This window comes from Carya illinoinensis, chromosome 4 (assembly GCF_018687715.1).
Source record: "Carya illinoinensis cultivar Pawnee chromosome 4, C.illinoinensisPawnee_v1, whole genome shotgun sequence".
Taxonomy (NCBI): Eukaryota; Viridiplantae; Streptophyta; class Magnoliopsida; order Fagales; family Juglandaceae; genus Carya; species Carya illinoinensis.
Genome location: NC_056755.1, coordinates 39,184,170 through 39,256,258, shown reverse-complemented (window position 1 = coordinate 39,256,258; position 72,089 = coordinate 39,184,170). Strand labels below are relative to the sequence as shown.

Sequence of the window (72,089 nt, the reverse complement as noted above, 5' to 3'; positions counted from 1 at the left end):
AAATTCTATTTACAAGCTAAACACCTAGCAAAACGTTTACATGAAATGACTTGATTTGAAAGTAAATATTAAAATTTGAGTATAACAAATTAGATCTTGTCATTTAAGAATGATATATTTTACACACCAACTTGTAAACAGAATAATTCTATATATTTTAAAAAATAATGGCATCTCTTTTCTAATATTTGTGGGAACTTGTTCAACAATAGGAAAAAGAAAGAAAGATGGCCTCTTTTCTAGTAGTATTCAACACTTCAAGAGCATAAGACTACTTGAGAGGGAAATCTACCGGCTATGCTTTGTAGTAAAACTTTACTGCAAGTAATCTATATATCAATGTTTATCATTTCGTTGCTTGCGTTTTCAATTTTATGAATTGACTCCTAGGGTTTGTAACTTTTTAACAAGAGTATCTGCCATCTGGCCTAAGCTATTGGGACTAATGGTTGGTCACAACTTCCTTTGCCTTGGTTGCATGGAGGTTGGGAATTATCCAAAACCCCAATGCAACACCGACAGTAGTGTTCAAACCATTGTGCACATAAAAGACTAAAACCGACCCCTCAGCTTACAAAAGGGACTCACACAAGCCCTTTACACAGATGGAGGCTTGGCCTGGCTGAGCTCCCTGTGTGCATAAAAGAAGTTGAGTCAATTTCCTCACTCGCAAAATGGGTAGAGAGAGAGAGAGAGAGAGAGACTAGCCCACCCGCACACAAGGGAATAGTTGGTGTCAAGCAGTCGAGACCAACTCCATCTATGCATTAAATGGTCTTCGATTTTTTTTTTTTTTTAGTAAGTGTATATGTTTCTTTTACTACTTTTAGTCATATGGCAAAGCGTGGTTTTTGGGGTTAGCTCGTTCTCACGTTGTATGGCAGACCTTCGATAATGAAAGTACGATGATGTTAGGATAACTTCATAAATTTTCCACCAACTCGAGATCAAGTAAGCTGATTGAATCAATTAGATGGTTTGCATAAAAAAGAAAAATATTAAAGTGGAACAGAGTCAATTCCTTCTTTAACTTCCTTTAACTACTTTAGGGGTCAAATTAGTAGCCTATAATTTAATCTCAAAATAATGCCGAAAATCAAGTTAATAGATAAAACTAAGAATAGATAAGAGAAGTTAACTCAGACTCCTAAAAGGAAAGAGATTTAGACTTCTAAAAGAAAAACACTTCACAAGGTAAATTAGACTCAATCACTCCAAAAAAATAGACATCTATATAAGAAGGAGATCTCCCACAAATCTGCCAAGCTCACCATTAGGAGTGAACAAGAGCCAGCCAGACTGACAGTCACCGATAGAGACTGGCCGCCGGCGTCAGGAACCGATCGAAACTGATGGAGAATTGATCGGCCAGAGGTAAAAAATAGATAAAACCAGCATCATTTCTAGGTTAGGGTTAAGGATCACATCCTTCCCGCCCTTCCCTTCTTTCTTCTTCTACCAAACTCTTTCTCAAAATCTCATTTCATTGTTCTCATCTCAACCTCCCAAGTCCCATTCTCTCTCTCTCTCTCTCTCTCTCTCTCTCTCTCTCTCTCTCTCTCTCTCTCTCTCTCTCTCTCTCTCTCTCTCTCTCTCTCTCTCTCTCTCTCTCAGCCTACCATTCAATCCCAACTGCCGACAAACCCCCATGGCTTTCAGGGCACGGCCAACGCCTCACTTAGTCAAAATGACCGAGTGGCAAGCAATGAGCACTCTCATCTCTTTCCCTCTCCTCCGTGATTGGTTTTCTATGATTGAGTCTTTGAGATGCTAATTTTCAAATTACTTGATATTTAAATATTTATTTGTGTATGTATAGACATTGTAAAATTTTTTGAACGAATTCTCGAGACTGTGAACAATAATTCGAGAGCTATTCTTGAATCCCCACCATGAGTGTTCTTAACATGTTAGATTTAATATTTATTTTGCATAAAAAAATTATTATTGTTAATTTATGATATTCTAATTGTGTTATAAAAATAGTTTGATATAAATTAAGAAAAGATAAGTAAACTAAAACTTAGATTAAAGTCTTAAATTTGTGATGTTTGTCATGTTGCAAACTAGTTGATGTGCGTAATTATAATTTGTGTTATGCATTATGTATAATGTATATGTAACATTTATGTTTTGTTTTATAAATTAGATCGATTCTTTGTTGACTCTGATTGATATTAATTCAAATGAACTAACCATTAACTTGTGAGATGATTTGAGGGAGACCTAAACATCAAAACTCCCTAGTACCCCTACTAGTAGTACTTGTTCATTACCTAAAAAACAGAAATGGAAGGATCCATCGATTGTATGAGGCAATTTTATGAAGGTGAATGGTTGTCCTGTAAATGATCTGAAAACTAAATGTAATTAATATAGCAAGACGTACACTTGTCACTCAAAGAGGAACGAAACTTCAACAATATAAAACCATTTTCCTTCATGTCCTAAAAATCTTCATAAACGTGGGCCTTTGAATAGGTATAAAAAAATATTAACAGATGAGACAACACCTAAGGAGGGGATTGGAGAGAGTGATGGTAGTATATTAAAGAGTCATGTAACCCACAAATATAATGAAGAAGCTGTGAGATTGGTTATTGTAGATATGGTAATTATCGATGAGATGTCATTTAGGGTTGTTGAATGATAGAGATTTAGAAAAGTGTGTTGTTCTCTAGAATCTCGGTTTAAAGTGTCATATCGTGTCACAGTTGCAAGAAATTGTATGAATTAAAAAAAGGAAAAATTTTAAAAATGTTTAAAAATGATGGCATGACGATTTTGTTAACGACCGATACATGAACATCAGTAAAGAATTTGAATTATATATGTCTAACTACACACTTCATTGATAATGATTGGAAATTGTAGAAAAAAATTATTAATTGTTTGTTTCATCCTAATCATCGAGAAGATACTATTGGAAAATATGTTGAGTTGTGCTTGTTTGATCAGGGCATTGATAGAATATTTACTGTACCTATGGATAATGCAAGTTCAAATGATACTACAATTTTATATATGAAACAGTTTTTGACAGGGAATGTGTTAGGGGTAGGTATATGTACATGAGATGTTATGTCTTGATGTATAGACACTGCAATTGTGAATGAAGGTTTAGAGGAGTGCAATGACTCCATTACAATGGTTAGAAATGCAGTTAGATACGTGTGCTCATCCCCCTCAAGATTAGACAAATTTAAGAGATGTGCAAAAAAAGAAAAAATTGATTGTAAAAAAATGTTATGTCTTGATGTACAAACATGATGAAACTCAACCTATATGATGTTGGATGTGGTTGAAGAGTTTGAGAATGCTTTTAGGTGGATGGAGAATTATAATTATAATTTCCTCTCTTACTTTGATTATGAGCACATAAGGCTTCCTAAAACTAGAGAAGGGGAGACAGTGCGGATGTTTGTTAAGTTTTTGAAAATTTTTTATGATGCCGCTAATAGATTTTTTGGGTCTTTATATGTGACAGCCAACACCAATTTTCTAGAGATTTATGATCTCCAAAATGAGTTATTTATGCTGAACGAGAGTACTAATAGTTGTTTGAGGAGCATGGTCATAGATATGAGAACAAAATATGATTAGTATTAGGGGTCATTAAACAGGATGAAATTGTTCATGTTAATTGCACTTGTACTTGACCCACAAAGCAAGTTAGGACTTCTTCATTTCCACATAAAAGAAGTTCATGATGAGTTTCTTGTTGAGCAGTTGATGTCGAGTGTGAGACATGTATTAGCATATTTGTATGTGGATTATAATGTTATATTCAATTTCACCACGATAACCCAATAATATAAACCCCCTCTAACATCTAGAACCATGAATGATAGTGATGGCAAACGTGAGGCCAAATGGTTCTACGAGTTGTATAAAGCTTCTTCTGCCATGAGATCTACTATTGCTAAAATATAAGTGGTTCGATATTTATTAAATGGTTGTGAGGTACTCAGCACATCATTTGACTTGTTGACTTAGTGGAAAATTAATGAGCCTAACTATCTTATACTCACAAAGATTGCACGAGACTTATTGATCATATATGTTTCCACAGTTGCATTAGAGTCAGCATTTATTATGAGAGGTCGTGTGTTTGATCCTTTTTGGAGTTCGTTGGCTCTGAAAACCGTTGAGGTACTTATTTTTATTCAAAATTAGTTAAAGCATCATTCAATAACCATTAATATCTGGGAGGTTATGAATGATGTGGAGGTCTATGTAATAGAATCTGATAATGTTTGCTTTTTTTATTGTAATTCAATTTTATTATTTTTCATAATCTAAATTCACTAGCATTTGATATTTTATTCTTATTGTTATTACTTATTACTTATTTTTAGGGCTTTAGTCAAAATTTTAGGATGTTAAGAAAAATTTTAGGACCCTGAGCAAATTTGTAATACGTTAGGCCAAACCATAAGGCCTTAAGCAAATTTCGAGGACGAAATTTATTTAAGGATGAGAGATTGTAATATCCGCTCCTTCTTTCTTCTTCTTTATTTATGAGTCTCGATCTACGTGTTGAGTTTCGGTCTACGTGTTGAGTCTCGTTCTATGTGCCGAACTTCGATTTATGTACTGAGCCTTATCCTAAGTGTTGTACCTTGATAGCATGTTCTAAAAGTTATCCAGCGGATTTTAAAGTAAGATAAATATTTTAAATCTTACCAATATTTTAAATATTATGGAAATATCTATAAAAGATATTTCCAGTATTATTACATAAGCTTGTTTTTAAAATAGCACAATTATAATATTTTAATGAGTTCTAAAAAATATTATAATTGTGGATAATTACTTAAATTAAATATTTGAATTGTTTTAAAATATTAAGAGGTTTAACTTTACGTTGATATCTCTTATTTAATTTAAATGATTTTCTTCTCTTTGAGTAATTAACGATATTTTATCATTTTAAATAATGATGAAGAAATATTATTTTATAAATTTTAGTTTAGAAAATAATATTCTATCTTAATTCCTCTCGGTGTTTTATTTAAGTATTTTGTTTTAATAAAACACTTACGCATTTTCAAATCAGTGTTTAAACTCATCATTTTGAGGATCCCAAAGCGTAGGACTGTGATTAAATACTCAGGCCCCTCTCTTTTCCTCCTAACTTTTTCTCTTTTTTCTTTTCTTCTTTCTCTCTCTTCTCTCTCTTCCCATGCATGCCCAGCCCGTGCTTTTGTTCTTCTCCACCATGCGTGAGCTTTAGCTCTCCCAGCCGGTGCCACCTCCAGCCGCCATGCCCCACCTCCACCTCCGGCCTGATCCTCCCCCACCGGCGATCACTACCTCACCGGTGATGAGCTATATCGACAGCCACCTCTCTCTCTTTCTCCCTCCAAGTAAATGGGTTTTACACCCATTTTCTCCTCTTTGAGCCACCATACGTGGCTGAAATGGCCATCAAGCACCATCAATGGCTTCACCACATCATGGGCTTCCTCCACATGTCTTTCTTTCTCCCTAACTCTCTCTCTCTTTCTCCGATGGGTCTCCACTCACACATGTACGGTTGCACTGTCGTGCACCACCGTACACGACTACCCACAGTGTTTCACCACCACCACCTTGTTCCTCTCATCACCATGACCTTCTCTAACAAATTTCATATCCAAAGGAGCTATGTACAGCTCTCACTCTCCCTCACTCTCCAAGGCACGAGTTGCACCACTTATGGCCTATTCACCGCCGTGAGCTGCCGCCGTGAGCCACCGCCTGGCCACCACTTTGCCACCACAACTCCACTACATCTTCCTCTATTTTTCCTTAGCTTTCCATGAAATTCTATGGCCTTTATCCACCTCGAGCAAACTCCTACCATTTCGGATTCACTATTCATGGCATGATGCCACCGGGCTCCGCCACCTTTGACCACCACGAGGCCACCTTGAACCTTTCGAAGGCCACACCTAGCTATTCTCAAACCCAAACCGCCACTTTACATGGTGGACAGCCACCCTATACAATGTTACTGCCACGTATGATTCTTCCGACGCATGATCGTGATAAGCAGCGAGTGACGCATGGGTTATCCCGTTGATGGTATAACTCTCTATCTCTAGTTGTTTACGTTTAAATAGTTGGTTGGTTGGACTGTAGACTGTGTAGTTAGTATTTATGGAGTTCGCTGCGTAGTTGTGAAATGTTGGGCTTGATTGTGTAGTATTATAGACTGTGTTGTGAGTATGGGCGTGAGATGGATGCCATAATTGTGATACGGTGTGAAGTGTGAAAGGAGTATGCGTGGAGCGTACTTCATGTATGGCAGCGACGCACCGTATGATATACACTGTAGTAACATATGGCATAGAATGAAGGGGGTGCGCGTGGAGCGTACTCCATGTTGTATGGCGATGCATCGTGTAGTGTGCATCGTGATAATAAGTGTTGTAGCGAAAGGAGTACGCGTGGCATGTACTCCATGTCATGTAGCGATGCACCATGAGGTGTGTATTGTAGCGATGTATGTTGTAGTGTGGATGGAAGAGAGTTCACGTGAGTGTACTCTGTGCTAGGTCGTGATACACCGAATGACGTGTCATTAACGGTTGGATGGCGTAATAAAGAAGCGTGGAGCGTATGGTGTAACGTCAGGAACTGTCTAACAGTGTCTCGAAGCAGTAGTAATGTGGTTGTAGTCCAAGGTGACGGGTGCTCCCTTGAGGCTAACTTGTGGCCAAAGGTATGAGTGAAGTAGTAAAAAGGTATCAGAAAGTTCAGCGGAAGCATGATGGGCATTGTGTTGTAACTCGAGAAATGATCTTGAGCTGCGTAATGTGATAGAGGCGCATTTCTGGATGCAGTCCTCTTGTTAAGTGACGGGAACTGTGTAACAGTGTCCTAAAGCAATGGTAACATGGCCTATAGTCCGGAGTGATGGGTGTCACTTTGTGATTGACTATGGCTGAGAATATATGGAAGTGGTGGGAAAGTATCAGAATGTGCAGCGGAAGCATGATGGGCGTCATGACTTGACTCAAGATTAGTCTCGAGTAGCGTGACGTGATAGAGGTGCATTTGTGGATGCAATCCTCTCCTATCAAGTGTTGGGATGAACTTGTATAGGGCCGAGAAGTAGGAAGAGTCCTATCAACCTGGTCTGAGCAAGTTGGTGTTGGAGTATGAACTTACTTATACAAGTGGGCATTCATTGGAATTATAAGTTACTCTTAGGTGATAAAATGGGATGAGATACATGTGCCTCTAGCGAGATACGTGTGCCAGATAGGTTTACCATATGTGATGGGTAAGCTGTCCTCAGCATAATAACATGGTGTTTTAGCCTCAGAGTTGGCTTGAATTCCTGTAACCTGTCTAGATGGGAATGGTGATTTAGTATGGGCTAGGATACGTGAAGATAGTAATGGGTAAGTAGTCTAAGGTTGGGACGCATGACTCTGTCGGTAGGAATCATGCGTCGGATTGTGGAAATAGAAGAACGAGACAGAGGTTTTAGTGTCTTAACCCTAAGGTGAATCACAGGGTTTCACTTTAAGGAATAAGACTCTAAAGGTTTTACTATAGTAAATGGCATGTAAGAGCCTAGGGATGGACGGAGAGTATTCCAACTGAGGCATAGTTCTATTTTTAGAATAGTTACTTATGCATTAGATATATAATGACGTAAGGTTATGTGTATGTATGTAGGTTGTCATCTGACACGCACACGAATGAACTGCATGGATTGAGTATGGAATGAAGTCCAGGTAAGTATTACATTCATACTCTTCTGGAGTTTTCTTTATAGAAACGAAGAAGAAGACGAAAGCTTTTCTCAAAAAGGAAAACGAAACATAAGTTTTCAAGTAGAAGTAGGTAGCGACTCTCCTTGGCAGCCCATTTTCAAGCACCCAAAGTATGTACGTTTATGGATGTGAATGGATGCTATAAGTAGTACGTATTGTATGTATGTTCATGAAAGGAAAATGAAAAAGAAGCTTTAAAAGACATAAGAATTGGCAAGAACTGTAAGGACCAAAACTGTAATGGACTATTCCTAAAACAACTCTTAAGAAAAGAAAGAAAACTATTTTTTTTTTTAAATAAAATAACTTTTTATAAAACAACTTTTGTGAAAAAAAGAAAGAAAACCATTTTCTCTTAAAAAAAACTTCTCTTAAAACAACTTTTATAAAAAGAAAGAAAACTATACTTTAAACGACGCGAAAAAAGTGTATTAAAATGTCCATTTGAAAGTAAAGCCTCAGCCCTATGTTTTAAAATGTCCCTATGAAAGACGATTCTTTAAATGATGCCATGAAAGATGACTTTTTCTAAAATGACTCTTAAGAAAATTATTTTATTTTTATGACGTTTATGAACCATAAGAACTGAAGAATTGTAAGAACTGTAAAGAACTGCAAAGGAAAGGAAATGACTGTAAAATAAAGGAAATGACTGGACTGAATGTATGATGTATGAAAATACGTAACGGCCACATGGACTGAAATGGAAATTGTACCAAATGAATGGACTGGACTGGATAGACTGCAATGCCGGGTAAGTAGTACTGGTAGTGCACCCAGTGCTGCACTCTAACGGAATGGATTTCCAACCCGTGGCCACGGGCAGAATCAGGTCCAAAAGACCACTAACCCTAATACGCGGGGCGTAACAGTATGCTACATGGCTAATGAAAGTGAAAAGAAAGAATGGATACATATTAAGAATGAATGCATATATGTATGTATGAATGGGCTAAATGCATGAATGTATGTAAAAGAATGAATGCATGAACAGACTTTTTAAGAAATGAAGGCAGCAATGCGTGGGGAACTGTTTTAAAGAAGAAAGCATGTTTTCAAAGAAAAATCCCAACTCGCAACGTTTTTGAAACGAACTGAAAGACATATACATGATAAGTACGATATGTATGTATGGAATGATAAGTACATGACTGAAAATCTATGTTATTATATTTTGACTGTATGAAGTAATGTTTTCGAGTCATCGACTCATTTTAGTTTTTACGTGTGCCTTTTCAAAGACAAGATGAGCATGACAGGTCAGGACGGGCACAGCCCAAGGGAAAGAGCACAAAGGCCTAAGCAAGATGTTTTATATGAAAAATTTTAATTATAAAGTTTAATGTTTTCCGTTATAATCTTTTAATTAAGAAAAATGAAATTTATTTATAACATAAAGTCTTTTGTATCCTAGCATGAAGAGAAAAGAATTTTAAAAGGAAGTCGATTTTTATCAAAATCGAACTGAAAAAGTCCCACCACAAGGACGAGTGGACTAGTAGTCACAATGGACTTGTGTTGGCGAGCCGCAAACTCACCAACTATAGAGCAAGCAAGCTTTCTAGCTTAACCGCGATTAATCATACGGCAGGCAAGCTCTTTTTCCCACCCACTGTGACTCACTTTTCTCATGATAGGTTACTACTCCACTATGTACGCATCCTCAGTCACTCACCCCTAGCAACAATAAGCAATCTCGTGATAGGTTACTTAGTTGCTTGTTAAAAAAAAAAGTAAAAAGAAAAATACTTCAAAAACAGACAATTTTCATTGCTACAAAAATGCTCAAGAATGGATAACTTCCCTAGGCAAAAGCCATTCATCAGCGAACAATTCTAGTTGAGAAAAATAGAAAGCAGGGGCAACAATTGCTCTGCTTTGTCTCTCTCAAACTTACTATTTGAAATTTATTTTTCTATTAACAAATTTGATTTTTGAAGATTCCTCGCAAAACCCCTTGACATTCCATGGGAATCCAAGTGGCTACACACCTTGGGAATATATTTCGTGGAAATCACCCACATTGCACGAAACATAGCCTACAATGCCCCTATTGGGCATCTTAATCTGCCTTCATTAGAATAGATTGTTCGGTATCACAGGCAATCCCAAGCTTTCATCACACTCTAGCGAAATGGTTCAGGTATACAAATCTCAAACTTGTAATTTGTATTATACTTACCTATTTGGTTTTTGGTGAAAACCTATCAGGACGAGTGAACTTCGCCTCATCCTACAGATGGTGTCAACTTTTAATGCCTTAATTTACATAACATGCAAAAAAGGATGAAAGAATAATTCCTAGCATATGTTGGTGATTCGGGTTTTGATACGATGCTCTTTGCTCTTATCCATATAATAAATCATAAATAAACAAATAAACAAAATAAAAATCGAGTTCCACACTCACACATAATGCGCTCAAGTACATCTCCTGCCAAAATCGAGCTCCGCGTTCACCCCTAACACGGTTAAGTACATCTCCCGCCTATGTAGAGCTCCACACTCACACCTAATGCAGTCAAGTACATCTTCTGCCAAAGCAGAGTTCTATGCTCGCACCTAATGCAGTCGAGTGCATCTCCCACTTATTTCTCCAAGCTAAACTCTTCACCACTTAGCACAAAATAGATAGAAAACTTGGGACCAAATAGGAAACTAGAGACCAATTTTCAAAAATTTATTTTGTAGGTTATTGACTTGAAGATTCCCAATACCTTTTTATCTAGCAAATTGTCCTTAGGAATCGCGGATATCGATATGGGTCAAATCGGCAGCTTATAATTTAGTCTAGAGATAAGGCCGAAAATCAAATTAAGAGATAAAGCCAAGAAGAAATAAGATAAGTTGACTCAGACTCTTAAAAGATTAGAGACTCAAGACTCCTAAAAGGAAAATATTTCATAAGGCAAGTTTGACTCAATCACTCCAAGAAAATAGACATCTATATACAGAGGAGATCCTTCACAAATCTACCGAACTCTCCATGGGCTCTTCACAAAGACTCACTGCAACTTCTCTACACTTAAATTAAATTTCTCTATTGTATTGTGAGATATATGAAACCATGAAAAATTATAAAATCACATATTATAGTGGATTTCGTCTCCAAATAATCTGTAGACATAGTCATTATGCTGAATTATGTAAATATATATATTTTTCTCTTTATTTATTTTTATTTACTTATTTATTATTTATTACTTGAATCAACGTAAAAAGAATATAAAATCCGAATACCAAAGTGGGCTGAATAATTATTTTTTCCTATATAAACCGCCAAAATAAAAAGTTTTGTGTAATTATTATAGGCCCACTTATTGGCCTTTGTCAATTTGTTTTTTAATTTTTGCAAGTATAGCTTTAACCTGATAGCCATCATCATTAATGGCCTAGAAAAAAAGCTTGATCTATAACTAATGGCTGCTTTTGTTAATGAGGGAGTGATGGAAGGGTACGATATGAATTATAAATGAGATAGCCATAATCCTTTTGAATTATTAGTACCTAATAAATGTTTCATAATAAACATTAAAATAAATGTTGAGACATGCGATGAAAATAATAGATAAGATTATCTCCGATCTGTTGGGATTGAGTTTTATTATGCTAGGTAATCTTCTTGCAATGAATAAGATTTTCTTTAATATTACAGAAATGCTACTTATTATTTTGATTTATACAATATCAATATATAATTTTTCATTTTTATCTTTCTATTTAAACATACATATTTACACATCAATACGTATATGTTTAAATAGGAAGACATAAAAGATAAATTACATGTTGGCTATTGTGTGTGGTATAAGGGATTATAAGTATAATTTTTTTAATATTTTGTTTGAATTAAAATTTCAAGGGTGAGCCATCTTATATATAGTTTTTTTTTTTTTAATAATACTAGATATAATTTTAAGGTATGCAAGTCTCATGTACTATATTTAAAAAAAAATGAGATCAATTATTAAAAAAAATGATTTTAATGTGTTTTTATTTTTTATAAAACATACTGCAGTCTGCATTTATTAATAACATATATTACAACTTGGCTTGAAACATGCATTATAAGCCAACTACAACATTAATAGCTCTCCAGTATACAATTGTGACTAATTTGGTCTTTTTTGTTCAAACTTGATTCGGTAAGCTAAGTTTTCAACTCCAACTCGAATAATTTATTTTTTCATTTTTTGAATAATAGTTAATAATTAATAAATTAGATAGATAAAAAAATAAAAAATCTAATATTAAATTTTTTCAACTAACAAGTAGAATCTCTATTGAATTATAATATTTTAAAAATTTATAGATAATTAATATCTAACTAATTGATATTTATCCATAATAATAATATATTATATGCCTATAGAAATTATTAATACATATACATAATATGATAGCAAACATATAATTCATATATGGTGCCTACGTACATACTAGTATATGAAATTGTTAAATCTTATCGATTGATTATTGTACAAATTATAAATTATAGCTATGAAGTATATTCAATATATAGACATATATAAGTAATTAGAATACATATTATATATTTAATTATAAAATTGTTATGCTTATATTATTAGTTAATACATATATATATATGTATGTATGTATTTATCAATATATGAATAAAATTTAATCGAGTCGAGCTAATGAGTCGACTCGGGCATAAACAAGTAGGCCTTAACGAGTCTTAGTCGAGTCAAGTTGAGTTTTATCAAATATATATCATTTACTAATCGAACGGATATCTGCTTTCACAAATAGGTTTTCTTTTTTTTTTTTTTTTTTTTTTTATGAGTCGAATTCGATTCGAGTTTAACCAGACAAGTCGCGAGCAAGCTATTGAACAAACTGATTCATTTAGAGCCCTACATATGCCTAATGAATAAACATTAATATTATAAATAAATAATAAAAAATGATATTCACAGTCATAAAGTACTATGCAAACATCACGCACTCTTTTTAAAAATGAATAATTATTGGACCCATATATTGAAAAAATTAATTTTTTTAACGATAAATCCCACTCTTTTCTCAAAAAGAGTGCACAACGCTAGCTTACACAATCCATGCATGTATCTAGGATTATTCATAAATAATTTTATTGAAATAGTGCACAAACTAAATTGATTTTTAGAACACAATTCTAGTAGTCTAACATACATGATACATCCAAAGACAAAAGCAATTACTTTCCAAGAGTTCTACTTGCTCACAATAATTAGAACCAAAGTATTAATTTCAGGACAACATTTTTAATTATAAACTTCACAAAGCTTTTAATTAAATAAATAACAACTCGAAAGTACTCCAATAAGACGAAACTGCATCATCATACGAGACCAAACTAATTCACCATGCATGCAGCTCTTACCTCTTCCCATAGCCATAAACGCACGCTACATGAACATGATGAAATTACAAGTACTCCTAGCTAGCTAGTCTAATTATCTGCATCTATTCCTTAACTTTGCCCTAGAATTAACTTAGATAGATTATCTCATGAGATAATTATATATACATATATATATATATATATATGTTGTACGTGCATTAGTCACGACCAAGATCATGAAAACCCAGGACACGTCCTAGCAAATCAAGGAACTGGAGATGCGCAGTTAGCTGTGGAAAATGTCCATCACCTTCTATCATTTCCACAGTCGACTTTCCTTTGATTTTCTTCTGCATATAGAGTGGCACTGAATTTGGGACAACGCGGTCCTTGGTGGTCTGGATGATTGTGCATGGAGTAGTGACCTTGTCGAGAACTTGTCGTTCATCGCTGTAAAATACAGTTTTGGCTAAGGGAAGTGCCACTTCAGGTCTCATTCTTGCCAAGCATTTTGCGAACTTATCTACCGATTGGGGATCTTTTGTGTCGACTACAAGAGAAGCAAAGGCTGAAGCCCAGTTTTGATAGTTGGATTCAATGTTTGAAATGATCTGCTCGATGTCTGAGTCCTCAAATCCACCTTCATAACCCTCGATGTTTATGTACCTATACACACACACACACGATCATGTATGTTGAGCTAATCAAGCACCACTAACATCTGTAAGCATGCGTCCAAAATAATGTTATGTTTTGCTCCTTTTAGTCCCACACCGGTGGGAAATAACAAAGGGGCAGAATTTTGAAGTTATAAATAAAAGGCTTAGCCTCTTAGTTTAAGTGCACTAGTCAAATGCTTAGCTAGTAACTTTTGACTCTAGTTAAATTCCTCTGTTGTCCATTTTGTAAAATGGGAATAGGTGTGAGTTAAAGTTTTGCTAGTGGGGAAAGCTTTGTGGGTGTATTTGGGGTGAGGAGAGAAATTATATGATTGTAATAATTTTTCACATAGTGTATTTTCTTCTCTGGGTCTGGTGGTTTTTCTCCTGTTTTGGAGTTTCCACGTAAAATCTTGTATTGTTATTATTTCTCTATTTTTCTTGTTATTCCTGCAAAGGGTAGATCCTAGGGGGGGTGAATTTGGGAGGTCCAAATTACTAACAGTTGGTATCAGAGCCACTAGGTTCTTTTTGTGGGGTGGAGTTTTGGTGTGGTAGTGTGGATATGTACAGTCTAAGGAGGTTCTGTCTAGGAGATTGGAAATTTTAAGTGTGTCCATTGTGACCCTCCAATCTTTCCTGGGAACTGACTTAGTGAGGTACTATTCATTTCTACAGTAAATTCATCAAATCAATGTTAGGAAGTAGGGCTTCAAATCTTGTTAGATTTGAGGTGGAGAAATTGGTTTCCACAAGGTGTGGAAGGGCAGATCAACCCCTGAAGTCAGCAGTGATTCTAGCGACTGATGAAACGGCTAGTACAAGGAGCTGATTCGGCAAGTGGCTCCAAGTCAGTAAATGGAGATACTGGTATTGATGCTAATGTTGTGTCTCTCTCCATGAAAAAGGAAACATGTACATCCTTATGGCATGTTACTAATTCTCAAAGTTGTCATGATAGAGGATGTGTTAATATTAGCAGGTCCACAAGTTTGCACACGGGCATTGGTTTGGCATTAATGCAGGGTGTGTGGTGGAAATTCATGTCGATGGCTGATGAACTTCCAGGAGAGCCAAATGTGGAAGTTACACCATAATTTTCAGCAAGGTTGTTTTCGACATGAGCCGAAGTGAAATGCTTGGAATTGGTTTATTCTAAGTGGGTATGCTTTTATGGTGAAGCATGATAGCGGAAGCTATGAAGATCTTCATTGATGTGGAGTTTGGCTGTGGGACTAGTCAAAGTCGCAAGGTGGAGATTGTTATGTTTTGCTCCTTTTAGTCTCACACTGGTGGGAAATAACAAAGGGGCAGAATTTTGAAGTTATAAATAAGAGGCTTAGCCTCTTAGTTTAAGTGCACCAGTCAAATGCTTAGCTAGTAACTTTTGACTCTAGTTAAATTCCTCTGTTGTCCATTTTGTAAAATGGGAAGAGGTGTGAGTTAAAGTTTTGCTAGTGGGGAAAGCTTTGTGGGTGTGTTTGGGGTGAGGAGAGAAATTATGTGATTGTAATAATTTTTCACATAGTGTATTTTTTTCTCTGGGTCTGGTGGTTTTTCTCCTGTTTTGGAGTTTCCACGTAAAATCTTGTGTTGTTATTATTTCTCTATTTTTCTTGTTATTCCAGGTAGATCCTAGGAGGGGTGAATTTGGTAGGTCCAAATTACCAACAAATAAGCTGTTTTAAACTGCGAAACAAGTCAAAATTAATAGTGGCCGGAAATTTAGGAACAGTGTCGCTTTCTTCAGTTTAATTAAGCTTGCCTAGTTCATGTCCTCTAGCTATATAGTCCGATAATATTAAAGTCTTTGTTTTCATAAATAAAATAATAATAAAAAAAAAACTCCACTGGGCTACAAATATATAAACCAGACATATATATAAACTCCACCACTGGGCTAGAAGACAATGGAATCCCGGCCGGCACCAATATATATCATTAACATTAACCCTATTTAATTTGTGTCTGCATGTTTGATTGGTTAGCTCTCTCTCTCTAGATCTCTCTCTCTCTATATACATATAAAGCGGTGTTACTCCGCGCCTAAGTAATACCACTCATTGTTACTACTAGGCGGTTTAAACTCTTTTTTTTTCATATATTTTTAACATATTTCAATGTTTTAAAAAAAAAAAAACCAATACGCTTAAAATTGCTATCTTAATTATTAAGTAAATAATAATAATAATAATTTTTGCCAAGTAGTCAACCAGAGCGGTAAAACTTAGGCAGCAAAATAGTTTTTTCCATATATATCATGTGTGTGTGGGGTTGATAAAACACTTCAAATTACAAGCATATTAATTCATTCGTACAGTCAAAAAAGATGCACTTAATTAGTTAGGTTGTGCTCGAGGTCATGATCTTTTCTAGATAGAATCCATATATATCCCTGAAGAGACATATACATATATATATATATATATAAACACATAATGATCTATTAGAAATAATGGTTTGATTTTTTAATTCTAAATTTTTATGACTTATTTCTATTTATCTATCACATTCTACTGCGAGAAGTGTAAGTACTAGATTTTGTAAAAGTAAATCGATAAATTGAGATAATTTCATATAATATGCGTTAGATCTACTTTAATTTATAATAAAAGTAATTTTATTATCTAACCTATTACATTAAAATACGTTAATTTATAAATTTATTTTATAACATCTCTTTGTTACTAAAGCATTTCTCAAAATACTGCACAAATAGATCATAATTACTCAAATATTTAAGAAAACTAAATCGGAAAAACTGGCGATCGACACTATAACATTTTGTGGCTTTTGCCACGAGTTCTTTTTCTATGTATCTGATATGCAAATCTAGATACAATTAACATGTTTTTCAATTAAATGGGTGTGCCTGGATCAAATCCCAAAACAAAGAACAAAATAAATTAGGAGGAGAAGAAAGAGAGATCAAGAACATTATCAAGAATCAGAGAACAGCCGACCATAAACAAATGATCCACAACTAATTGCCAAAAGATTTATTTAGATTTGTGTGTGTGTGTGTGTGTTTGCAAGTCTCAACCGAAGAAAAAACCATTAAGAAACAGAAAGATATGATGTTTATAAACTACCTTGGTGAAGACCCAACGAGGATGAGCCTCTTAAAGAGGTCGGGTCTTTTGATGGAAGCGATGCATCCAATCATACCAGACATCGAATGTCCAACAAAAACCAAAGACTTCAGCCTCATCTCATCTAGGAGTTCAATTAAGTCATTGGCAAAAGCATCGTACTTAGAGTACTTGACAGGATCGTAGAGGTTTAGATCTTGATCAATGGCACCAGCAAAGTTCCAGTCGAAAATAAGAACACTGTAATGTTGAGACAAGGAGGGCAGGATTTTGTCCCAGACAGACTGGTCTCCCCCAAACCCATGTGCCAGAACCATGACTTCACTGCCTGACCCAATAATTTTTGCGTTCAAGGCAGTCGAAAGATCCTTTTCTGTCAGCACCATGTTGGGAAGAGGAAGATGTTCGGAAGAGGAAGAAGAAGAAAGAAGAAAGAGCAGGGAAGTAGGCGTAGGAGAGAGTTGAAAAGCTAAGCTGTTTTTGGTGGCGTTTGCTGTTTTCTGGCATCTTCTACAGACATACCTATATATATATGAATTTTGTTACGTACAAATAAAATTGTGTACTAATTTATATATTAATATTAATTTTTTTATATTTAAAAGTTAAATTAGCATTGTTTTCAATAAAATCTATTTTTTGACCAATCATAATAAATTAGTATACATATTAGTGTATAAGTGTACTTGTAACTAGACTTTTTCTATATATATATAGAGTATATGATGGCGCTTAGTAGCACCACTTCATACTGCTATAAAATTTATATTGTTCCTTTCTTTAAATATATTTTTTAATATATTTAAATATTTAAAAAAATAAAAAAAATATCAATATACTAAAAATTATTTCTTTAATTATTAAGGAAAAAAAAATTACCAACTGGTCAAGTACAGCCATAAGTGCTGGGCGGCAGATTAGCTTTTCTTTTATATATATATATATAGAGAGAGAGAGAGAGAGCGAGAGAGAGAGAGCGAGAAAATGGAACTAGGAACAAAGAGTACTGCTTTATTAGTAATTAATAAAAATGGTGGCTTCTGTAGGTTGGAGTCGAAGGGCTATAAACATAATCGGCTAGAATCATAATTCACAGCTGCGCTAAGCCTCCCATTAAGTAAGGCTCAGTCCAACGAAGCGGAATTAGAATATTTAATTCCAGACGTAAAAAATTATATATTAATACAATTTAATTAATTAATGAGGAATTCTATTCTTAAACCCGTTAAGAATATATTTAATAAAGTACTTATTTAATATAATTTAATTTAAAAAATAAAATTTACAAATAAAATTTTTACTCTTTTTTTTTTTAATACAACGGGGGAGGGAGCCCATGCATGTATCGGGTCATCAGGTTCTTGATAAAGTTTTATCATTTAAGTGAGATAAATAATATACTTAATTTACACATCGATTTAAAAATATAATAATTTTTATAGAATTTATGTCCCCAAAGAATTAAAATTAACTTTGAATTATTATCTGAAATTGTATGACGACGTTGGCCCCTGGGCCCACATAAATAATAGAGTTAGGACACTCAAATGAGTTGATGTGCCATTGACAAGAGTATTAATGTATTATCTTATGGTCTTATAAGTAAATAATATAATATGTATGAGCATGTCTTTGATGTGCCATTGACAAGATCAGTATTAGACGTCTAAATAATTAGTGTATATAATATATATATATATATATATATATAAATATATTTATATATCCTTGTAGGAGGCAAAATAAAGGCATTTATTCCCAATAATTAATTAGGGTAAAAAAAATCATGCAACGATGGATTACCATGATGAGAATATTTGTCCAAGAAATGCATCCACTTAGTTCCAAAAAAAAAAAATGACTTTAATTACTCTACTTTATATCACGTAAATGGCCACCCAATCGGCCACCGATCTTGAGTTACATGGTTGGACCATCCTTTTGTTTTTATTGTTTGTTAAGGTTTTATAAAACGTGTCTCACGTACGGCCCTATCTCATTAAGAGCATTCACATTGAACTATGCATATGCATCTGCAAAGTCACTTTTGCATAATATTAATATAAATTAGTCTACATTAAATTTTCTATCTCTAAAATTTTAACTAACTATAAACAGTATTTTTACAATCTTCCATAGCTACTATTTACTCTCCAAATTTTATTTTAATGTTTATTTCTCTCTCCTCCCACACTCTCTCTCCCTGAGTAATGTGTTGGCTTTTAATAGAATGTTTAAATAAAGGATATTATTGATATCAAGATTATAAAGTCACATATATATATATATATATATATTCATTCTACAGGTTCGGTTTTAATTGCATTTCATTTACTAGGTGTTTATTGCATGTATAAACCAATACATAGAAATTGCACTCTAAATATATATATAATATTTAGGCAAAAATAATAATATTTTATTATTATTTTGTTTTAAATATGTATAAACCAATGTGAAAGTTTTGTTGAAATGACAAAATGGATATGCAAAAGAGATGAATTTACATATGCATATCTATAGACCAATATAGATGCTCGAAACATCACTATGCATTACTAGCTAGATTGCTCTTTGGACAACATATATGATCATCATCTCGACCGTTTATTTATGTTTTATTTTAAATGGAAGGTCGAGATTAATTTATTAAGGAATCTTAGGTCTTAAAGTTCTTAGATAAGTAGGTATTTTAAGAGACTCTAATATTTTAATTTAAAAAATACATAAAAATTATTGCATATAAAATATATAAAGAATATGTAAAAATAATTGAAGTTATTTAAGTCATAAAAGTGGTTAGATACTTTAAAAATTCTTTTTAATAATAAAATAATATTAACCATCATGAATTTTAATTATATTATTAAAGATCATGTCATGAATTAGTTAAAGAAGAGACGTCATAATTATAGATCATGGTTAGCAGCATATATAGTAATTTCAACGTGAAAAATTTTATTTATCATTTTTTGCACCACGGATTAATATGTAATTTTTATTTTATCATTTTATTTAAATACATATATATTAATATGTAAATATATATATATTTAAATAAAAAATAAAAATAACAAATTACATGTTAATATATAATATAAAAATGATAAATAATATTTCTTTTTCAACATCAACTATTTATTTCATTGTATACGTGTCAATATATATAGAGTTGCATTTTTTATAATCCCTGAGGACTGATATATATGCTATAAATATATACACGAGAATTTAAAACTCCTATATATATATATATATATATATATATTAATTAACAGGAGATCATGTATTGATCGAATTTAAAAAACAAGGCTAGCAAGGGACCATTTTATCTCTTTTTTTGTGGTTAATTTCTGAAGTTTAGACATGGGAAAAAGTCCAAATGCCTACACTCTAGGAATTAGTTGGAGGTCATCATCTTAGGAATTAATCAGCAATTATCTAACTAATTTATTACAAAAAAAGAATTGAGATTTAGCAATGAAAAAAATCTTTGCAAAAGCTGATGGAAAAATAGTTGTTAAAAGTTAATGCATGGGGGCAGATCCCATGCATATATAAATTAATTGTAATTGAGTTGAAAATTGTGAAGGTTCTTTTTAGGTGGCTATATTTTATTTAGGTTATTACCATTCTAAACCATCTACATCACGTTCTGTTTACTTGACATAATTTAATTTTAAAGATAATTTTTAAAATTTAAATCTTATATGTCAAACTTATCATTTAGAGAAATTCTATATGGAAGTCTTACATCACACACTTTCATCTAATCGACATGTAATTTGTCATTTTTATTTGTCTATCTTAATGTTTAAATATTTTTGTTAAAATAGAAATACAAAATTGACAAATCACATGTTAGTTAGGTAGAGATGTATTATGTAAGGCTTCATTGTAACATTCTCTACCATCAAAAGTATATGATGTGAATGGTATGTTCTACATATTGATTTAATAATAGAATAACTCATATCCAAACGGCAACTATTAGGGTGTGATTGGATGGCCACATGAACATGCCAACTTGTCATCTAAACTCTAAAAGTAGGCCACATTAGTACTTTTATCAATGAGTAGTGTTATATATATTCCATACTTCAATCTTATTTTCATCCCACTATATAAGATTTGGCATATTTATCATCATTGGATGATAAAGAATCATTTAATAAAGGATCATCCAATGGTGATAAATATGCAACATCTTAGATAGTAAAATGAGGATGGGATGGTAGTGTGATGTTTAAAATTTTCCTTTATCAATTATAAAAGAGCATCAGTGGACAGCATGCATGCAACAAGAAATGTAATTCAGAATCACAAAAGGACCCTATTATTAGGGGTGTAACGAGTCTAGTTCGGTTTTTTTTTTTAAAATATTTTGTAGAATCGAACTAATGTACACCGGTTTTGAAAATTTAATAACCGAAACCAGATTGATTAACTACCGAAATCAAAACTTCCAGTTGTTCCGATTATAGTTCGGTTTTATGGATAAATAAAATCATACTCCAACAAAACTTTAGCAAGTGATATCTCTTATTTTATAATTTATTGCTAAAAAGTTATAAAATTAAAATTCATATATTAATATCAAAATTCAAATGTTATATAAAAAATATAAAATTAATTTATGTTATATCATAATCAAATGTTCTATTAAAACTTTTAAGTTTAATTTTATGTTATATCAAATTTTATATTATAAGATTAAGAGATATGAATAATAAAATCAGAATTTCATATGATATTAATTAGTAATTTAACATATAATCTATTATATATAATATTTTATATATAAATTGAAATTAAAAATATATATATATATAACAAATTTAAACCAATTTTTAAAATATAAAAATTAATAATCGACCAAATTAGAACTAGTTTTAATAAAAACCAATTCAGTCCGTTCAACCGGTTTATCGGTTTTTTTAACGCTCCTGCTATTATTGAGGTGATCTTCTTTTGTTAATTTTAATGCAATATGCAGACCTAAGAAAAAAGTCCAAGGCCGACCTTTTCCTGCCTCAAAGCTGGCTTTCCCCACCACTACCTTCGCTAATTATTTTTTGCATAATATTGACTGTCATGTCTCAAACTTTATAAAAAAGCTTTAAGCTAGCTGTTAATGCGTGTTCAATATTACAAGTTGGGAAAATATAAATTTTAAAAAATAATAATTTAAATAATAATAATAATAAATTCTACATAAATATATATAAAAAATTATATAAAAATAAATTTACAAACTGATATAATTTTATACAATTTATTATATCTATTTTGTATTAAAAATTAGTTTATAATATAACGTACTATATAAAATTACGTCAGTGGGTAAACTTATTTTTATTTAATCTCGTATTTTCCAAAATAAAGATAATAAAAAAAAATAAAAATTAAAGAAATGTTAGTGGTAAACAGCTCTAGCATCTTATTGCCTAGGGTATGCAAATCAAGAGCATTTTTAGAATAAAAAATAAAAAAATAGAAAAATATGAGATCCACATGGGATCGGAAAGGAAAAAAAAATATTTTTGTAACTGTAGACTCTACCTTTTTTTTTTTTAAATGAAATTTACGGACGTGCTAATCTTAAAATTGTATATAGTATTATTAATCTAAATAAAAATATGATTGGAGATATATATTAAATGGTAATATGAATCAGATATATTAATTAATAATGTTAGAACCGGAGTCAATCTCGCCACTTTACGAGCAGGAGATTAAGTAAATTAATCACACTTTAGGAACAACCCCAACATGCAAACAGTTGTGATCACGGCCGGCTAATTGACTTTTGGGACATACTGTTAGGATCGGTCGACCACATTAATTTAAAATATAGGACATGTTCCTCTGAACATCATTTGTAGGTTGGAATTTTTTCACCTTTTACAGGTGGATATATACTTTAATACAATCCTCGTGTATCGGATTCGATATAACGAAAATTATATATATTGTCATTTTTACGTTTTTATCGTATATTTTTTTAATATAAAATAATTATTTTAATTAATTATACTAATAAAATATATAAATAATATATAAAAATAACTATACATAATATATATTAAAATAATTAAAATAATGTTTGATCTCTATTCTTTTTCATTTTGATAGAAGCATGCATGCAGTCCTACTACTAGCAAGCAAGCACGAGAAGATCGCCAATATTTATGAGGAAATGAGATGTATGCATTTAGACACAAAAAGGACCCCTTTGTCTTCTTATATATGTTGTTGTCGCCTCTGATCGAGACCTAAGATAAGTCCAAGCCTCACCTTTTCTGAATTAAAGCTGGCATGTCCCCCACCATGCCTAACGTTCCTTATCACCACAAAACTAAATTAACACCAAAATAATAGTTAAATATGTTTTAAATCAGAAGTATTTTTATAAAATAATTTATAAATATAATATCAATTTATATTAATATTTTCATTTTAAAATATAGGTGTATAAAGAGTCATGTAAAAAAAAAAATTGTGCGTATATCATTACACAAATTAAATATTTTTTCTCTTGAATGAAAATGATCACAAGCCAGCTAAATATATATGCTAGCTCCAATGTATGAGGTTCATACAGTACTTGTTGTACGCTCCACTATTAATTGTTTTTCCCAACCGCTGCCTGTGATGTCAATATTAACCAATAAATGGATCGATGGATTCATACACCTTACAGATTTTCCTTTTTGCTAATTGTCAAACCTGTATACACATAAGTTGCTCTTATTTCTAATGAGTAATTTGAATATTTGGATCTCTTACGTGCCAGGAAAGAAGGCGGAATCAGCTTCTTAATATTTAAGTCTGAAAACTGCATGCTGATAGACTCGGGCATTCTTAGGGGAAAAGGGTGCAATAAATTCGCTATGTTTGGTTGTTAAAGTGATCTCAATTCATGTTAAATCAACTATTGTTGGGATCGATTGCTTTTTCAACTTTTCATAAAAAGGTTAAACATATCTAAACTTTTTTCATACATTCATTTATGGGAGGTTTAGTATTAAGTTAAGATGAGGTGAAAATTGAAAATTGAATAAAACACATCTCGATGGGATCCACAAAATATTGCAATTTATAGACAATTCAAATCATCTAAGATCATCTCAGCATCCAAATGTAAATACACTCTATCAAGAGGTTAAAGACTTTCATCTGCAGAAAACGTGCAGGAATTTGCTGCATCTACTCAAGTTTAACTTTTTGGTGGTGATGGTGACAGTAATAAAACCACCATAGAGAACTTTAGTTTCTTCTTCGGATACTCCATGCATCCTTTTTCTCTATATTTCACTTGGAATGGAAAATATCCCATTAGCTTAAAATATGAGATATTTTAGTCCTTTGACTCGTCAACATGATGAATAAAATATCTGTTGTTTTACTGTCTATCCATTTCAAATGAATGGAGAGGAAATTTCGCATGATTTGGGAACTTCGCAGTGCCTAGACCTCAATTAAAAAAGCAGGTTTGCTTGGTCAGCGGGCTACAGAAGCATTCAAATATCTTGACTAATGTTATTTCCAATAATCTTAGCTGAATCATGGATGTACGTGTATATAAAAGTATTGCAGTACGATTTGGGCATACTTTCGCTTCTGCATTATTAGACACAGCAAAGTGGGCAATGGCCCTACATGCAAATGAAATATGAAAAAATGTATCAAATGGACATTCTTAAAGATCTTATCTTCAATGTTAAATAAGGAAGAAAAGCAACCGGAACATGGGCAAAAACTGACAACCAACTAGATTGTATTAGGGATGTCATCATTAAAGCCAAAAGGTGAAGTGAAACTTTAAACAAATGGTATCTGAAGAACCCAGTCAATTAAGCATAGAGCAGCAGAGGTTTGGCAGGTGGAAAGGACCAAACGTTGGTTGAGAATTAAAGGCCATAAAGGGGAACCAAAATTGAATTAATGCTGAGCATTGCAGTTGCGTAAAGAAGGGGACCTCTTTAAGAAAAGTTGAAGATGACAACACAGTTACTTGTGGCATCAAAACACAGCTTCAGGACATGTTTCAGGCAGGTAAGCTCATTAATGGGGCGGTTCCTAATTCTTTTAAATGCTGACGAGAACTAGCACACGTTTTTTTTCCTTTTTTCACCCCTATGCACTGTTATTTATTATTTTGGGGTGTTTGTTGGGAACCCTCAACCCATGCCTCCGCTTGTATCATGTTTTTAGTTTAATGTTATTGACTTGCTTAGAAAAAAAACAAAAAATAGTCCAGAGTTTTACCAAGATCAGGCATTAATGATAGTGAAATATAAAGATGGGTAGTGCTCTCATTCAATAAATTTGGTTATTTGGGTTGGGTTCTTGCATCACTTGTTTTAATTTATCAATACATTACATATGCTGCTTATCATTTAATTAGTATTCATTTACTCGATAATCTGGGTTAGGATACGAATACAGTAAATGAAACACCACTTTGCTTGGAGAAGAGAAGTCTACCTTTATATATAATGATCTCAATGGTAATATTGAGTTTCACCAGACTGTTTGGAGTATAGGCTCAGATATTATTTAAGGTATCCTAATCGTCGGTCGACCGTCACAATTTATCTGTCCAATTATCTTAAAATCCTAGGTTTGATTTTCATAATTAATGCATGTCAAGATGTCATGTGACATACCCGGCCAGTTAACAGCCCCCAACCAAAAAAAATAATAGCGCCTGTGGCCAGTGTGTTGAATTATTTATCCATGCAAACGCCAGCCTGAGCTCGAGTTTAAACTGGAGGATCACCGGAGTTTGAATGACAAGCTTTCTTATTGAGCTTCACCATTGTGAACTAGTTGCATGTAGCATTGATTCACGTAATTAAATTTTGGACACTAAAGACTATTCAGCTGCACCTCTCCGAATGGGAATCTGGAACATCTGCATATTGCAGTTTTTGATCCCTTATCCATTCTTCCTGTAATGAGCCAAATTAGCACCCATTAGTCAAAGGACAGAAAAGGTTAGACAAGAAGTTTCCAACCTCACAGCAACATCAACTGAAATCAGCTCCAGTGTAGGCTTTCAAGGCCTCGTTGTTTCCTAGAAAGTCTGCTTTGAATAATCAGCGTTGTAAAGGACTAGCATGTATAGCATTTGGACGCCTGAACAATTAATCCCATCAACTCTTGTCTCTTTTGACTTGAACCACATATATTTCAGCAGCCACCTCAAGATTTATATATCTATTGACTATTCTAAAACTAAACAATGCAAGGATTTGATGTCAGATTATGACTTCTCTATAGCTTTTCACAAGGTCATGGAGAAATAAAAGCATTCTCTATATCTCGCCACCTGCAGATTCTTTTACTTCTTCCTTTAATTCACCTTTTTTTTTTTTTTCTTTTTCTTGGGTGGCTTTTTCATGACATTTTGAAAAAATATGAAAAACTACCAAAAGAAAGAAAATAAAAATAAAGACATGCAAAAATTTTCAAAAAATTTATAAAAGTTTTTAAAAAACACATGAAATCAGTTATTTGTTCTGCTGCAGACCGTCTTATTTTCAACTTTTGGACACTCATTATTTGCCTATATATTCTTCATAAATATAAAATCAAAAGAGTGAGATAGGGAAGTTTTCTAACAAACTTATTTTGCGATTTTTGGCTGTTTTTATTTTAAAGTGTTATTATGTTCAGAGTTTAGTGTCAAGCATGTGCACAATTTTGACTATGCAGTGAATTCTTCCTCCAATAAACACATGGAAGATCTATGATAACCCCACTGATATCATAATAAGAATCGGTGAGAACACTTTTCCGTGTAAGGTAGTCCTTTGTACTTCTCATAAAGGGCAAGAAAAACCAAGAGGTTCCAAGTTTTGAGTGATATGTATATGCGTTTGTAAAAGACATGTTGCGTTTGCAGTCTCCAGCATTCCTTGTCATTAAAAAAAACAAGTATATGCTGTTGCAATTGGACTTGAAGTAAAGAGGTTTGAAACCCCATATCATACAGCATGCAGCTACTAGAGCTATGACAACAAATCCTCGGCAGCACATGCACACACACATTCAGAAATGTAATTGTAGAGTAGCCGGGTGTCCAGTAATCCCTTCTTTATTTCATCACTTCTTGAATGTTACCATGACTTACTGAAGTTTAGGTGTTACAACTAAGAGCATATGTAACAAGTCTTAACTTTTCATGATATACAGGCATTTTGTCAAATTAAATTGATGAAATCCTCCATAACACATTTTGTGAAGAACAGTCATTCCTTCTAACAGTTGCAGGATATAGGAATTCTTCATTTGAATCTGGTACCTTCACTCTGATTGCCTTGAAAGATTTATCGTTTGTGGCAACTGTAGACACTAGAAAGAAAATGATGATTTCTCAACAAACTAAGGTCAATGCAGACATAGGGAAATTTCAATAACCCTTGTAGGCAAACAAGCCTTAGACAAATAAACAAGCCTTAGACAAATAAACAAGCCTTAGACAAATAAACAACATTCCGTTTAACTTGAAACTTATGGAGTATCTGAATTTACCAGCATAAATCAAGGAATTCTCTATGGAAAACTTTCAAAATTTTTTGTTAAGTTTCCACTTCTATAGGTAGACATTATCGGCATGATATTGTTTGTTTTGTTGCTGATATGAAAGAATGTCAGAGTCGATTGTGGTACATAGAAAATTGCAATAACGCCTCCCAAATCAAAGGAAAAAAAACCCCAAAACTTCTAAATTCAAACCATTTCTAAGTCTGGGGCTAAGTTCAAACAAAATTTGCACAGGAAGTTCATACAATGGGGAATGAGAAGTTGCCATGAAGAAAATGAAAATATGGTTGAGGATCTTCCATAACAAGAACCAGGAGTTTGGTGGTTTTACTTTGTATGAATGTTCTACAAAGTTGCCAGTAATTAGAGATGTTCAGCATGACATGAATATAGTGCCTAGAAAAATTTTATTGATAACGGACATTCTCAAGAGGGAAAAGAATAGGGATGATTATCAAGTAATAGGCTGTTAAATCTTCAGGTTCAAATTACTAATTACGATTGCTATGGAAATTTCCCAAAGTTACTTGAATTGTAAATTTCGTTTCTTTACAGCAGCAAGTTTATGGGGCTGGCTTTAAAAGGTTGAGACAATAAGAGGAGGGGAAAAATATTAGCTTCAACACAGGCAGGTTTAGGAGTAGCAGAGTTCTAAAATAGAAAGGACCGTTTGTCCCCAACCCATATAGACCTTTCAAGTCTTTTAGGCTGACCAGAGCAGTTTACAACTGATAATGGAACATAATTCTCTTTGTGAAAGAAGTCCGACACAAACAGAGCAGGTAAGAAACTTATATGTTAAAATACTTGCAAAAAAATAGGCATCCCACCCCCAAATGATATTATGCGTACATCCGACACTTGAGAACGCGAATGCCTCACAGTTTGAAATATTCTCCCAACAAGTTTTGACCACTGGCATCAGAATTCTGAAGGCATATTCGTTGAAGTTATGCCTCGGCAACCTAACTTCGCAATTAGAGGCAACTACTATCTTTATAAAACCAATAGAGCATTTACTAGAGAAATACACAGATGAGACTAATATGAACAATGAGACCTGGTGTCATTTGCCAATTTGTCATAATTTGCCATATTAATCCCCCACTGAATGGACTGTTTGCATCAGAATGTACCCTTTTAACATAATCATGTAAAATCCTGGATCGATTTGATGTACATCCTTCTTTGATTTAAAGAAGGCAATGATAAAGTAACTAATAAATATATCATCCCCATAAAATGAATAATGCTACTCCTGCAATGTTCAATTCTAATTAGAGAATATAGGAGATGGAAAGTGCCTTTCTACAGCAACCCCGGCCCCAGCCCCAGCCCTAGCCCTCCCCCTGCTTCCCCCGACCCCCCCTCCCCACCCTTTTTCCAAGAATCATCAGGTACTCTCTGCAATCACCAACTCAAATCAACGTCGACTAAGAAAAAATGCCTGTACAATGAACGGTGAAGACAATCAGGGATAATTTATCGCAAGGAAAAAAATTAAACATGAAGCAAATTAGCAATCCTGTAAATTAAACTGCTGTTGCTGCCCCCTTGTTCAATGCCACAGCTTACTACAGAATCCGTTTCGTGACCTCTTGAAAGATATAATATCAGAAAAGGAGTCGACTAGTTGTCCTGCTAAGCTACTAGGATCATCAATCAATGTTTGAATGAATGTGTTGACCACCCTACGTTCTTGCTCTGTTGATCTCAAGCTAAACCATGTTAACAATTTCAATCTAAATTCCTGTTTAATGTGACCCTCGCATTCCAGCCATCGGATTACCTTCACACAGTACTCAAAGTTCTCATCCAAGCAACATGAACCATTGGAGATTCGAAGTGGTGAGCCATTTATCAAAGTGCTGTCACAATCATGTGTCTCTTCATTAGAGTTTGCAACCCTTTTCCTGCAAGACTCTGGCCGGGAATCAACAGCTGGCCCATGTGTCCATGTCTGTGAGTCATCACTACCATGTGACCTAGCCAGACCATTCTTCTTTAAGTCATGGGAAGCAGCGTCATCATCTGCCTCAACAGCCTGCTGCAAAGTGCATCCATTATCTTCATCCCTGGAGGACTCAAATGGAGGGGTGAGCTCTTCATTCAAATCTGGCACTGAAACAACATTCAAGTCAAGCCCACGTGAAACAAAAGGTAACCGTTCTTCCTCAAGAGCTTCAGGCTTGACCACTTTGCTTACTCCACAGCATTTTTCCACCTCGGGACCGCAAAACCCTTCAAAGCAGTCTTGCTCTTGGGCCCAAGCCAGATGCAGGATCCTCCCAAGGTCTCGAACCTTAAATCCAGAAGAAAAACCAACTTCGGTTGTATTCTTAGGCTCCCTTTTGGAACTCAAATAACTGCCATCAATGACGGGATTCTCTTTCTTACAGTACATGGCAACTGCTGAATTCAGATTCTTGTGAATTACCTCAACACTCTTGGTGAAGCACTTGGCCTCAGAATGCCCCAAGTCACCTGCCTCTGTATAAGAAATTATTCGAAAGGTATATTCTGTGCAGGGCTGCAGATTGGAAATTTTAATCCTTCTCTGTGCTTTGGGAAAAACACAAATGGGTTCTTTTGTTTGTGTCTCTTCTCTACTTTTGCAATACCAGAGCTTGTAGCCCTTAATATTATCAGATGATGCCTTAGAGAGTTCAATCAAGATAATCACAACAGAGGATGGTGTTACTTCTTCAAAAAAGAACTTGCAAGCAGCAGGAAGGGAATCTTCTGCGAAGGAAACAAAGAAAATCAGTTAATTATGAAAGTAAATTTTGTACATGTCCTTCAAAATAATTAAAGAGACAGAAGACCAAATAGTAGGTTTTCCAACCTCTACAAGTTGGGTTCACATCGGAAACAGTGGCCAGCCATTCATCTGCTTTCTCTATTGCAAGAGAACAGAGTTTCTGCACATCACTGGCGATAGAGAGTCTGCTGACAATGCCACGAGCCATCTTGGCAGATACTCCATTCACTGGGCCCACTTCAGTTTCTAGTTTAGCCTTTGCATCTTTTACAATCTCATGCAGTTCTTTAAACCTGGATGTGCCTTCGAGAAGCCTGGAACTCAAGTATATTCTATAACATAGAACGTCAACACGACGAGCATCCTTCGCAATTACTAACTGCTTCTTCCAGCATCTGCCAGATAAGATCACAACACTCCCATCAGCGCTAGGCCTAATATATATGACCAAAACAACAGGAATAACTTTCATGCACTGCTGTTTTTGGATTCCATCTCAGTATAAAACAGAAAGGATCCCCTCTATCCACCAGCTAGTAAGTTCACTAGGGCCCAGCATATCTCATTCAAATCATTTCCAGCAAAAACATTTACAGCCATCAATAGCTATTGTGATGCTAAATACTTATTTTAGTACCAGGAAAACAATTAAAGATCACCACCCCACCCAAAGTTATGAAAAACAAAATCAAATACAACAAACTAAAGGGAGCAAAGGGAAAAAAAAATAATAATAACAGCCGTCAACCAGGTCAAGTAAAGTAAAAATTGGCAACAATTAACAATGTGCCTGATTCATGGCTGGGCAAGAATTCCACAGTGAAGGCAAGAGAACAGCCCATCAAGTGTTAGAGCTAAAAGTTCACCAATGACTCGGAAGATGCAAGACAATACATACCCAAGTATCCCTGAAACTTTGCCACAAGAAGCACAGCAGTAACTACCATCTAGCTGCATCAATTGCCCAAGATCGACAACCCCCACCTTTTCACGTTGAAGAGCACACTCAATGTGACAAGATAACCCACAGGAATCTCCCTGAACAGATTCAGATGTGCATACCAACCAAAGACTAGGATCCTTATTGTCATCAAATAAGTGACAGATGCAACAAGAGCACCTCTTGCAAAATGTGTCATCTATGGATATAACAGCTCTACAAGCAGAATTTTTACAGATCCATGACTTCGTATATCCAAAACCAGGAGACTGTTCAGCAGCAGGTGGGAGTCGCATAGGATTTTCCCCCTTCCGTTGTTGCTTACTAAAAGACTGAAAGTTGGAACTTGAAGAAGCTTTCCTAGAGTCCTGCTTCTTTATGGTTTTATTATTAGTCTTATGAAGTTCTGTCATTTTGCTTTTTGACGAGTTTTTCCTTTCCTTATCAAAGCATGTTCGAAGAAGTTCCTTCTTTGGACCAGATTTCAGAAACTCTTGAAGGAGTTCTGGGCTTCTTGAAGCATCATCTGAATGCCCATTTTTCTCTGGGGTGCTTTGCACACTGGAAGAAAGGCTCTGAACGCCAGAAACTAGACAGGAAGAAGAGACAAACTAAAAATATGAGAAAATATTTACTGGGTATACAAATATATAAAGAATAAAGACAAACTTTAAAGGCATATTATCCTTAAATGGGTAGAAGCACAAATCAAAGGGCCAAAGGCCAACCATCTGCTTTTCTCTAACTAATTTCGTGTAAAAATTCAAGAAAGGCCCAAGCCACATCTAGGCCCATACTCCAAAAGAACTAATCAATGTTATAATTGGAGCTCCTTAAAATCAATATAAAGAGCTTAAATTTTTCCCTTCCGAGCAATGTGGGACCCCATTCACCAGCTTCCTAAACAAAATCCAAGGTATCACACTCTGGAGCCTCTAGCTACCTGGTATCCTCATCAGGTTAAGTCCATCATAGGTGTATAGAAAGCTGGAGAATGGAATCCCACATTACTTGGGAGGAGAAAGTTCATGCCCTTTATAATGATTTTAGTGAGCTCCAATTGTAACATTAACTAACCCTTTTCTAAAGAAACCTCCTTAATATTTCTCCTCGAACACCTCTAAATCTTCATCTGAATTACACCAATGTAATTCGAATGCATCATAACATGTTTGCCAGCATGTTGCTCCACCGATCTAATGTATTGGAAGGATACCACTCGCACCACATGTCGCATCTATAGTTACTTCAATTCAATAGACAACTACCCCACACATCAACTCTCCCGACCCACGCTCTATGCCTTTCAAGATAATTGGCCATGGAATGTAGGGATGTTGCTCAAATAATTTTTTTTTGATTGGCACGGGATGTCCGAAAACAACATTCCAACTAATCCCGAGGGTGCACAAGCCTTTAGCAAGGAGTTACTCGCAAGTGCACCTCGGGTGATTCAAAGAAAAAAGTGCCCAATCTAATGACTCATAGAGATTGTTTGCAACCAAGGGGATTTGAACCTTAGACCTGAGGAGAGTATACCCCCAAGCCCCTTTACCACTTGAGCCAACCCCTAGGGGTTTTGCTCAAATAATTCCAGCATCAAATAGTAACAACAACAACAATAATAGAAACAAGACCAATTGTAACAATAGGGGGATAAATGCTCGCATAGAGAAAGGGGATTCCCAAATAACCACAACATTGAATCAGCAAATAAATACAAAATGCCATCTCATTTGTCCCTTGAACATGTTAAAACTCGAGAGGAACACAGTTGCAGGAATAATTTATCTGCCATGTATGAGCTACAAAACTGTCACACCCATCATGACTCAAAAGAAACCAGTTGTCCCAATTCACCCATCAGTAACTAGTTGAAAATCCAGTATTAAAATAAAAAAAGGTAACAAATAAATTTGAATGAGCCTGGCTGACCACCCCAGTAAACAATTAAACAATTATTTGCTCCATTCCTACTGTCTAAACTACTAGATTGTGGCACATTAGATACCTTTCATGTTGGGAAAAAAAATCTAGGCCCTTTAAATTGCAAAAAAAAAAAAGGGCCAAAAAAGGAGGATAAAGTAATCATATATTAACCTGAGTTTTAGTTACATTCAACAGTCAACTAAGTCATAACTTGAAACAGAAAAAATGATCAGAGAATTGCTTATTTTTTAATATGGGGAACAGAATGATAAGTTTCTTGTTTCTAACCATCTTGAACTATAAGCATAATCAACAAATCAAATCCTCTTAACAACAACAGAAGCTCCTGCATAAAGCAGTCTTATGGAAGAAAAACATTTTTTTTTGGTAAGTAAAAATTTTATTCAATTATGGATGAAAAACATGACAAGATATCAGGTCTTCTCATCTCAATTAGAAAATTTGACATGAAACCCAAGTCAAAGACAAGTTGTTTAAGAAATTAGGACATACCAGATGAATAACAGATCCTTCGTTTCATGTGACCACAAAGTGGGGTTGAGGTGGAGGGAATGAAACTATGGGAGCATTTCATAAGTGGGATGCAGTAGAAGCTAATAGGAGTGACAATATGTGACACGACCCATTAACCCAACACGAACATGACACGATAATAGCAAGTTTGGGTTTAGTCTTAATGGGTTCAGATTAAAACAGATTGATTGTTTAAATGGTTGATAACGGGTCAACCCGTTTTGACACATTATTACCCGTTATGACCAGTTAAGAAAATTAAAATTACAATTATATCCTTACACCTTAAAATAACATTTTTAGAATTTTAATTTCGTTTTTTGTATTGTTTGGATTGTTATTTTAGACTTGTAGATAGTTTTATAATTTTTATAGATATTGTGATTTTAACATTTATATAAAATTATACTAAATTTAATCAGGTCAAACCAATTAATTTTGGATTTATTCAATCTATTTACATAAACAGATTGACACGACACAACTCATTATGTTAATAGGTCATGTTAGGGTTTGATATTTTGACATAATAAGCTTAATTGGTCGGGTTCGAGTTTACCCATATAGTATAATATGCATGCCTTGACACGACACGAACACAACCTGTCAACAAGATTTAACACCCTTAGAGGCTAACGGAGGAGCAGCCCCAGCTCAAGATACTCAAGACTACTTGGATTAAATTGGCTCTTCGTGTATAGCGTACATGTGTTTGTGAGTGTATAGCATCTAAACTTTCAATACTACCCAGCCAATGTTTTTTGTCCAAACAGATCCTCGATCTACTGAAATTAAAATTCAACTTGGTAGTTGATGAATCTAAGAAATTGGAATCGATTACTGAATGTCAAACCAAGGGGCTGGTCTATTGACAGTCTAAGCTGGTCTGTTAACGGTCTTACTTGTCAATGTAATGACCTGAACTCCTAATGACAACATGCGATCTGTTTATTTGATTCCAATGTCATATCCCATAAAAGCAGAAAGTTGGAGTTACATATAGATATTGCTGTAACATACACTAAAAAGTTTAAATTTGATAAATATGGATGATATAGCCAACTATCCATATTTGGAAGCCAACAAAGTTCAATAATCAGTTTTGTTAGGCATTTTAGACAGAAAGATGAGAAAATCTCACAAGAGATATGGAGTTCTGATCTGGCATCTTTTTTTCTTTGGAAACTAAAGATGTTTTTATAACCCTTTGAAAGCATTAATTAATATTATTGGGATGGGATAAAAAAAGAAACATATTTATCCCTCAATTTCTTGTACTTTCTAAAACGAGAATAAACTGATTGCTTATAAAGCATGAACAGCTGACAGCATCTAGTAAGATAGGTCAAAACAGCTTGTCCTTGAATCCTACATGTTGTCTTAAAGCTTTTGATCCATTCAGATGCTCTCCAAGAAGCTAGCTATTTGTTTCTGAACTGCATATCATATTTCCTTGTAATTGATTCTTTCTTCTGCATTACTTCTATCTTCTGACACAGGTTTCAACTTATATCCATCACATTTCTTTTTTCCCCACTTTCATCCAAATGTACACAACAACCCAAGGGGTTTTAAGCCCACAACATCACCCTACATCTATTCACCTTTCTTATCCCTCACTTCTATCTAGCCCACACCACTAACAGCGAACTCTAAGCCTAGTAGTTATATAGTCCATTGAAATTTAAATAGCATATGAATACCAACAAAATTCTTATCCTGAGCAACATTCACAAGTTAATTAAATGTCAAGCACAAATTGTCATAACAAACCTCAATTAAAAATGATGTCACCATGTTCAACATATAGTAGCTCAGAAGAAACAAAATTCCCAAATTTGAGGTAAATTTTGCAATTTCTATAACAACTACCTTTATGTGGGACTGAATAACGTATCTTTAGAATGTTCAAGTAATAGGGAAATTAATGCCTGTGCAAATTCCTAATTCCCACATCCCTGAGCCTACCAAGATCGCTAAGGGCTTGTTGGCCATGCATCACAAATGCCAGGGAAAATACAGCTGAGATGCTACATTGCAAGCAAGATTTCCATTTACCACAGGAAACGCTTCAGCAATTAAAAGGCAACCCAGTAGAACAATGCTCATACACGTAAATTCTGTGTTTGCCACGATGATGGGAAACAAGAACCTTCAATAATAGCCAGAAGAAATAACTTCATGAACTTAATAAGCAACATATTTCATTAGAGAAGACTGGGATAACAGCACTCACATCGGCAACAATTGACATAATTACAAGGAAATTATGACAAAACTTTCCCACTGTCTAACGTCATCTATACTTAAACCACGTCACAAATCTAAGTACAGTACAGCCGTGTTATAAACCACCATTAATGATTGCCACCCTCTTCTGTTTTTTCCACTACTACCCCCCTGTAACACGAAGATTCAAAAGGCAACATAAAGACAATAATGTCTAGCGAATATATAAAAACAGAGGATGGATCAAAACTGTACCTTTGGCCAGAAATTTATCTTCCAGGTCCATTTTCATAAGCTAGGTGAATAACTGAAGCAGGGCCCCCTCTGACAATAAGGAAGCATCAAAAACCCACAACGTTTAAACGTCAGGGAGAATGTAAAAGAAAAAAAAGTTCACAGTAGATAAATATTTCTATTACCGTAGCTACTTCTCAACTTGGCCTAAGTAGGGAGAAGGTAAGAAAATGAATTTAAAATCTAGAACTTCATTTTCTGTGTTGGATATTTCAGCTTAATTATTAGTAGAATAGAAAACCGCAAAATCCATTCAGAACAAGCTGGCTCAGCCTACCTTTAGCTCTTAACCGCGCGGCTTGGCTGGGTTCAATTTTGTATGGGGAACAAAAAAAATTAAAAAAATAAAAATAAAAACATAGGAATCAAAGATCTATTTCTGCTTTGTACTCCATTTTCTCATCAAAATAGGTAAAATAAAAAAATATTTGGCTTTCATCGCCAAAATGCAGATCACGGATTCAACCGAATGAACGGAGAACTAAAATGCAGCTACAAAATAAGTATGTGAAATCTTATAAACAACAAAGAATCTAGAATAAGAGAAGAAAGGAAAAATAAGAAAAACGAGATTCATATAGCAAGAAAATAAAAACAACTTTTGAGTCATAAGAAAGTCACATACTTCAATGTAAAATGGAGGAAGCCTGAAAATTAAAGACCTTTCCACCAAGTTGTTAAGCAGAATTCAAAGAGAGCGTTTACTCCGACTCCTTAAAACACTCCCAAGACAAAATACTTTCGAAAACAAAAGCAAAAAAAGTTTTATCAATATTAGAATCTGAAACAGATTATCGTAAAGGAACAGAAAGCAGCAAAAACGAGGAGCACCTCAGGGTCTTTAACAGTCTTCCACATATGCATTGTGCGAATTAACGACAAGATAAATCCAGAAAAATCAATGAAAACATAATAATTTAAACGGGGGCATCAAAACGGAGGAGAATGATATAAATATACGAAATTCGCGAGCCAATGGGGGATAGAATTTTGATAAGCGAAAGCAAATTGGAAAAAGAAGAGAGAACAGAAAGAAGAACGGATCTAGGCGCAGGAGTCATCCAAAAATGGCGAAAAAACAACGAAACAAAAAGGAAAACGAATCTGGAAGAAGTACCTGAAGAGAATGGAAGCGAATCTAGGGTTTCGATTAGCCGAAGCAGAAGAATTCGCTCTGAGAGCGCATGAATCCAAGAGAGACCGAGAGAGATGTCCTTCAACGAGCTGCTCACGTTTAAGAGAGGAGAGGAGGCGAGACCTCACGCGAGGATTGGGCGCGTTAAGGTATCATGGTTAGTTTGAAAAGGCAGGGCCGGTTCTGGTGTTATGATTGGTCGTTGTATCTCAACGCACTTTATATGCGCGTGACGATGATATATATTATATATCTTATTCCTTATATTTAATTATGTTCTTTAAGCCGGGTTCGTTGCAAACACGTGTAACGATTCGAGCAACGATGATCTTATTATGGACCGTCAGATTCAAACCTTGCCTATCCTCCTGTTTTGTTTTTGGAACCTTTTGAGTAATAATTTATAGTTTGATATCCGTAGGCTATAATATAATGTTGCTTTATCCACGTGTCAACTTAATTCATTTTTCAAACTGTAGTTTTGTTACGTATAGTGAATGCATTCGTTATTGTAGTAGAATTCTGTATAAATTTATAACAACCAATGGCTTATTGGATATTAAAAATATTATAAAATATTTATAAATATTAATAAAATAATTTATAAAAAAAGTAATTAATAGTTTAAGAATATCTTAGAACAATTATGAAGTGTGTCGAGTGCTTGACGAAGATAATTTTTTCAATTCTTATAAAAAATAAATTAAATAATTTAACTTTTTTAAATTTTAAAATAAAAATAATATTAAAAATATATATATTCTAATAATATTTTATTTAATTTTTAATTTTAATATCAGCTGAATTCATCTCTTCTACAAAAATAAATGTATAAATAATAATTTTCGCTTAATTTATATGGGTTATTGCTAACTAATTTTATTCAATAAAGTACTCTACTTGTTCATTTTGAATATCGTTATTTTTAATCACATCAATTGATGTCATATTTTAAATTTTTTATTTAAATAAATGACTTATAATATGTTATATTAACTAGTATGATAAGGTATTATAAAATAAAAATAAATAAATAATAGGAATGCAACAGTTAATTATTGTAGCTGTGACAGCTAAAAAGTGTAATTTTCCATTCAAGCCTCTCCTGATCACAAAAAAGGGTAGGAAACTGTCTGGACAAGTGGCGTCTTTTGGGGCCCTTGAAAGCAATGATATGGTAATTTCATAATTTGACTAAGAAATTAATTAAAAATAATGGTCATGGATTTCATACTAAAGAAATAAGCAGTGGGCACTGAGAATCTTCAAAGTTTTGGGAGAGAATCAGTGACCCAAAAGATGCAACATGGATCGCAACTTCTTTTCTTTTTGATTTTTTTTTTTTTTTTTTTGTTGTATGAGTCGGCCACAGTCCAGTGCTTTTGGACACGTAATTGCACTTTCGGTAACTCCAGAAATCAACCGTCCTTGTACTGGTGGGTCTGCGAAATGACAACTCTCAGAGCTCGGGAATTCTGTAGGGCTATCATTTTCCTATAAATTATTCAGAAGATCGGTCGTAGCGTTTACTTTTAGGCTTTAGTCTGAATTTTAATTCTCGTTTAGTGAAATATGTTGATATAAATAAAATAATTTAGAAATAAAAATATAAATACATATCACAGAGATATTTTTATAAAATATTTTATAAAAATAATATTATTATTCAAGAATATTCATATTTTTATAATAAGTATTGAGAAATGTGTTATGAAATTTATTATGTATATATTATTATTTATTTATAAATAATAGTGAAATATTTTGAGTTAATATATTTTATGAATATTTTAAAAAAATAAAAGAGAAAAAATTGAATAAAAATATTATAAAATTAAAATATTATGAAAATATAATTTTTTTTAATTTTGCTTTTGTGTTACGATTATAAAAAATTGAATTATTTTTTTAGTTTTGTTCAGAAATCTTAAAAAAGATATATAATAAATAGATAACAAATTTGAAAATTAGGAATTAAAAAATATGTATTTGGATGTTTAGATAAGATGAATTAAGACTATTTGTAAAACCAAATAGAGCTTAGGCCTCATATGATTATACAGATGAAATAAAAGTTAAAAGATAAATAAGATATTGTTATAATATTATTTTTTAATATTATTTTTGTTATAAAATTTGAAAATTTTGAATTTTTTATATAATATGAGATTAGATGGTTTGATTTATGTAATAAACAAGGCCTTAATTTTATGCATAATTATATTTTTTTTTATTTTTTAATATCTTTTGTATTTTACGTAAATATGTCACACGAAATAAAAGTTGACTTCATATAAAAACTCAAAAAAAACTGTTGGCTTCAATAAATATGTTAGGAATTAAGATTCAACCATGCATGCATTGATTCTCCATCTTATTAATGAAATGAGGTAAAATGGTGTTGGATTGGTACAAATTGTTTGGATGAAAAGACGAGATTTCTAATCATGGCTCAACAAATAGTTACAAGTAATCATCTCCCACCTAACGCTTACCACCCACCACATTGCTTTGCAAATCAAAGTCAGAGAGAGAGATATTTAATATATATATATATATATATATATTGAATGGGTCTCACGGATCAATGAAACATCTATCGCTATTTATGAGTGAATCAAACGGAGGTACGATATTATTATTATTTGCAAATAAGCGACAGGTAGCAGAACTTATTCTTGGGAGATAAGATACTTGATCTGGATCCTCTGTCTTTGGCAGCAGGATCAAACGGAGGGAGCGAATCTCAGAGAGAGAGAGAGAGGGAGGAAGGTAATTCACGTGACTTCACTGACTGAAGTTTGAACTCACTTCAATTATTTGCAAACTCTTCCCTTGATTTAAATATGAAAATTGCTTATCATTACATGCCACTTATTTTAAAATTATTTTTTTAATTTTAATTTAATTTTATTCTTATTAAATTAATTAAGTTGTTTAACCTATTATTCATAAATGATATACTTATTATAATAAAATAAAATAAAAGAAATATAGTGTATATGAATTATAAGGAAAATTATTCTTTAAAAATAATTATAAAAAATTAAAAAGTTTATTTAATTTTTTTTAGTCCACATAAATAATAGATAGAGCCGTGCTAGTTGCTACCATGCCGTGCCGCATAGGCTAAATTTACTTTTTAATTTTTTAATTTTTTTCATATTTTTTAAATATTTTTAACAAATAAAAAAATATATCAATATATTAAAAATTACATTTTTACCATTAAATGAAAAAAAAATTAATAAATAGTCAATGGAGCGGTACATTTTAGGCAACAAAATAGTATTTTCCTAATAGACATAATAAAATGTTCGACAACAACAGTAGGGGCGTCTTGTGGATATGTTCCTAGTATATTTCAATATTTTTTGTCTTTCTAAATTTTTCAAACATAATTAAACATTTAAAATAAAGAAAATGATACTTGTAATTATGAATATGTAAGAGATACATAATTATTTTAAAAAATAAATAAATATAAGACTTATGTAAGAAAACAATTATTTAATATGAATCTCATTAATTTTTAAAATTATTGTACAATACTAATGTATTTTATAATTATATATAGTATTATTCTTTTAAAAAATATACATATTTTTTAATATTTATTTTTTAATTATTGAAAATAATTAAAATTGAAAAGCTAAAATCAGAGGATCACTTGACATTTTTCTCAAATATTTAAGTGATATAATTTAATTCAAATATTATAAAATTTAAATATTATAGAAGAAGTTTACAAAACCGAATTATAAATAAAATAATTCAATTTAAAAAGAAGTACGGGGGCTGTATTGAATGGAAACGAGGACAATGACAACACCCAAAAACCAGCTAGGAGCCAGTGTGGAGTAATAGGGTGGGAGGAGATCCAATCACAACGGCACAGCAGATTGCTTCAATCAATCACTTTTTAAAGAAGACATGGAGATAGAGGTTATAATTGTTCCTACGGTAACAACCTATTCCATGCCAGGCAAGGACCATTCCATCCCATCCCATTCCATCCGTACTCTAATTTAAAGCTCTGATAATTTAAACAACAATAATGCTAGATCCCCGCTGGGGAGCGGTCCTCCCTTCCTTTTCCTTTTTTTATTTATTTTTATTTATTTTTCATGAATAAGAAAAAATTATTTAATATTATTGTGAATTATTTATTTTTTTAAATATTTAAAAATATTAAAAAATGATATAAAACTAAAAACTAAAAAAAATATTTTTTTTAACCTAACAGGAGTCCCAGCATTGGCTCTAGCAGTCTCCTTTAAACAATAATCCAATTCTATACACCTTATAAAATTATGACAATGACATATTGAGATATTTCTAAAATTAGATTTTAAATTTTACTTTCAAATTAGATAATATCGTATCAACATTTATAGATGGCGATAGTTACATATATTCAATTTTGTGAAATATTGAGTGAAAAAATGTACACATAAAATGAGTGTATATAGGAGGCATAATTAAATGTAGTCAAGTTTTTGTTTTTTGAAAAATTCTATTTATTATCTACACATCACATGGTATACATGATTTTTTTTTCCTCATTAAATATGTAATATATAGATAATAAGTAGAAGAACTCAATCAGTTTAAAAGAAATAAAATAAAAATAAATATGATTTGTTGTGTGTGGGATAATAAGTAACAAAACTCTATTTGTTATATATACTTATTTCTTTCTACTCTACATTTTAAAATTAGACTCGAAACTCTAAAATATCTGAATTTCTGGAGTGCATCCTGTATATTTATAATTATGACTCAACTTTTAAAATATTTTTTTAGGTCTAGTTTGGATGTTGAGATTATCTTAACATATCTCATCTTATTTTAACATTCAAATATTATTTAAATACAAATATTTTTAATTTTTAAATTTTTAATTTTTAATTTTTTTATCTAATCGTTATAACTTTTTCAAATTTTTACAAATAAAACATAAAAAATAATTTTAATTTTTTAATTCCAAAATAAAAATAATATTAAAAAATAATATTATTTTTAACTTTATAATTTTTTTATTCACTTTTTTTCTATATTTTCTCAAAATTTAATAAAACATCTTAATTCAAACTATTTCATTACTATTTACAAATTATTTTATTATTATTTACAAATTTTTCATCTCATTTTAACAACAAAACAAGATTTTAATGCTAAAACTCGTGAACAAAAAGTTGAAAAAAACTGAATTTTATAAATGTTTGCAGGGTAATTTTTTAAGCTATTTTACCTTCAAAGCGATATGAATTTAGAGATCCTCTAGAATTCATGGGATTCAAAAATTTGATATTCCTCCCCCAAATTTCAGAGGCATGACTGCCATATATAAACATGCATGCATTACAAAGGCATATGTCTGGAGGCTGGACATTCTCACATAGTTCGGTCCAATAAAAGAAGCAAATCTGCAAATATGCTCTACAAAAGTTGGTCAATCATCAAGCAACTAAAAGCAAGTATTCTACTGCCAATTGTTCAATAAAAAATGGTGTGACGGGTCTCTCTCATGGTTCAATCTCCAATAAAGTCAACTAGGTACTTACCCTCGTTCAAAAGTCCAAAGAACCTGCTTTATGCATCCTAATACAAAAAATTTAAAACAAATTAAAATCATTGTGATGATAAAATTTCTAACTCCAAGTACAGTTAATTAGACGGCAGTAGGATGTTGAGATGATTTGAGATATGTGTTTAAATATATAAAATATATTAATATGAGTTTTAATTTTTTTATAAAAAATTAAAAAAATAGTAAGTCCGCTTAATAATTAATTTGAGATGAATTGCGTTAATTTTAACAACTAAACATATCCGTTTGTCTTGAATTTAGTTTTTATTAGAATTGGACCCTACTAAATTTGGGATATGTATCTCATAATAGGATATAAACGGCACGTTGTTGGATCGTCATGTGCATTTCTCACCCTTAAAAGCTAGTTTAAGAGATTATGTTTTTTCTCATACTTATAAACTGACTACTAATCCCTTTCACAGCCAATGTGGGATAATCTCAACACACATATCTATCTCAAAATCCAATAATATTATTCTAATGAAAATAGATCCAAAACCTTAACCAATAACAAGAATCGATTAGTTTTAGTTATCGTAATAAAGATAGAAAGTAAAGCAAATCACTTCGGTCTCTCAAGGCTTCACAATACCCCTTAGAGAAAACAAAGTTGAGTAATAAATCATCCTATAACTACCATCCAATAATTTGTAATCACACCAAACAATCAATTCGAGCAATCATCCCTCCAAACTATAAAAACATTTCAATGTGAATATTCCCTTTCCCTCTAATAAAATAAAATTACCCTCCTTAAAAACTCTAAAAAATGTAACATAAATAACCTATGATCAACAAGTCCTTTGTAAGGTTGGCATGCAGAGTCTTCCCTATATTGTCTTGAGTAGGCGATTTTGGTGTAGTAAGATAGTCAACTTCTATTCCCAGGGATCTTGACAAGTAGGAAGGTGGTGTGTCTATTGCTTAGGTGGCGAGTGGGAGGAATGATGGAAGGACTAGAGGAGATTTTCTATTTGTGTGATCTAGAGGAGCGTAAGAAGAAAGGGGACAAGTTTGGTGGGAAAAGTATGCTCGGAAAGAATAATTGGGAGGGACATTGTAAGATCAATGATGGAGAGGATTTGACGTGTAAGCAAGAAAATGGAATTCCATGAGATCGAAGCTAATTGTTTTGTCATAACCTTTGCAAATCAGGGAGAAAGAAATAGAGTTTTGGAAGGTTTTCCTTGGCTTTTCGATAACCATCTCTTTGCACTGAAGGTGTTTGATGGAAATACATAACCCCATTTGTTTCATTTCTCTAGAGAAAAATTCTGGATCCAAATGTATAACCGTCCACTGAGAGGGATGAATGGGAGTATGGGAGAGCTTATAAGGAAATCGATTGGAAAAATTTGGAAAGTGGATGTGCAAGAGGAAATTGGCAAGAGGAAGAACAATGTGTTTGAAGCGTGGAGTATGTGAATTCTATTTAAGTACGAGAAACTACCAAAAATTTACTTTCGATGTAGCTACATTACACACGATAAGCATGGATGCATTGGGTGAGATACACATGGAGGACCATTTCAGTTTGGATCATGGTTGAGAGCTCCTGTTGACAATCAAAAAATGATTGAGAGGAAAGGGGCATACTATCACAGGACAATGTCTCTAATCCTGATAATTTCTCAAAGGAAGGATCTAATGTGGAAGTGGTAGCAATCGAGGATGTTAGTAGAAGTATGGATGAGAGATTGAGTGGTGCAGGGGGAAGGAAGGATGGGGAAGAAGTGGATAGGGGAAAGGGTGGGGGTAGTGATGGGTAGGGCAAGATTGGAGGGGGACTGATGGCAAAATTTATACATCAAATTTCTTCCAACTTATTTCGGGTGAGCTGAACAAGAAAGAAGGTGAATCCAAAATGAAGACCAGTGACAGTCAAAGCTCATAGAATGGAAAGAAGTAAACACATGGAGCGTAAAGAAGGTTGATAAACCTAAGGAGAGTGGATGGAAGAGAAGGGCTCGTGGAAGGAATATATTAGGTGAATCTATTAATTATGCTCCATCTGTAAAAAGAGGTTTAGTGAGAGAATTGGAGAAGCGAGGGGGAAATGATGGAAAGGAGAAAAGGCCTAGAAAGGATTCTAAGGTGGGAGGGGTAATGTTGATTGATACAATGGCAGAGGCTGTGGAGCAGCTCTGCCAGTCGCAATGAAACTATTAAGTTGGAATTGCCAAGGGCTCGAGAATCCTTGAACAGTTCAAGGCCTTAGCAATCTGGTTAAGGAATAGTCACCCAAAGTTGTGTTTCTTATTAAAACAAAAAGAATGGAGAGTTTGAAAAACAGAATGAGAATTGAGGGATGTTTTGTAGTTGATCCTATAGGGAATAGAGGGGAATTAGGGCTGCTATGTTAAAATAAGGAAGCTATCGAAATTCTACGTTACTCACAATGACATGTGAGTGACAAAGTTCACGGAGATGGATGATTCAACCTAGTATGTAGCTAGAGATTTCAACGAAATATTGACTCAAGATGAGAAAATGGGAGGTAGACTGAGAGCTTAAAGTCAAATAGCCCAGTTTCGGGAAGCAATGGAGGTGAATGGGTTGTATGATGTGGGTTGTGTGGGTAATCCTTTTACGTGGAGTAATGGTCATTTTGATAATAATTTTACTAAGGAAAGACTTGATAGATTTATAGCGAATAATGGATGGAAGTGGAAGTGCAGGTTTAAAGAAGTTGTGGTGGATAAGTGCAGGGGATTGTAACTAGATGTTCAGACCATAAACCAGTGCTATTAGCTGTAATGGGGGTAAGTAGTACAAGGAAGAGAAGGCAACACTTGTTTCAATTTAAGGCAAGCTAGTTAAAGGAGGAAGAGTGTGGGAGGTTAGTAGAGGAAGTGTGGTCTGGAAAGTAGCAGTCTCATGAGCCTATAAAATAAGTGCATAAATTGTTAAGGGTTTGTAGTGGAACTTTGGTGAGAGGTTTCAAAAACGAAGATAAGGAAAGAAACATAATCTTTGAACAGATTTCTGCAAGCATAAAAGAGTTGCAAGATGTGGATGGGCATGAAAATATTGCAAAAATTCATATGCTATAGTAGGAAGTAGAAAAGTTGTTGGAATAGGAAGATATAAGGTGGAGGCAAAGGGCAAAAAGTAATTGGTACAGCCAAGGTGACAAAAATACGAAATTCTTCCATGCATGTGCTAGCCAAAGAAAGAGGAAAAATCAAATTCTATATGTGTTAGATTCTCAATCTGAATTAAAATAATGAGATGAAGAGGTAGCCGAGGCTTTTAGACACAATTTCTCTGAAGTATACAGATCTAAAGTTTCCTCTAGAAGTCTCATGGAGGAGTGTGTAGATTCAATGGAGTTGAGGGTCACAAGCAGAATGAGGGATGATCCGGAGAAAAGCTTTACTAGGGATGAGTTGGAGGCAACTTTGAAACAAATGGGGCCATATAAATCTCTTGGATTTAGTGCATGCTTTTATGAATCCTTCTGGAGTACTATTGGAGATGAGAGATGTGATGCAGCCCTTAGTTTTTTAAATGGTGGGAAGCTAGAAAAATCTTTGAATTTCACTTATGTGGATTTAATCCCAAAGGTAGCAGAACCAAAGAAGTTTATGTAATGTGATGTATAAATATCATGGCAAACAGATTGAAGAAAGTGTTGTAAGATATTGTCTCAAAGAACTAGAATGCTTTTATTCCGAGAAGACTGATTTCATATAATATTATAGCTGCTTATGAGATAATGCATTTGATGAAGACAAGGCTGAAATGGAGAGTGGGTAAAATGGCTTTAAAGCTTGACATTTCCAAAGCCTGTGATAGAATTGAGTAGTCTTTCCTAAAGTGTGTGATGGAGAAGTTGGGGTTTGGAGAGAGATAGGTTAATTTGATAATGGAATGTGATTCTTTTGTTACCTATGCTGTGTTACTTAATAAAGAGTCAGGATGTGATACCCCATATGATAAAATTGAGGGTATGTGATGTATGAGATCCCACATTACTTGGGAATAAAAAGTTCTTGCTCTTTATAAGGTTCCAATGGGACTTCAATTGTAATATTGACTAGGCCTTTTGGAGTATAGGTCATGTGGTTTGGGCCTTCCATTGCGGCGTTACAAATGTTATTAGAGCCTATCTCAACCAAAAATATGGGACTTGAACCGTGCCACCTACAATGGACAGACTCGACGAGGACGTTGGAAATTTAAGGGGGTAGATTGTGATACCTCATATGATAATATTAAGGGTAGGTGATGTATGAGATCCCACATTATTTGGGAATGAGAAGTTCTTGCTCTTTATAAGGTTCTAATGGAGCTCCAATTATACATTGACTAGTCCTTTTGGAGTATAGGTCATGTAGTTTGGGTCTTCTATTGCGGCATTACAAATGGTATTAGAGCCTATCTCAACTAGAAATGTGGGATTTGAGCCGTGCCACCTACAATAGACAAATCCAACAAGGACGTTGGGAATTTAATGGGGTAAATTGTGATACTCCCATATGATAATATTAAGGGTAGGTGATGTATGAGATCTCATATTGCTTAGAAAGGAAAAGTTCTTGCTCTTTATAAAGTTCTAATGGAGTTCCAATTGTATCATTGACTAATCTTTTTGGAATATAAGTTATGTGATTTGGGCCTTTCATTGGAATATTACACAAGGCAAGTGATTCATCCAACGAGAGGAAATGATCCCCTACCTATTTCTGTTATGTGCTAAGGGACTAAGCTCACTAATAAATGGGGCAAAAGCAAGGGGAAGATAAAGGGGGTGGCAGTGGCAAGGGAAGGAGTAAAACTTACTCATCTCCTATTTATATATGACTGCATAATTTTTGGAAGATCATGCCAGGAAGAATGACAAAAAAATTAGCAGCATTTTGAATATGTATAAGCAGGCAATAGGCCAATGTTTGAACAACCAGAAAACTTTCATAATTTTCAGCTCAAATGGAAGAAAGGAGGACTGTGACAAAATTGTGAAAGATTTGGGAGTTAGGGTGCAGAACAATTGTGAGAAGTATTTAGGTTTACCTACAATAGTGGGCAAATCTAAGAACAATACTTTTAGAGGTATAAAAGATAGAGTATGGCTCAAGATAAGCAATTGGAAGAACCAATTTCTATCACCTACTAGAAAGGAGATCTTGTTAAAAGTAGTGATTCAATCGATACCTACCTATCACACGAGTGTGTTCTTGCTACCAAAGAGGTTGTGTAAGGAACTTGTTACACTAATGTCTAAGTTTTGGTGGGGACATAGAAAAAATGATAAGAAGATAAAATGGATGAGCTGGGGGAAGATGAGGGTTTCAAAATATAATGGAAGATTGGGTTTTAGAGTGCTAGAAAATTTTAACAAAGCTCTTTTAGCAAAGCAAGGATGAGGGGTTTTAACTAATCCAAGTTTCATAGCTGCAAGAGTACTCAAAGACAAATATTATAGGCAAACCAGTGTGTTGGAAGCAAAATTAGGAAATAATCCTTTACTGATTTGGAGAAGTTTGTGGAGGGGGGTCCTTAGAACTTTTAAAGGAAGGGCTAGTATGGAGAGTTAATGGGAAGAGCATCAAAATTTGGAAGGATAGGTAGATTCCTAAACTATCTTCTTTCAAAGTTCAATTTCCAATAAAGTTGCTGGAACCAGAAGCAAGGGTGGAGCAATTGATTGATGAGGGGTGTGGAAGGTGAAAGGCTAAGCTAGCAAAGGAGATCTTCAATGTAGAAGGGGCTTACTTAATTTACAGCATCCCTATTAGTCAATCAAACATGGTTGACAAACAAATTTGGTCACCCTAAAAAAAAGGTTAATTTAGTGTTAAGTCAACTTACCACTTTCAATTAAGTAGGAAGAAAAGTATTAGTGGGGAGTCTTCATATAGCACTGATGTAGTTGAGGGGTGGAAGAATATTTGGAGGATGAATGCTCCAAGGGTGATAAAAATATTTGTGTGGAAAGCTATCAACAATTGCTTATCAACCAAGTGGAATCTATATACGAGGAGGGTAACTGAGAACCCTCTATATCCCATCTATAAGAAAGGTGAAGAAACAAATTGTCATGCTCTATGGAACTGTCTTACGGCTGTGGATGTCTGGGCAGATATGGACAGTCTAGTACAGAAGTGGTCTACAGGTGATGAGGATTTGGGGCTAGTATGGAGAAAGGTGGTAGAGAGATTAAGTGAGTATGAAGTTGTGTTAATAGTCACTATCATGATAGATATTTGCCCAAGGAGAAATTATTTTGTTTTTGAGAATGGCTTTTCCAGTTCAAGTGTACTCTTCAACAAAGCTAGAACCAGGATAGCAGAGTATTAGGAAGCTCAAAGGAAACAAGTTAGTAATGCAGTTCCTACTCGAACACAGTTAGTAATGCAGTTCCTACTCGAACACACAGAGAGATGGAAGGCCCCCCATGGAAGGTGTGGTGAAGGTAAACTGGGATGCTGCTTTTGACATAAAACCAAGAAGATGAGAGTATGGGTGATCATTCGTGATGTAGAGGGGGAAGTCTTGTTTCTCTATGTCTAACAAAATTACATATAGGATCTACTACTATAGCAGAATCTAATGCTCTTTGGAGAGCCTTTATGTTGTGTATAGAACTTAACATTGGTGAAGCTGTTTTCGAAGGGGATGCTTTGGGAATCATTAAATCTGTTTGTAGTGTAGAAGAGTTGAGTGAATGTAATGGCCAGTGGTTAGAAGATATTAGAGGGGTACTAGCCAATGGACTCTTGTGGACACTGCAACACATGTATAGAGAAGGGAATAAGGTAGCTAATTTTTTAGCAAAATTTGCTTATAATATAAATGATGAGAAAGTGTGGATAGAAGATGGCCCAACTGGCTATGATAGTTATATTTTATAAAATAAGTCATGTATTGAAAACATTTGATGAATATAGAAGATAAAAGCCTATGATCAAAGTGAATTTTCAGCTCTCAATAACATAAAAATAAGGGTAATCTGGATGTAGAACCAAGCCAATAAGAATGTGTTTGGTCAGCACCATAAGCATGAACAGAAGTAAGCATATATATATATATATATATTATAATAAGTGTCTATCCTATATAAATAGTAATAAACAATAATTTTCTTATTTTTATTATGTAATTACATTTTTGCCTCTGAATTGTTTTGTTTTTAAACCAATAAAAAAATCCGGCTCTATTATTTCTCTAATAGAAAATGCTATTGAGTCATTCTAGCTTTACCGCTTGACGTAGATATAAATGTATTAAGGTGTTCAAAAAAGAAAGAGACAAAAGACTACAGCAGACCCTCTCTCCCTCTGTACCTCCCGTTCCCCTTTCCCAAATCCTTCTCTCCCTAACAAACCCCTCCCCCTGTATATCCCTCTCCCCGTGTCCAAATTGTCATAACTCCCACTCTCCCTCTCTCCCTCTCCAAATCAACAGAGCTTCATGCGAACAAAATTTGTTACAATTTAAGAATCCCATTAATTTAGTCAATCATGGACTAGTTAAGATGTAAGAGAAGAAGATTTTTTGTCTTCTTTCTTTTTTTTTTTCTTTTTTTTTTTCTATACCATATTTTTAATGGGCAAGGGAAATATATTTGGGAAAAGAATATAGAAAAATGTCTCTTTTGTTTAAGGGCTAAAATGAGGGAAAAAAACACATTTATAAACCAACTTGGTTGCAGTAGCACAGAGGTGGAGTGGTGGACGATGTTTGACGACTTTTTTTATTTTGGAAGGAGTTGGTTGGATAATAAGGGACGGAGTTGGGTACTGTTATGGAGTGGTAGATGATGTGGTCGATTTTTTGCTTGGATTTGGAAGGAGTAGTGTGAAGGAATAGATGTTCACTAATTTCACAAGATTGGTTGCTTTTTATGATTAGGAAGTTTGATTGCTTTCCTTGTAGGTACTGACATGATTACTTTTTATGATTTTTAGCTTGGATTTGGAAGGGGTAGTGCGAATAGATCTCAAAAGTAGTTCTTGAATTTGGAAGGGATAGTGCGAAGGGATCTTAGTCGTAGTTTGATTGTTTTTCCTTGGATTGCTTTTCACTTTGCCAATGTGGCAAGCACGTCCCATGTCCACGTCGAGTGGTACACTTCAGGGGTAAGATCCAGCCGGCTCAATAGCAATACTTTTTCTCTAATTTCTCTCTCTCCAAATCAGCTGGCAACCTTCTTTCTATTTCTTTTATAGCATCGGGTTGCACAACCTTCTTATTGAGCTAGTCAAAGACTTGTGCTATGCAAGAGTAAAACAACTTTTGAACTCAAGAAAAAGTTTTGCTAGCTAATGATATTACTATATAGTATCCATTTACATTTGTTAAAAAAAAAAAAAAAAAAAAACCAAACAAACAGGCTAGAAAAAGAAGACGATACGAAAAAAAATAATCCGAGCGTACGTAGTACCTGTAGGTATATATATAATGATGAATATTTAATTTTAAATTAAAATATAATTTGATTACAGGTGTAGATTAACCATTATGACATCTTGTCAAAATATATCAATTGAAAGATATTATGCTTTACAAACTTATCATTATTTAAATATATTTATTAAAATTTACTTTTTTTTATGCATTAATTAATTATTGGGCCTATATATATATATATGCCCAAAATCTCAGTCTCCAGCGTTCGGCTTTCAGATTGATTTCGTAGACAAACAAGCACTTGAACAGTAAGTAATATGATTGTTTCTTCCATCTAAGAAAGAAAGCGCTGTATATAGTAGCTTCTTCAAGTAATTTTTTGGAAATTAATGGCACATTTTTGCCTGATAAATTATGAACAGAACACATATTTGCTTATGTTATTTATATTGGGTTTAAGAAAATAACTGTGCTATTAATAATTAGACGATAATATATTTGAGCTTCCATGGAGATCAGAGCGAAGAACTGAAGGGTGCAGATTTTTGTCTCCCATGATATCTTATCTGGAGAAGACAACAACTTAGAAAAATATGTTTGCAAGCTCACTTATTTATACACCAAACATGTTATATAGAGGTGATCTACTACATTAGCTAGTCTAAATAATTACATTTTGATTTTTTAAAGAGTACTGTTACATCCACAAAAAAAATTATACAAAAATAATCTCACAAACTAATATGATTTCATCTGATCTGTTAGATCAATTTTATAAGAAAAATAACTTTATAATCTAACAAACCACATCAAGCCACATCAATTTGTGGAATTATTTTTATGTAAACACTTTGTGACTAAAGTATTTCTCTTTTTTAAATAATCCTAATAATAATATAATATGTTTACGTATCCACTCGTTAGCAGTAAAATTTGGATAACACATGACAACTTACACGCATATCATAGTGTATATGAATCGTTATTACAAAAGATCATAAAGAGCAGCATTTGTTTAAAGTCTCTCTGCCATTTTTGTGGGTGGAATATTGGCAATTTGGGTTGCAAAATGCTGTTCATCGAGATCATGGAGAATTCGATTATCCCAAAGCTCTGCGTTTTTTACCTTAGAGACACTCTCCAGCACTTCGAAAGGAAGAATGTCCCCGATGACAACCACCATCTTGCTTTCCAAGTCTACTCTGTACGAGGTTACTCCTGTTTTCAAGGAGAGGGAGAAAGCTCATAAGAAAGGCATATATATATATATATATATATAGAGGTCAGTTTTAAGGATAAACTTAATATTAATATACACAAGTACAAGACATGCAAGGATTTTCTCAGAAATACAGAGAGAATTAAGTCCAATTTGCCGGTTAACATGGGGAAAAATATGTAGCACTCTCATGATTTTTGTGCAATAATCGTACGAATGGGGTACTTTGCTCGATCGTATCATTATTTTTTCATGTTGTTATAATTTTTTAAGGCCTCATATGAAAGAAAGACATATTTATAAATTAAAGTGGGTTTTACAGCTTAAGCATTTGATGTTGTTCGAATAATTCATACGAACGAAAATAAATACCACAAACAATCTTTTGGGCCACAAAAAATTTTTAAATTATGATGCACAGGATTATAATTTACTTTGCAGAAGTGAGTCTGAAGATCAACTCTACCTTGGAGAGGTTCCCAACGTCCAAAAAATGAAATACTGCAAATATTTCTCTAGCTAGTTTATCAACAACTTGGTATCTTACCGTCTTACTCACAATCAAAGACTGCAAAACGCATAAACAAACACAAAACGTGTTTTCACGGGACTGATATTTCTTTTTCCATATCTGGGTTCATCTAGGTGAGATCAATTTTAATGCTTATCTTTAAGCCCGTAGGTCCCCAAACAAGAAATAAGAAAAGAGAAACCACAGATAATTTGAAGTCAAAAGTTATATGCTAATTGTCAAAGAGCCACTCGAGGAGCATTAATTATGTAGTAACAGGTTTTTAATATATATATATATATAGGCATTAATTAATTTATGTTTATTAAAAATAGTTAAAGAAACTAATTAATAGCTATTCTCTAGAAACCGTGAAAAAATCAATCGAATAAAAAGAGGAAGAAGGCTCATTTCTACGTACCTTCGATCTTCGAGACATGTTTCTCGACTTTTCTTGCACAGCCATGGCAGTGCATGGATACCCTTAGCATCACAGTCTGCAACGATAGTTCATCAAACACACTGAAAATTAAGAAACTCCCCCTGCATTGAATATGGCCAAAACAAATTCTTCTTCTTCTTCTTCTCTCTCTCTCTAGGGTAAAAGAAAGTTCAGAGAAAAAAGAGTCTCACCTTAGGCATCAATTGATAAGCCAAGGTCTGGTTTCCAGCAACAACATCTTTCAGTCTCGGCAACTGGCCTTTATCACTTCTGATCAGTGACCTTGTCTCAAATTCATCTTGGGTTTCCATGGAGTTTATGCAGACGCAAGCGCTCGAGCAAGAAGAAACGCAAAAACGGTCTAAAACCCTGCCAAAGCTGAGCTTCCCCATTTTCATGAACTGTAACTTCTCTCTCACTCAGATCACAAGCCTGGAGCTGTACATACAGATTCTCCTCATTTAAGAAATCTAAACCTTCCCACCTAATGAACCAACCACTCCAGTGATAGCCTGATTTTATATATTTTGTGTGAGAAAGGGAGAGTCCGCTGGGGGGAGGGAGCAAAGACGCTAAAAGGTCAAATATTCGTCGGGGAAGGAAAAAGTTGAACAGAACCCAATGAAGCATAAGGAGGAAAAAAAAAAAAAAAAAAAAAAAAAAAAAAAAAAAAGCCAAAGACCACCGCTACATCTCAACCAAATAAGATTTTTAAGTTGATTGACACGTCAAATACATCACTGATTAGCTAGTATAAAAAATACGTTTTATAAACTTATTTTTATATAATTATAATGAATAATAAATCATATATATTTACAATTCAAAAATATATAAACTTTGCACATTCTCTTTTAATAAAAATAATTTTACATACAATTATGACATATATAAACATCATATAATCATTTTAAAAAAGAGTAAGATCTATTATTAAAAAGTTAATTTTTTTTTTATGTACGTTTCATATTTCATTCTTTTTTTTAAGATGATTACATGGCTGTTATATAATTTATTATTATAAATATTGATTTTTTAATAAAATAGATAAATTCGTGATCTACATAAAAAAATATATTTTTTAATAATAGACTTCATTTTAAAAAAAAAAAATATGTAAGACAATTTGTATACCTTAAAACTATACGTAATATTACTCAAAATGAATTATATAAAATGATATTTATACCAACTCATAAATAACAAAATTCATAATTAAGTAGTCAAGAAATCATGTATATCCAGTAGTCCAAAAAGCCACTTGTTAATGCTGTTATATAGAGAGTTCTCCACACAGTACTACTACATGCGAGCAAAAGCAATTGAAAGGTCGAACTTCATGTGAGATTGACGGGTTGAGAAGAGTTGTCTCTCAAGTGAAGGTTCTACCAATCAAAGAAACCAAAAACCCATTAAAGCCTATTTAGTATGATCTAGTGGTGAAGAGAGGAGCACAGTCTCCAAGGGAGGAAAGAGTACTTAATTAATTAATGTCTAAACCCAAGATTTAGGAAAATAATATCTATAGATGCATGGGTTGGACTTTGGATAAGCATGATCATGGTGCCCGAATTTTTTTTTATCGAAGGGGGAGTGCGAGAAAAGGGTTAAGTGGGAAGGCATCGATCTGAGATAAGGAATATTTGGTAACCCATGTCTAGCTAGCTAGCAAGATTAATAATAATAAAACACTTGGTATCGATCATTTTTCTTACCTGTTTAAGCCAATGAGATCATAAATATTGTATGGAATAATAAGTACTGAAAACACATGAACGAGACCTGATCAAGCTGTTGAAATATTTGTCATGGATTGTCTTAAAAATAGGATAGTGACAATAACGTTAACGGAACAGGAAGACTTTAATTATTGGAGGCAATGAGTTCACTCACTACTGGGTTTTTTTGAATTATTAGAAGATTGAATAATTGTCTTAAATAATGCTGTTTTTCTCTACAGGTTGGTCCATGTGATGTTGGTTCCTTCCGAGGGAAGAAGGAGACGAAAATTTAGTGGGGAAAAGTCATGTTAGGCACGCTTGCATCCATGACATGAGAGTACACTTTGGGCTATGCCACATTAATAAAAAGAAGACTCATGTGGGTGCGTGTGAATAAATAATTAGTGTTCATGAGCCAGCAAAAAATAATTGTGGTAATTAAGGATAAGTACTTAATTAATTAAGAGAGGGAAGAGCACTTTCGTTTTTATTAAGTTGTTTTTTATGTCTGGTCATGGCCAACTGTACTACACTAGTGTACATTTTGGTACAAAACTGTACAAAATTAATAAAGAAGTTAATTTTAATTTAGGAAAATTCTATCTTTAAATTCTTAAAGTTCGTAATCATACATGTTGATGATGTATCAATTATTAAAAATTGTGAAAATTTAAAATTCGAAGTAAAAAAGAAAAAATTAAGGAAATGAGGTTGCCGTTCAATACATGATATAAAGTTGTGCATACTTGTACATAGCACTACTCTAATTTTAACCTCAAATATCATTCATATGGTGCATTCTATTAACTGCTCACATGATGGTGGCCAGTAACATTAGAGGAAAAAAGGAATTTCTTCAGTTGAAACCCCCCATTGGGAGACATAATCTGTGATTACAGCCTAGTTGGAATTTGAACATGCAGCCACAGTAGATAATGCACTCTGAAAGCAAACAGATAATAATGCATGATGCTTCTCCAGCATGTTTCTGGAATTCACGTAGCACGATGCCAAGCTGATTGAAGAATGAAGACAACTAGACATTCATTAGTTAATCAAAAACTCTGTGTGTGTGTGTGTGTATTATATTGGCTGCCATTCACACAAGCAACAGATATAAAAAAGAGCCATATTCATGCACAGGTTTCACACTTCAAAAATGGTGCTTCTTCTGTTTTGCACATATGAATCTTTTAAGTACCATAAATCCATATTCAGAAGATTTTCAAGGTCCTAAACCCATATTCTTTGTATATGGAACAATAAGCAGAGAATTGCGAAATGGGAAGCAGAAATTGCTCATCAATTCACCCATGGTTCAGCTCAATTACAAACATCATGGTACAACCATTTTCTTTTATAGCTCTGCACGAACGAAAAAGTAGAGACTTTGGCATATGGGCTGGTACTTAATTTGTAAGGAGAAAATATGAGAAATCTGTAACTGAAAAGTTCAGCAACCAATATTTGATTGATCAGGCAATACCAACTTCCGAAAAATGAAGCTCTTACCACAGATGACCAAGATCCAGAATCCAGAACATTTATTGATATTGTTTCTTCAAATGTGGATGGTACAGAACATGCTGAGGTACGAATGCACTGTTATTGAGCGATGCCAAAAGTATCATTCTAATTTCTAAACACTTGTGCAATGATTTTTGATCGGAAAAGTTGTTCCAAAACTGCTATTCAATGTTTTGAACCATGGTATTGCAGAGAAACGAAGTGACAACATCAACCAAAACAGTTCACTACATAAAATCCAATCTGACACCGAAACGCAGCCAATTGGTGTCAGATTAACGTACCTCCCACCTTTCTCTAAATCCTGACCATTTGGGAAAACGTAGGATCGAACAATATGTGGAAGAGATAAAGAGATGACCAACCATTAAGGCAAGAGAAGTAACTAGAAGAAAAACTCGTTATTGTAAAATATTTTCACCCATACAGCATGCAGTTTAACAAAAACACATGTATTTAAACCATGCTTTCTGAATAGTTCAGATAAAAACTTAACATGCATATAAATTTCCTTTAGAAGGGTCATATAAAACTTTAGGTCAAAATATCTAACCCATCACAAATTGAAAATAAACCACAGCTTGAAGCAACTCATGTAAGAATTCATTAATTATGGATGGAGGACAAGAAGAGCAAGAAAGAAGGTTTGATGCATTAGAAAGATCTTAGAAATTTACACAAGTGCATCAACTCAACAAGAAATTTGGAAAAGTGAATATGGTACTGACCTTTTGATTACAAGGGAAAGTTGTCTTTTGTTGGTCTCTATAGGTCAAATAGCATTGCATGATACTGACCTCCAACCGTGTGGTTGTGGGCTTGAATCCCACAGACGGCGTCACTCTTGGAAAAGTGTTCCACCATTCACCAACGATCAATCTGCAACAACAATTGAGATTGGCACAATATGCTCAATGCACTTTCGATGTCTAAGTTAGTAATTGATAAACTAGGTTGATATGAAGGTGTTGGATGAGAGAGTTACCTGAGATTACCTTCTTCTACCTTATATATAGGTGTGAACATTAGTGATAAGTATGGTTCGAAGCACTACGACCAAGGTCAATTAACAGCTTTGAAGAATTAGCCAAGTAGTTCCTGACACAGTTCATGGCCAATAGAAGGCGATTATGACCAGCAGCATATCTTTTGACCATCAAACAAAAAGAGGAGGGAAGTTTAAAGGCATTCCTTACCCGATTCAACAAAGAGAGGTTACCCATTGACGACCAAAATGAAAAGATAACATTGGTGGCCTTTCTAGAAAGTGTTTGGCCCAGGAGCATTGGCATGAAAGACTCCACCAACTCTAAGGGAATTCAAGGATAGAGCTGGTAATTTTGTTAACGCGGAAGATACTTTACAGGCCTTAATTAAACCAAGAAAAGGCGAGATGAAGGCAGATAACAAAAGTTTAAGCAAAATGGGAGAGCGAAGACCCGCCCCCAATTTCTAAGAAGGAAGGCGAGAAAGGCAAGCACTACGGCAAGAATGTAGCTCTAGATTAATCCACAATAACCTTAGCGTACAACCAAAGCAAGAGTCTGCGGGAAATGAGGATTCATCATAGGCAAGAAGAGGTCAGTGATTATGCAAATATCATCTATTGGACACCCACTGGATAGAAGATTACTACACGATGAGGAAGAGGGTATCCAAGCTAACAAGGAGCGGCGAGTTAGAGTGAATACTCGCGCAACATGTCAAACCAAGGTGAGGGAGAAGCGAGAACGAAACAAACTGGGAAGCAACAATCCAAAAGGACAATGACTAACAGGAGAAGATGGTCGTGATGCCCCTCGCCAAAACCCTAACCGCAAAGAAGCACCCTAGGAGAGATTAGCATGATAGATGGGGAATTTGTAGGAGGCATCGACCTCCACCTTCAATAGGAAAGCACATGCCCCAGGGTAAGGTATAAAGAAGTTTACATGGTAGATAGGTCGTCCAAACATCGACGATGTGGAGGTATGGTGACCATCACACCCACACTACACTGGTAGTGACATTCCTAGTCACCATATCCCATTCTGGGGGGCCTTAATCAAGATGGGCATCGACCCTAACAGACTACGATCGGCACCCACCTTGTTGAGGAGATTCTCTAGTGATTCAATTCAACCTGTGGGCGCCATAACTTTACCTGTTACCATGGGAAAAGGAACCTTAATAGCCACCACAATGACCGACTTTTTGATGGTCAAAGCCCCCTCATCCTATAACGCCATAGTAGGACCCTGAACAGCCTAAGGGTTGTCACATCTACTTATCACCTTAAGATGAAATTCTTCACAGAAGTTGGAATGGGGGAAGTACGAGGTGAGCAAGCTCTAGCTTGAGAATGCTACATCTTAGAACTGAAGGTGAGTGGGCCTGATGTTCTCACAGTCGAAGAATGTGCCTAGAAGGAGCCGCCACATCCACTACTAGTTCTAGTTAATCGCAACGTGGAGACACAGGGCGAAGAGAATCTATAGCAAGTTGGGGCCAAAGAAATGTTAGAGTTAGTAAGCTTACATCCAAGGCAGCCAAATGCCACAACTCGAGTCGACACAAGACTTTTTGCTGAAATCAGGGAGGCGTTAAAACGGTTCTTAATTGAGCATAGAGATGTGTTTGCATGGAACCATAAAGACATGCCTGGTATCGACCATATAGTCATTGAACATAGGTTGTGTGTCAACCCCTCCTATAATAAGATCCACTAGAAGAGGAGGTCATTCAGTATAGAGAAATATGCAGCCATAGCTGAGGAAATGGACTGTCTACTCGCCACATGATTCATTAGGGAGGCCCACTACCTCGAGTAGCTCTCCAACGTTGTCCTAGTCAAAAAAGCAAATGGTAAGTGCAAAATGTGTGTAGGCTTCACCGACTTAAAAAAGCTTGCCCAAAATACAATTCCCATAATCGTGGATTGATGTCATCATTGACTCAACGATGGGTCACCGAATGTTAAGCATTATGGACGCCTACTCGGAGTATAATCAGATCTGTATGAATCAAGCAGATGAGGAAAATACGTCATTCATAATGGATTAGGGGTTGTATTGCTACCAAGTCATGCCCTTTGGCTTGAAGACCGCTGAAGCAACCTATTAAAGGCTCGTAAACCAAATATTCAAGAAACAGATAGGGCAAATCATAAAAGTACATGTTGACGACTTACTAGTGAAGAGCAAGGAGCCTACCTAGCATTTGGGGGACTTAAGAGAAGCTTCTGCAATTCTACACAAATACAAGATGAAATTAAATCCAGCAAAATGTACTTTCAACTTAGACTTAAGAAAGTCTTTAGACTTCATAGTGTTAGAAAGAGGAATTGAGGCCAACACGGACAAGATTAGCACAATCATGAACATGAACCCACCACGAAACATAGGCGAAACCCAGCGGCTAGCTAGACGGGTGGTAGCCTTAAACAAGTTCATCTCCAAATCCATGAAAACATTCCTACCATTTTCTAGGGTCTTGCAAAAAGTGCATTCCTGGAATGATAAGTGTGATTGAGCATTCCAAGAGTTGAAGCAATGCTTGTCCAATTAGCCTATGCTAAAGTAGATTGACCAAGGAGACAAGCTTTACATTTATTTGGCAATGTTGACCCACACTGTGTTAGCAGTATTGGTTAAAGAAGAGGGAGTTGCCCATATGCCAGTATACTATAGGAGTTATGCCCTGCGGGGTGCAGAGTTGAGGTATCCCCTCATGGAGATGCTAGTATTCGCCCTAATGACTATTGCCAGGTGAGTACAAAAGTACTTCCAAGCTCACCTGATCAAGGAAGTGACAAATAGCCCTCTAAGAAAGATGTTGTAGCTGGCTGGTGGGGCAATCGAGCTTAGTGAATTTGAAATAGACTAACTATCGAGAGGCGCAGTAAAGGGGCAAGCCATAGCAGATTTCATTATTGAATTTCCTGGCTTCTCCAAGGAAATAACAACCATTCCAGTAGGAAAATCTTGGCATATTTTTGTCAATGACTCCTCTTGCCATACCGGCGGGGGACTAGGAATACACATAATCCGCGACTTGGGGCAAGAGCATCACCACATGGACAAGCTAACCTTCAAAACCACCAACAATGAAGCTAAATACGAGTTTCTGATAGTAGGGCTCTCAATTGCAGAAGCATTAGGAGCAGCTGAAGTCAAGGTAAAAGTGGATTTCCAAGCAATATTTTGAATACCGTACCAGATGCCGTATCGGTCAAAGCACTGGAACGAAATATTTCGGTATCGATACCGTTTCATATACCATTTCGAGATAGTCAATATATGAATAAATTATATATATAAATATATATAAAAATTATATTCCAAAATAATAGTCTATATATGAATAAATTATATATAAATACATATATATATAAATTATAAATAGTCTGATCTGAATTGAGGGTAAAAAATGAGCTTGTAATTTGAAGAAATGAAAAAAGAAGAAGTAAAGGCTGAAATACCGGCCGGTACATAGACCGGTACAGGCCGAAATATCGGCCGGTATTTGGACCAGTACGAAACAGGTAAAATTCCTGTACCGGACTAGTGACTGGTACAGTATATACCGGTCGTACCGGCTGGTATGGTACGGTATTCACAACAATATTCCCAAGTGGTCGTCAACCAAGTGCTATGGGTGTACACTGCCAAGGGTAAGAAATTAAAGAATTACTTACATCGGGCTAGGGAAAGTTGAGACCGATTTTCTCATTTCAGTATCATATAGATAACTAGAGATGCCAACTCAATAGAAGACAAGTTGGCACAAGCAGCTTTAGGGGTGGAAAACTCCACCCTAACATGGGAGGTAGAGCGTAGAGCGATTGAAATCCAAGCGATAGAGGTGGAAACCTACAGAGTAGAACTAAAAAAACCAGAGTGGGCTAAAGAGATAGCAAAATACATAGATACATGCAAACTCCCAACAGAGAAGGAAGATTAGAAGGAAGGTTGCATAGTTCACTAGAGTTGATAGCATTTCGCCATGCCCCTACTAAGGTGTGTCTCACCACAAAAGGCTCAATACATCATAATAGAAGTGCACAAAGGAGTGTGTGGGAATCATTCGGAGGAAGGGCATTGGCGAGAAAGGTCATAAGGATGGGGTACTATTGGGCTAACGACCTCAAAGATGCAAATGAGTTTGCAAGGAAGTGTGTCAAGTGCTAGGTGTTCGCCCTAGTGCCACAATACCCACCAAAAGAACAAACCACATCATGGCCCTATGGTTGTTTGTGCAATGGGGGGTTGACTTGATGGGACCCTTCCCGCCTGAAAAAAGGAAAGTGAAGTTTGTAGTGGTGACCGTGAATTATTTCACCAAATGGATGGAAGTGGAGATTGTAGTGAAGATCAAGACGAAAAACATAACTAAATTCTTATGGAAGAATGTTGTCTACCGATTCGGGATCTCTCAAAGCATAATTTCAAACAATGGAAAATAGTTCGACCTAGGGCATTATTGAGAATGGTGCGCATAGCTAAAAATCCAAGTCAAATACTTGTCACCAGGGTACCCACAAGCTAACGGACAAGTAGAAGCCACTAACAAGTCCCTACTGGGGATTTTGAAGAAGAAGCTCATGGACAGAAATGGAGAGTGGGCTAAAGAGCTGGTCTTATAGGTTTACAAAACAACGATTAAGATCTCAACAGAGAAAACCCCTTTCACCTTGGCATATAGATGTGAAGCTGTATGCCCCAGTAGAGGTTGGGTTGCCCACTTAACATACTCACCATTTCAACTCACACCATAACGACAAAGCATTAGAATAGCACCTTGACCTCCTAGATGAAGAGAGGGTTAGAGTAATACCAATGATCACTCTTGCCTTAATTGCTTCAGCAGCTTCTAGATTTACTTCTCCTAGCGTCATTGCATAAACTCGAGCTTTCAATGGAATCTTAGGATTGGGGGCATGTGTCACTCCACTCCCAGGTACATTATGGGGAGAATCTTGAATCAAGTGACCTGTTTGCCCAAATGCTCCTGTGGTTATCCTACATTCTCTATTGTGTCTTCGTCCACATCTATGATATATCAACGATGTCATAGGTACTAGATTCTCGATCATCACTCACTTTCCTTTGTATGTTAAGGATGAGACTCTCTTTTTCTCCATGCTTCCTCCAGACGTACAAGGAAGAGTCAGTTTGCACTTCGCATTAATCCGAGTAACTAAGCCCTTTGTTTAGCATCAGCTATCGAAGCTACATCAACCAACTTTCAAAAATTTCCATTCCTAAGACAAGCAACTTGATTGTGAATTCTCAGTTACAAACCTCCTTGAAAATTTTAAGCTTGCATATTTTGCATTCCTAATAAATGCGAGGCAAATCTTTATAGTTCCATGAATTGAGCCGCGTAGTACTCTGCGGTTTGATTCCCTTGACCCAAATTAGTGAATTCTTAAGCCTTTTGCTGCTTTGTGGATTTGAGAAAGAATTGGTTATCGATTTTTTCCTTAAACCTTTTCCAAGTGAGAGAAACTATATTTCTAAATTTTCGTATCAAGAGTTGTCTTTTGGTTTCCACCATATACCATCAAATTCTTGAAGTAAGTGCCCGGTATACTGGAACTTCTATTTCTCAGTACATCCACTTATGTCAAAAGTCATTTCCAAGTCAATGAGCCACTTGTTGGCTCTTAATGATCCTTATATACCCATGAAGTTCAGGTATGGATATTCTAGGAATTTCTCAAATGAACAACCTCGATTTTTCACCCTTGGTGGGTCTTGTGTGTTAGTTTGTCCTTAAGCTAATTGTTGTCCCACGATTTCATCATTTTGCATATTGCTTCCACTATAGCTTGTCCCTTTTCTAATGGAGTATTACCTTTCTCATGCTCTTGGGTCATTGGGAAATTTTTGTCACATCTTCCATGTGTCATAAAGCTTACATCCATCGCTTTCTACGCTTTTACATGATAGCCTTGGTTTCCTTCCAAGCCTATAAGCGTGTATGATTCCAACCTATAAGCTACAGAGTTCCAATCCTATAAATTGAAAGATTCAAGCCTCACTTTTTGTATCATTTCCCTAGGACAATTGGGGGTTTACGTAGAGATGTAATTGTTTTGATACCATAGTCTTTAACGCCTCCAGACCCTGCCTGGGATTTAACGGAGGCGAAAGTATTGAGACATGTAACACATAATCACATATCCCTCATTCATGATAGTTAAAATACAATATACCTAATATATTTTTAGCAGTATGCAATAATTGTAGCAAAAAATGTTAAACTAACAAACATTGAACAATTTAATATGGTACCAAAATAAAATACTATTAATTTCAAAAGAAATTGTTTGATCATCCATACAAAAGTAGGGGTTTCAACTTTCAAAACCTTGCCCCCTTCAAATATCCATCAAAATGGTGTTCCTAACACAAAAACCATTGATCGTAAACTTAGAAACAATCTTTCTCTAAAAGCTCTCGCTGAGTCTAGATTTGAAATATCATATTTGCTAAGATCCTTGCAAATTCGTCAATACTAGGGGTGTAAAAAAAAACCGGTGAACCGGTAAACCAAACCGGTGGGATTGGTCCAGTCCTGAGTTTGGTTCAGTCTGATACCGATTTTATTTTTCTTAAAACAGGTCAAAATCGGTCCGGTTCCGATTTTTCTTTTTTTAAAACCGGACCGGACCGATTCATATATATATTCTAATTTTTTCTATTGTATATATTTTTATATATAATATATAATTATATATAAAATAGTTTTTTCTTCTATGATAAATTACTAATTAGTATAATATTAAATTTTAAAATCTTATATAATTTTGTTTATTATATGAATAGTTATACTAATATTATATAGTGCATATTAATTGTTATACTAATATTATATCACTATATTATAATATACTATAATATATCATTATATTATATATTATAATATATCATTATACTCTATAATACAATTATAATATATATGATAATATACTACAATATATTATTATTATAGTATTATATACTATAATATACTATATTATAAAATATATAATATAGTACATTAAAACCGAAAAACAAAATTGAACCAGACCGGAAACCGGTAAAACCTGAGTACCGATTTAGGAGGGTAACTGGTACATAATCGATTTTGAAAAATGCAAAACCGGTGCATACCGGTTCGGTTCTAAATTTTGTCCAAAATCGGACCGAACCGGACCGGTTACATCCCTTGTCAATACTACTATCTCCCATAGGGCTTGGACCAGGCTTAGGTTTCTCCTTGACTACTGGGGAATTCTCGTGCTTGCATTTCCTCATTGCTATCTTCTATCTGTGTCACAAATTCTACCATTCTGGAGGGAATGGTAGTGGAAAATGCCACAGTGATATTTCAAGAAATCCTAACAAGTTAAATAAAAAACAAATATAGAGATAACATAAACATGTATGAGGTGAATCATGAGTATGAATGCATAAGCATGAACATGTACTTTGACAAAACATATTTTTTTCCCAACTACATTTATTTTTCAAAAACGTTGTCTTGTAACCATGTAATAAAATAACAATATAACAAAGTCAATTTCTTATTAACCTCTTATAATCTTATTCCATATAACAATATGGGTGGACACCTCACGATTACCCCTAAGAACAGTGGGCACCTTGTTAGTTACTTTATCAAAATGTTGGCCCCTCGGTCAAGTGTGAGTACGTCTAATTTAATATGATATGGTAATTTGTAATTTTCCCTCACTGTATTTACAATGTATTGCACTCACTAGCATTAGGTACAGCTACCTCGCTCATAAATCCTTTTAAAAGAACCCATTTTGATTTCTATGGCCCTTGGACTTAAGTGAGGGCCTATACTCCCTTAGGCCCCAAATAGAACTAATTATAAACCTTAAAAGACCTAGTTTGAGTTAGGGTGTCACACTGTGGTAGTCTTGAAAATGAATGGGGTGTTGACAATGCTACGTGGATTGTTGAAGGATTGGAAAAGAATGTGTGTTGTCTACAATGTCTACGTGATGATTTTCAACTGAAGATAGGGTTGGAAAGCTAGTTGATTGTATATTAAGAGCAGGCATGGGAACTGGTTGCTTAAAAAAAGTGTGTGAGCATTATTGTTAGGAAAGGGAAATACAAGCTAATGAAAAACCACATCTCGACTGGCAAAAATATGTTTAGATTCAAGTTCATAAAGACGATAGGCTTTTTGTCCATAAAGATAGTCAATAAAGACAATATGACGAGCATGGCTAGTAAATTTTCCAATAGGAGAAACATTAGTGGAAAAAACATAAATAACCAAATACTTGAAGGTGGCCATATGTCGGTGAACGGTGAAATAGAATCTCATATGGTATTTTTCTCGAAAGAAGATGCGTTGACATTCTATTTATAAAGTAAGCAACTGTAAAGATGCATTCACCCTAAAATATAAGGGGTAAAGTGGCATGAAAGCGAAGTGCACGTGCAAAAGTAAGTTTATGGCAATGTTTTCAGTCAACCACACCATTTTGTTGTGGGCTGCATACACAACTGTATTGTTGGAGCACACCATAATCATGAAGGATTGAAATTATGTTTTTGGAGAATAATTCATCGCCATTATTAAAGCTAATACATTTAATTTGACGTCCAAATTATGTTTTAACCATGCAGAAGATTAATCTTGCAATAATGAAGAAATAACTTAATGGATTTTGTAAAGGCGAAAAGCATTCCTTTGGGAAAAATGTTCTTTCAAGTCAACCTATATATCAAAGGTAGAATAAGTGTCGATAACGCCAGTGGCGATATTGACATCAACTAAATTGAGAATTCAAGAGAGAAATATGTCATTGCATTGCTGCCATAATGCGAATTCATCCGGATACTTGATTGGGTCTAGTTTAGGAATTGTTTTGTCTATAAAACTCAGTTTATTTTTTGCACTTAAAGCCATTTGTATGGCTCAACTCTAGGTGGAATAGTTGTCTCCAGTTAATGAACGGGAAACCAAAATGATGTTGGGATTGTTTAAACTATGAAGATGGTATGGGCTAATGTAATAAATTGAAGAAAAAAATGGTCAGTTGCAAAGGAATTTTCAATCGTCACAAAGGGGTTTTGAGATGGATTTGCCTTGAGAGAACTTGAAAAAATTTAAAATATTAGTGAATATGGAGAATATGAAGGAAGAGAACGAATCAATGTGACAACCTAAAGACATAAAAGAGATGGATGAGAAAGGATAGAATTGGAGTAGCTCTAGTACCATGTAAAATGTACTTCTCTTCATCAATAGTCAAAGAGTAATATATATATATATATATATATATATAAAGGTTTTGAGGTACCAATCCAATATGATTTGGTAAAAAAAAAAGGAAATAATAAACTATACAAAGAAATTCTATACAAATTTCCATAACAGAGGAGAATAATTTTTGAACAAAGGGACTTATTGAGAGAGAAATTAGGAGAAGCAGTCTCCCATGAATGCGTAGCCTTTAACACTTATTGTAATGATCAGTCAATAAAGTAGTATAATTCGTAAGAAAAATTCCTAATCAATATTTCCCGGTGAACAAACATCCCAAATTCAATATATTAGTCATTCAAAAGTCCACCTTACTAACGGGACATTTTGTGACCTTACTAAAATCTCAATGTTTGTAGAGGTAAAAATAAATAACATTGTGATAAATGACATATGTAATGAGATAACAAACATATCATGTCATCTTTAAAACTTGGGATTGGCCCAAATATCCCGTGAAAGCCATACCAACAGCAGTTAGAAAGACCAACTTGATGCAAACTTGACTGCATTTTCCACACATTCAACATTAAAAAGTGAATGGTAATTACAATATATCTAATTATCTACTTTTGACGTGCTATTGATCATGATAAATAGCATTTTCCACTCTAGAAACATTGTCATTATCTAGCGTAGTTATATTGATAGATGTAACTCTCCCTTCTCCAATATTTTAGCAACTGCTTAGTTTCTCACTTAGGAACAAGGGACTAGGGATTCAATTTTTTTTTTTCATCCTAATTTCCTCTTCACACTCTTATAGTTTCTCGTTCGGGAATGAACCTAATGAAGTACTAGGGGAACAACGACCTCTAACTCTTTACCTTAATGCATACTACAAAGATGCCACTAGCTTTCGACAACTTTGCCCCTTTGATGTGCACGAGAGTCTAGAGTAGGGTTGTGAAAATAAATCGTGAACCTGATCCGTTCACATCATTTGACTCGATCCATCTGCATCGTGTCTGGTTAAGACAAATATTGGTTTCAACCTGATGGACATCGGTTTAACCATGTAACCCGATAGGAGAATAAAATATAAATGAGTCGAAAATCGAAACTCATGGGAAAACTCGTAGAAAAATACACATACAATGCATCTAACTTCAGGACTTGATAAGAATAAAGTAGCTTCTATTTTTTGATCCATTCACAATTCATCCAATTCAATGCATCAAACTTCCTTGTAGCTATTTTTAGATTTCTCATCATCTATTTCGGCAGTCTCCTACCAGCCCTCATACGGATCAGGATTGGAAGACTTGATATCCCACAAAAATTATATAAACTAGGAGGCACAAATTGTAAGGAAATAAAAGGAAGGTGTAGTTGAGCAAAGGAGAAACACAAAGAGCTAATCAATGGAGGAGAAATGCTGTTACGATTCCATTCAAGCTACTATTTTACAAGACTACTATCGAGCATATATACAAAGAATCACCTAACAGACTAACAAACTAAACCTATTGTAGTGTGCCAGCTAATAAGCATATACAAAAATAAATAAAAGAATATTTAATGTATGCGACAACTGAGAATATGAATAACTGAATATGTAAAACGACTTGTAGCTTTAGTCTTGGCCTGTGTCTCTTGACATCCCCCGCAAGATGGAGAATAGAAATTTATTATTCCCATCTTGGATAAGTGTGCTTGAAGAAGATAAGATGGTAGAACTTTGGTGAATGCATCGGCTAATTGTGCTTGAGAGGAAATATGAGTTGTAGTAAGACTTCCTTCCTGAATTTTGTCACGTATCAAGTGGCAATCAAGTTCGATGTGCTAGCTTGGTTTTCTCATGGAACACCGGATTGGCAGCAATGTGAAGGGCTGCCTGGTTGTCACAGTAAAGAACAGCTGCCTGTGGATGAGAAATACCAAGGTCATGGAGAAGAAAGTGAAGCCAAGTGATTTCTGAGCAGGTGGTAGCCATGGAGCGATAATCGGCTTCAGCTGATGATCTTGAGACAACTGTTTGCTTCTTAGACTTTCAAGAAATAAGAGATTGACCCAAGAAAACACAATAACCTGTCGTAGATCGACGAGAATCTGGGCAAGAGGCCCAATCTGAGTCACAATAAGTTGTAAGTTGAATTTGAGATGAAGATGGGAGCAAAAGACCTTGAGCAAGTGCAGTTTTAATGTATCTCAAAATTCGAGAAGCTGCTGCCAGGTGTGAGGAAGAAGGCTGATCCATAAACTGACTTAATAACTGAACAAGAAAGCATATATCTGGGCGGGTTATTGTGAGATACAATAACCTACCAATTAACCTTCGAAATAGACTAGGATCAGGAAATGGGTTGCCATCAGATTTACTTATCTTGAAGTGTTGATCCATAGGTAGTCTAAGAGGTTTGCATCCAAGCATTCCCGAATCCGCCAAAATGTCTAAGGCATATTTCCTTTGACAAATGTGGATACCTTGGGAAGATCTAGCAATTTCCAAACTCAAAAAATAACTGAGACAACCAAGGTCTTTAATTTTGAATTTGCTACTCAAAAAATTTCTTAGAGAAGCAATGGAATCTATGGAATTGCTAGCAACCAGAAAATCATCAACATAAATCAGCAAAGCAATGAAACTGTCCCCTTCATGCTTGGTAAATAAATTGTAGTTAGACTTTGATTGGATGAAACCAAAAGCAATAAGGGATGAAGTAAGTGTAGAGTTCCATTGTCTTGAGGCTTGCTTGAGGCCATAGAGGCTTTTAAGCAATTTGCAAACTTGGTTTGGTGCACCCTTAGTGTATCCCGAGGGTTTCTTCATGTAAATTTCTTCATGCAAGGTACCATTAAGAAATGCATTATTTACATCAAATTGATGTAAATACCATCCTTTGATGGCAGCAATACTAAGAAGGCATCTAACAATTACAAGCTTTGCAACAGGTGAGAAAGTTCCATCATAATCGATGCCTTCTTGTTGGGTGTAGCCTTTAGCTACAAGTCTGGCTTTAAGTCTTTCTATAGTACCATCATATTTGAATTTAATGCGATAGACATACTTACAACCGATTGCTTTTTTATCTTTAGGCAAATCAGTGATGGTCCAAGTATGGTTGTTTTCCAAAGCTTTAATTTCAGCATCCATGGCTTTTCTCCACTTAGGATCTCTAATTGCTTGTGTGTATGAAGTGGGCTCGGTTTTAATGGAAATGTATGATGAAAAAGCTTGAAAAGAGGGGTTAAAATGCTTATAAGATAAGCAATCAGAGAGAGAAAAGAACTTACCATTTAATAAAGGACCTGTTGTGGAAGCTGATTGCTGAGATGAGACAAGCCTGACTTGTTTGCAGTGGAAGTCCTTCAGATATTGAGGGGCAGTTTTGTTTCTGGTTGACCTACGAAGTGCAGGGGTAGCAGGCATGGGAATGATGGAAGTTGTTGGTGAGGAAGTGGGAGAAAGGGAGGAGGAAGTAGGACAATCAGCAAGGACAATGGGAGGGGCAGAGTGTGAAAGAGAAGAAGATATGGGAGAAGTAGGACGATCAGCAGGGCCAGTGGGAAGGGTAGAGTGTGAAGGAAAAGAAGATATGGGAGTAGTAGGATTGGAAGTTGGGAAAGTAGAGAAAGGTACTAAGGGAGGAGAGAAAATGGGGATAGGTGAGATAGTTGAAGGAGGGAAGGGAGGTGTTTGAAAAGGATAAATAGTTTCATGAAAAGAAACATCCCTTGAAATGAAAATGGTGCTAGTTTGGAGATCCAAAAGTTTGTAGCCTTTGGTTCCAAAAGGGTAACCAATGAATGCACATGCCCGACCTCTAGGGTCAAATGTTTTCCTATTATTGGTAAGTGTTGCGGCAAAACATAAGAAACCAAATATCTTCATGTGGGCATATTTGGGTTTCTTATTGAAAAGAAGCTCATAAGGTGTTTTATTGTTTAAAATGGGTGATGAAAGCCTGTTAATTATGTATGTGGCTGTAAGGATGGATTCATTCCAGTAAGTTAAGGGAAGACCAGCTTGAAAAACAAGGGCACGAGCCACATTTAATAAGTGTTGGTGCTTCCTCTCAACAATGCCATTTTGTTGAGGTGTTGCTACACAAGTTGTGTAGTGGATGATTCCTTTTTGATTGAAAAAATCGCTCATGTTAAATACAGCACCATTATCACTTCTCAAGATTTGAATTTTCACTTGAAATTGTGTTTCAACAAGATTGTAAAAAGCTTCAAGGCATTTTCTGGTTTCGGTTTTGCCAGCAAGCAAATAAACCCAAGTAGTTCTGGAAAAGTCATCAACAATGGTCAAGAAATACTTTGAGCCATTATGTGCAGTTGTGGAGCAAGGACTCCATAAGTCACAATGGATGAGCTCAAAGATTCTTGATGAAGAGTGTGAACTATCTGGAAAAGGTAAACGATGGAACTTAGCTAAGGGGCAAATTTTGCAAGATTTTTCATTAATAGATGAAATTTGCTTCTGTACAAGAGGATCTGAAATTAACTATAATCGAGGAAATGATAAATGGCCTAGGCGAAAATGCCATAGGTCAGTATTGGAAACAGAATTTGTAATGGAACTAAAACAAGCAAAATTTGAATTGTTGCTGTATTTGTATGTTGAGAGAAAAATGGTTAGTGCTGAGGGAAGAACTTCCTTGCAAATAAGGTGGTACAAGCCATGCTTGAGCTCACCCTTCCCAATCGTTATCCATGAATGCAAGTCCTGAATAAAACAGTGAGTGGAAAAAAAGAGCAAACAACAATTTAGGGTAGAGGTTAGTTTGTTTGCTGAAATAAGGTTGAAAGAAAATGATGGCACACATAGAACATTATGTAGAATGATAGAATTAGTTAACTGAAGTGTTCCAATGTGTGTGACAGGGGCGGATTGACCATTGGGCAGTTTTACAAGGTAAGAAACAATGGATGTGATAGTGGTAAAAAAAGTGGTACTGCAAACCATGTGGTCTATAGTACCTGTGTCCAGTATCCAATCGACAGAGGATGCAGTTATGGAGCTGTGTGTGCGTGTAGACAGAGAAATAAAAGTACCAGACATTTTGGAACATGATGCTGTATGAAGAGAGGGTTGATTGGTGTTCCTGGAGTGGATAACAGAAGCCGCAATAGGGGAATCCTGAGGTTGCATCAGGGCTATTAGTTGCTGACATTGTTGCTTGGTCAGTCCAAATTTGTCATCACTGGTGTCTCCAGATTCATGAGCAATCGAAAGAGATGTCTGATT

The 72,089-nt window shown here is 34.6% G+C and overlaps 3 protein-coding genes across 7 annotated transcripts; all 3 read right to left on the bottom strand.

Moving 5' to 3' along the window:
* Positions 1–12,934: 12,934 nt before the first annotated feature.
* On the bottom strand, positions 12,935–17,382 carry LOC122306747 (strigolactone esterase D14-like). The gene is made up of 2 exons (XM_043119259.1): positions 16,871–17,382; positions 12,935–13,785 (listed from the first exon to the last, which is right to left on the bottom strand). Exons 1-2 carry the CDS (start codon positions 17,254–17,256, stop codon positions 13,338–13,340), a joined length of 834 nt encoding a protein of 277 aa, XP_042975193.1. The 5' UTR covers positions 17,257–17,382; the 3' UTR covers positions 12,935–13,337.
* Positions 17,383–28,471: 11,089 nt separating this feature from the next.
* Positions 28,472–37,408, bottom strand: LOC122308321 (VIN3-like protein 1). 5 transcript variants are annotated; one of them, XM_043121586.1, is made up of 7 exons: positions 37,229–37,405; positions 36,737–36,849; positions 36,073–36,141; positions 35,825–35,988; positions 31,084–31,714; positions 30,270–30,580; positions 28,472–30,166 (listed from the first exon to the last, which is right to left on the bottom strand). In XM_043121586.1, the coding sequence occupies exons 5-7, from the start codon at positions 31,536–31,538 to the stop codon at positions 28,983–28,985; spliced, it is 1,950 nt and encodes a 649-aa protein (XP_042977520.1). In that variant the 5' UTR covers positions 31,539–31,714; positions 35,825–35,988; positions 36,073–36,141; positions 36,737–36,849; positions 37,229–37,405; the 3' UTR covers positions 28,472–28,982. The 5 variants fall into 5 exon arrangements, with proteins under 5 accessions (XP_042977520.1, XP_042977517.1, XP_042977519.1 ...); XM_043121583.1 differs by lacking the exon at positions 35,825–35,988 and having other exon boundaries at positions 37,229–37,406; XM_043121585.1 differs by lacking the exon at positions 36,737–36,849.
* Positions 37,409–52,012: 14,604 nt separating this feature from the next.
* Positions 52,013–53,994, bottom strand: LOC122308174. The gene is made up of 3 exons (XM_043121362.1): positions 53,561–53,994; positions 53,349–53,424; positions 52,013–52,415 (listed from the first exon to the last, which is right to left on the bottom strand). Exons 1-3 carry the CDS (start codon positions 53,765–53,767, stop codon positions 52,213–52,215), a joined length of 486 nt encoding a protein of 161 aa, XP_042977296.1. The 5' UTR covers positions 53,768–53,994; the 3' UTR covers positions 52,013–52,212.
* Between the last annotated feature and the right edge of the window lie 18,095 nt (positions 53,995–72,089).

Bases quoted from the DNA above. Each gene is read 5' to 3' on its own strand.
- LOC122306747 (XM_043119259.1), bottom strand. From the start codon at position 17,256: ATGGTGCTGACAGAAAAGGATCTTTCGACTGCCTTGAACGCAAAAATT. The intron at 13,786-16,870 runs GTAGTTTATAAA...GTGTGTGTATAG, and splicing joins CTCGTTGGGTCTTCACCAAG to GTACATAAACATCGAGGGTT.
- LOC122308321 (XM_043121583.1), bottom strand. From the start codon at position 36,109: ATGAAAATGGACCTGGAAGATAAATTTCTGGCCAAAG. The intron at 31,715-36,072 runs GTACAGTTTTGA...CTTCCTGTCTAG, and splicing joins AGATAAATTTCTGGCCAAAG to TTTCTGGCGTTCAGAGCCTT. The intron at 30,167-30,269 runs GTTGGAAAACCT...TTTCCTTCGCAG, and splicing joins TGTGAACCCAACTTGTAGAG to AAGATTCCCTTCCTGCTGCT.
- LOC122308174 (XM_043121362.1), bottom strand. From the start codon at position 53,767: ATGAAAATGGGGAAGCTCAGCTTTGGCAGGGTTTTAGACCGTTTTTGC. The intron at 53,425-53,560 runs GTGAGACTCTTT...CTATCGTTGCAG, and splicing joins CTTATCAATTGATGCCTAAG to ACTGTGATGCTAAGGGTATC. The intron at 52,416-53,348 runs GTACGTAGAAAT...CCTTGAAAACAG, and splicing joins ACATGTCTCGAAGATCGAAG to GAGTAACCTCGTACAGAGTA.